The sequence below is a fragment of the Bactrocera dorsalis genome, chromosome 1, assembly GCF_023373825.1.
Source record: "Bactrocera dorsalis isolate Fly_Bdor chromosome 1, ASM2337382v1, whole genome shotgun sequence".
NCBI classification, from domain to species: Eukaryota; Metazoa; Arthropoda; class Insecta; order Diptera; family Tephritidae; genus Bactrocera; species Bactrocera dorsalis.
In genome coordinates, this window is record NC_064303.1 from 27,522,846 (window position 1) to 27,583,793 (window position 60,948).

General features: G+C 37.3%; 7 protein-coding genes across 13 annotated transcripts in view; 4 read left to right on the forward strand and 3 right to left on the reverse strand.

Moving 5' to 3' along the window:
- The window catches only part of So5a1 (Solute carrier organic anion transporter family member 5A1), a 71,639-nt gene extending 60,024 nt beyond the window's left edge, over window positions 1-11,615 (forward strand). For all 5 annotated transcript variants that reach the window (XM_049459165.1, XM_049459177.1, XM_049459170.1 and 2 more), the window contains 9 exons: window positions 1-90; window positions 2,590-3,054; window positions 3,114-3,214; window positions 3,278-3,464; window positions 3,530-4,075; window positions 4,156-4,570; window positions 5,444-5,595; window positions 5,663-5,789; window positions 5,856-11,615. The exon at window positions 1-90 is cut by the window's left edge and continues 650 nt beyond it. In XM_049459165.1, the coding sequence (XP_049315122.1) occupies window positions 1-90; window positions 2,590-3,054; window positions 3,114-3,214; window positions 3,278-3,464; window positions 3,530-4,075; window positions 4,156-4,570; window positions 5,444-5,595; window positions 5,663-5,789; window positions 5,856-6,960 (3,188 nt within the window). In that variant the 3' untranslated portion in view covers window positions 6,961-11,615. The remainder of the gene's footprint in view (window positions 91-2,589; window positions 3,055-3,113; window positions 3,215-3,277; window positions 3,465-3,529; window positions 4,076-4,155; window positions 4,571-5,443; window positions 5,596-5,662; window positions 5,790-5,855) is intronic.
- Window positions 11,616-22,020: 10,405 nt separating this feature from the next.
- On the forward strand, window positions 22,021-26,017 carry LOC105221777 (uncharacterized). Its single transcript, XM_011198888.4, has 5 exons — window positions 22,021-22,342; window positions 24,825-25,130; window positions 25,216-25,328; window positions 25,418-25,714; window positions 25,780-26,017. Exons 1-5 carry the CDS (start codon window positions 22,282-22,284, stop codon window positions 25,864-25,866), a joined length of 864 nt encoding a protein of 287 aa, XP_011197190.2. The 5' UTR covers window positions 22,021-22,281; the 3' UTR covers window positions 25,867-26,017.
- A 7,657-nt stretch (window positions 26,018-33,674) lies between these two features.
- LOC105221778 (cuticle protein 8) lies at window positions 33,675-35,461 on the forward strand. The gene is made up of 2 exons (XM_011198889.4): window positions 33,675-34,689; window positions 34,762-35,461. The coding sequence occupies exons 1-2, from the start codon at window positions 34,678-34,680 to the stop codon at window positions 35,110-35,112; spliced, it is 363 nt and encodes a 120-aa protein (XP_011197191.1). The 5' UTR covers window positions 33,675-34,677; the 3' UTR covers window positions 35,113-35,461.
- Window positions 35,462-36,972: 1,511 nt separating this feature from the next.
- On the reverse strand, window positions 36,973-38,764 carry LOC105221779 (mucin-6). 2 transcript variants are annotated; one of them, XM_011198890.4, is made up of 2 exons: window positions 38,618-38,764; window positions 36,973-38,373 (listed from the first exon to the last, which is right to left on the reverse strand). In XM_011198890.4, exons 1-2 carry the CDS (start codon window positions 38,627-38,629, stop codon window positions 37,087-37,089), a joined length of 1,299 nt encoding a protein of 432 aa, XP_011197192.2. In that variant the 5' UTR covers window positions 38,630-38,764; the 3' UTR covers window positions 36,973-37,086. The 2 variants fall into 2 exon arrangements, with proteins under 2 accessions (XP_011197192.2, XP_049315225.1); XM_049459268.1 differs by having other exon boundaries at window positions 38,550-38,686.
- Window positions 38,765-44,308: 5,544 nt separating this feature from the next.
- On the reverse strand, window positions 44,309-45,432 carry LOC105221796 (formin-E). Its single transcript, XM_011198909.3, has one exon. The coding sequence runs from the start codon at window positions 45,379-45,381 to the stop codon at window positions 44,335-44,337; it is 1,047 nt and encodes a 348-aa protein (XP_011197211.2). The 5' UTR covers window positions 45,382-45,432; the 3' UTR covers window positions 44,309-44,334.
- A 9,291-nt stretch (window positions 45,433-54,723) lies between these two features.
- LOC105221780 (cuticle protein) lies at window positions 54,724-56,105 on the forward strand. The gene is made up of 2 exons (XM_011198891.4): window positions 54,724-54,860; window positions 54,931-56,105. Exons 1-2 carry the CDS (start codon window positions 54,852-54,854, stop codon window positions 55,339-55,341), a joined length of 420 nt encoding a protein of 139 aa, XP_011197193.1. The 5' UTR covers window positions 54,724-54,851; the 3' UTR covers window positions 55,342-56,105.
- A 2,981-nt stretch (window positions 56,106-59,086) lies between these two features.
- LOC105221781 (cuticle protein 8) lies at window positions 59,087-60,009 on the reverse strand. Of its 2 annotated transcripts, XM_049459334.1 has the most exons (3): window positions 59,854-60,009; window positions 59,442-59,789; window positions 59,087-59,368 (listed from the first exon to the last, which is right to left on the reverse strand). In XM_049459334.1, the coding sequence occupies exons 1-2, from the start codon at window positions 59,863-59,865 to the stop codon at window positions 59,463-59,465; spliced, it is 339 nt and encodes a 112-aa protein (XP_049315291.1). In that variant the 5' UTR covers window positions 59,866-60,009; the 3' UTR covers window positions 59,087-59,368; window positions 59,442-59,462. The 2 variants fall into 2 exon arrangements, with proteins under 2 accessions (XP_049315291.1, XP_011197194.1); XM_011198892.3 differs by having other exon boundaries at window positions 59,087-59,789.
- Between the last annotated feature and the right edge of the window lie 939 nt (window positions 60,010-60,948).

A 60,948-nucleotide genomic window follows, 5' to 3' on the forward strand; every position in this document is an offset into this window, starting at 1 on the left:
CGTCCAGTTATGAGATTGGCAATGTGATAACGGTCATATTTGTGAGCTATTTGGGTAGCCGACGTCACATACCCGTTTGGATTGGTATAGGTTAGTATAAGTTTCTTATTAAGTATTGAATTACGCAACAATTGGTAGATCCAGAGAGTTCATTTACAACTTGCCAAAAAGTGTTTAAAAATACTGCCGAGTAGACTATATTTGGGTTCACTTTAGAGGCATATCTATACAAACCTGGAACAGAACAAATTGCTGTGGTTATTTCTTCTCTAAGTCTAAATATGATAGGTTGGTTAGATCAAGAACTTTTCGGGTAAAGCTTCGTGTATCAATTCGGTGATAACTTTTAATGAATAGGCACTGCAAATCCTGGGTGTCTCAAAGTAACCATACCGCTATACTAGCAATTGGGGTCCATAAGGACAATATATAGAATTGGTGTCATTAATTTGAGCATTCCTAATAAAGAGGGACTGCAAATCCTAGTTGACTTAATACAGTTGCGGCCGAATTTTTAGTAGTGATAGGTATTCTTTCACTTTAAAATTCGTTAGCTTCAGATGTTGACATGAAAACATGCAACGACTTGTTTCGCTTCGTTTTATCTTTTTATTACAATTGCGCGCCTTTTTATTTGCGAAGCGTTTTCGACCAATCAATATCTTGGTAGTGAAAAAAAAATTAAAATTATCTGAAAATTTATTTATTATTCATTTATTTTATTGAAGCTTTTAGTTTTAATGTTAAAATTTTAATGTTCTTCATTTAGAAATGTCGAAAAGTAGGAATTATATGCCCGAGAACCGCGTCCTGATAAAAAAAATTTATTTCGGAGGGCAAAACTTATGGTGGGTTTGGTTGGTATTAGTGGTTGCTCACCCACAATGGTACGTAACGTTATCAGGTACCAACCAACTAATAAAAAACGTGGAAGAAACGCAATGTCAGTGAGAGAACTCAAGTCTATTGTCGGATACTCAGGTTCCCTTTGCGGCAGCTACAGAGATAAAAGATGATCTCTAATGTAGCTGCAAGTACTGGAACTGTACGCCGACGTTTGCGCGAGCACGAGCTGTGTGCCCACGGTCCACGAAAAGTGCCGTTGTTCTCTAAAGCGCATGTTTAAAAAAGGCTTCGAGTCGCCAAAGAACCTTTAAATTGGTTTTTGGCAAAAAGGCGGAATTTTTATTGTCGGACAAATCGAAAAATGTTAAGTATGGCGGAAAGGGATCGCGTCAATATGTAAAACGTCCACCCAATGCGGAACTCCAGCCGAAATATAAAACAAAAAGGGTAAATAATGGACGTGCGAGTATCATGGTTTGGACATGCTTCTCTTGGCAAGGTGTAGGAACAATTTATTCGATTAAGGAAAACATGACTGGTATTTCGTTTGGCGAAATACTCCAGAAAACCAAGCTGTCGTAGGCCAGTGAAGAAATGCTGCTTGTTTGGACGTTCCAGTAGTGGAAAGATCCCAAGCACACAAGTAAAGTTTCTAAAAGGTGGTTTGAGAAAAGGCATGTCGAAGTATTGATATGACCGCCACAGTCCCCTGACATCAACTCCATCGAAAATTTGTAGACTGATGTCAAGGAGGCCGTAGCCCGATATAAGCCGACATTAACCACGCAACTATGGGAGGCTGTTAAGAACACAAGGGAGTCTATTTCCATCAAAAGTTGTCACAACTTGTTGGCTCAAAGCCACGCCGCTGTGCAGTAATACGGTTATATGCAATATCCAATTTAAAAAAAAAACCAAAAGAAATATTTTACTACCTTTTTTTCGGGTTTAATTTCTTACACTACTATGTTTTTGACCGCCAAAATTCCTCATAAATTGTTTTGATATATTATTTTAATAATTCATAATAATAATAATTAGTTAAATTGTTGATTTATTTTACTTATTCTTAGGGCCTTTATGGTATAAAATATTTTTTTTTATAAAGGCGATATCGTATGTTTTTTTAACAGTTCCTTTCTTACGGTTGCACACTACTAAGAATTTGACCGCAGCTGCATGTACACAGTACATAGTTCTTCATGAATTTCAATCGCGGTCATTTTGCGACTGCGAAATTTTTTGACAATGAGTCTTGCTTTCAAAGTACTTTATCATTTTAGGCGTCTTTCGACATATTTGCTCTGTAGTTTGAATTTTTGACATGAACTATCATTTTATGAAACCTAAACGACGTTCAAGCGAAAGTCTAAGTCCTCTACGGAATCTACTCGAGATCTCTAAGATTTCAAGAAATGTGCTGTTTGTTTGAGACTCAATTAACAAATTTTAATGATTTTAAGATTTTTGAAATTGCTTAGAACCACAAATAAGCTTCTGTAGTGTCTAATGATAAATTAGGAACATTTACATTTTTCTTGCTGCTTCACAGTGATCCTTACTGAAAATGTTGAGTATGCATAGCTTTCGACCAATCGAGCCTATAGGGCAGAAAGTTTTTAAGCTTTAATATTTGGTCTTTAGGTTTTCTTTTAAAACACCATTCTTAATCTCGAAAGAAACTATTATGCTTCCTAGACTTACAATAATATATTATATAAATTCGCAAATATTTCTTTTCAGGCGCCGCCATTATGGGCATTGGCTCACTGGTTTTCATGGTGCCACACTTTACCGGCGAACCGAATCCCGGCGTCACCATTATGAATGATTCAAGTGACAATATATGTCGTAGTGCACTGGTACGTGATCAAGATATGGACTTAGGCAGACTATCGAGTGGTCTCTCCAATCCACCATTGGCGCCGCATACCTTACGCGAAGATAATTGCCTCGAAGGCAAATTGTCAACATTCGGACCGGTTTTACTCTTTGTGATTGCACAGTTACTGCTCGGTTGCGGTGGTAGTCCACTCTTCACGCTCGGCACCACCTATGTTGATGATCATGTCAAGACGGAGAGCTCATCAATGTACATAGGTTGTATGTATAGTATGGCGGCATTTGGACCGGTGCTGGGATTTCTGCTCGGCGCCTACCTGTTGTCCTTTCACATGGATTCACTTTCGTCCACAATTATATCGATAAGTATGTGAGATGCCAGAATTTTAAGTGAACTTGCTAATGTAATTTGACTTCATTTCCAGATCCGGGTGATCGTCGCTGGGTTGGCATGTGGTGGGGTGGTTTCCTGCTTTGCGGTGTTTTGCTGCTTATCGTGGCTGTGCCGTTCTTCTCCTTTCCAAAGGTAACCGTACACTCTCAATAGTAATTAGTCCGAACTTACTTAATATTACTTTAAACACCGCAGGTACTCACAACCGAGAAGAAAAAGATACGGAAGAGTTCCGTTATACAACCAGCTGTGCCTAACAACTCCAATAGTCTTCCACGCGGCACCGATCCAGCCGGTAAAGTGAAAAAGGAAATAGTGGCGGTGAGTGCGAAAGAAGACGATGAACCGCGCGTGGATACCGGTTATGGCAAGGACATTAAAGGTGCGTACGAACTAGACTTCAATAATTCACGTGCGATTTATGTATGTATGTTCAACTCTTTGCAGATATACCACAATCGATGTTACGTCTCGTAACAAACCCCGTGTATATTGTCACTTGTTTGGGCGCCTGTATGGAACTGTGGATAGTGTCTGGCTTTGTGGTGTTCCTACCGAAATATTTGGAAACTCAATTCAGCGTGGGCAAAAGTCAAGCGAGCGTTTTTACTGGTTCGATAGCTGTACCGGGTGCTTGTATTGGTATTTTCATCGGCGGCTGCATATTGAAACGTTTTCAGCTGAAACCAAAAGGCGCCGTACAGTTTGTTATCATCTCGAACGCAATATGCCTTGCGCTCTATGCGATGCTATTTTTCCTCGGTTGCGATAACCTAAAAATGGCTGGCACCACAATACCATACTATCGCAGCGCTAAGCATGGCGTCATCGAACCATTCCAAGTCAATCTAACGGCTGCCTGTAATTTCGGCTGTGAATGCCTGACCACAGATGTGGAGCCGGTGTGTGGCAATAATGGTTTGACATACTTCAGTCCCTGTCATGCAGGCTGTACCGCATTCTCATCTACATCCAACTACACCAATTGTGCTTGTGCGTATTTTATCTAACTGTGTTTATTTGTAGTCTCATTAAATTTCAATGATTTTATGCTATTTTTCCATCATCTACAGGTGTTCACTCAAATATATCGAGCAGCATTTATATGGGTGCTGGCGGCAGTCAAGCTCAAGCGTTAAACGCCAACGAAGATTTCGCCGAAGTTACTGTGGTACCTGTTGCCACTGCCGGTCCATGTGCCACACCCTGTCGCACCATCTATCCCTTCCTCATATTGCTCTTCTTCATGACATTTATTGTGGCTTCGACGCAAATGCCATTGCTGATGATTGTCTTGCGTTCAGTGTCGGAGGAGGAGCGTTCGTTTGCCCTCGGCATGCAATTTGTTATATTCCGTTTGTTCGGCTATATACCGGCGCCCATACTTTTTGGTAACTTAATCGATTCGACGTGTTTGCTGTGGAAATCGACATGTGGCGAAAAGGGTGGCCGCTGTTTGATCTATGACATTGAGAAATTCAGATACAAGTAAGTATGAACGAAGCCTTCAAGATCTGTGCTGATGGGATGGTAGTTAACTCAATTTTGAATAAATCACCTTAAACTTCGATACCCATTTTCATATCAGTTGAATGGTTAGGCTCAGATTTTAAGTCGTAAGTTGTAATGACCTCAAAATTTTCGCTACTGCACGAAATACATGAAACGAACCGTCTATGTTTCTTTGCTGTCAAACTCAATTTGAGATCCTGTGATCGCAATCACAGTCCTGAATTTCAATTGACTGCTTTCTTTTTACTTTGGGACAGACATTTAGTTTAAGAAAGATAAAAACTAACTTGCGATACAAAGAGATTAGGGTTAGGTCGTATGGTTCATATTAATTGATGGATCTCACTTGGTTAGAAACCCTTTCTTTATGGATTACCAGATCTTCATATATAGACGAAGCGTTGTGAGCTTACCACTATTTTGTTAATACGATTGATATCAATCCAAACCTCTTAAAGTTCGCTCTGAGCCAGAAGATCTCGCAGTCGCACAATTTCTGGTTATTGACTATACCTTGCTGAAGGTTCGTTGCGCTAGAATCCAAGAGAACATCATCCGACTCGCCGGATGAAATTGGGGTAAGGATTACATTCCTAGCAGGCTCAGCGACTTGCAATTTTTGACGATTCCGCTGTGATCAGGGACCCATTCAAGTTTAATATATAGGAAGCTTGATGTTATTGTTAAAGAGCTTACGCACTCCTTGACTAGTTTTGTGATTTTTGTAACACTCAAATGTTATTGTATAAGTGGTTTATATGCACAGTACCATAACTGAGTTAGTCGGAATATTATATACAAAATCAATAGTGTTTTACTAAACCAAATTTTCCATTATATTTTATGTAGATATGTGGGACTCTGCGCCACTGTGAAAATCGTGGCGCTCGCTATATTTATTGCCGACTGGTGGCTGGTAAGAAGGAGAAAGCAATTAGAGAAATTGAAGCCTATTAACGCAAACGATCCGATCATCGGTTCCATTATAAGTTTGGATAAACGTAAGTATTTCGGGAAATATTACATGTAAATAAATAATTTTATATTTTTGTTTCGTTTCCCATACAGTCTTTGAGGAGAAACTGACGACTAACGAGACTAATCCACAATACGGCAGTAATGGTGAGATAATACTGACTTCGGATGCATTGCGACATTCGAGAAATGATTCACGCACCATACAGTTAGAATATGGGTTAGTATTACTTTTAATATACAGTTTTTTTCTACATAAAGTATATTTCGTCACTCTTCCTTGCAGCTATGACAAGTGTAATAATGCCATCAACTCGTCGGGTTTGTCGACGCCTCAAACGAAATCGAAGAAACATTTCCGTAGCGCATCGTGTGACGTCAAGATGATACGTAGCTTCTCGAAAGACCAAAATATAGCGCCTGGAACGACTTCAACGGACGGCGGCATGCACGAGCCAATTAAAATCAAGAGCTTAAAACGGTTTCAAACACATTCCCGCAACAATTCTAGTGATTTAAACAGCGATTTCCGACACAAACTCACACATTCACGCACAAATTCACGCGATGACGCCGGTGCGCTCAATATACGTTATATACAAAATCAGCTCAAACCGCAAGAGGATGAAGAGGACGACGATGAGTTGACAACCGGCTGTGGACATTTCGTGAAAAAGCATGCGCGTAATCATTCCTACGATCAGATTTATATGCCCAATAACATACGTTTCGATGCAGACTTCTTCCGCAATCATCACAATAACAAGAACAAGAATGTGAATGTGCTGAAGAACGTAATGAATAGAGAGGAGAATCGTGTGAAGAACTCGAATGAAACAGAGGCGGCGGCAGCAGCAGCGTTGGCAGCAACGGCGGTCAGTTCACGCGGACACTCACGCAATAATTCTAAGGACTTGAATACACGCACAGCGGCCACGACAACAAGCAATAATTCCAATGCAACAACACCAGCGTGTATTGGTGGCGCGGCTGTGGGTGGCGGAGCCGGCGCCGTTGTTGTGGGCGCCGCACACAATGTCGCCGAGGCGGCCTTAAATATACTACGCCATCGGCGCACCAATTCCAAAGACTTAAATTACACGCTCTGCACCGGTAGCGAACGCAATGACCTGGGCAGCAGCACGGCCTGCAGCAGCAATGCGTCCACGCCAGCACATGGCAGCGGTGGCGGCGCGGCAGCCGTTTTGCACTTGAAACATGCACATGCGCGCAAGGCCTCCCATCACAAAATACAAATCGACGATGAGCGCAACGAGTTGATCAGTTCGGCGCGCGACGATGAAGACGATTCGAATGCGGAGGAAGCTCAAAATGCCACATCCACTGCTACCGCCGCGGCAAACCGCAAGGATATAGAATCATTGCGTTAAGCTGGTGGAGAGCACTGAGAAAGCCTACAATATTAGCAGCAACGCAATACAGTGAGTAGAGCTTCGGACACATGGCACTAAAACGCATTTTTTACCCAAGCAAATTGCGCAAGTCATTGCTAATGAATGGATAAACGCGCAAACTAATATCAAACAGCACTTATCGTTTTAACTTTGCGAAGTTACGCGCAAAATGCATGCGCGTTCGCGTCTCGGTAAAGTCATTCCATAAAAGCTCCGGATTATTTCATACTTTTTGTTGTCCTAAAATGTAATGTCTACAAAAGCGTACTTAAATTATTTTCATTTTTGGTGCAACACTGGACGCCTACATAAGTATACATACTCGTGTATTCGATTTTCAATTATGCAATGTATTTAGGTATCGCCAAGCGATTTTTATAGAAATTCAATACAATTTTATTTACTTATAAAAAACTGTAGAAGCAAAATGTTGGTAAATCCTATTTTGAAAGGCAAAAATAATAATAATTTCGTACGCAACAACTTATTTGTATTTGTATATACTATATATGTAGAATAAAATAGTGCATAGAAAAAAAATGTTATGCTACACATATTTTAATGTAAACTTAAAGCAAAAAAATTAAGAAATAAAATTTATTATTTCTAACTACATAAATATTTATATGTATTTGTAATAATAAACAATTTCGTTAATTTGAGTTTGCCGGCTGCCTTTAGAGAATAGAAAAAAATTAAATTTCTTATCAAAACTCATGACTTATGCATGTGTTCGTAATAAATAATTAGTTAATATTTATTATGATGCGCGTTAAATAATATAATAAATAATTTAAATCGTAAACTCAATATTCATTTCTAACCTTAAAATGTAATTGAACTTCTAACAAAAAGCGGATTTTAGCTGCGGTTATTACGTTTTCTTCGGCTCTAACTGTGCATCATTACGTTTAGAACGTTTAATAAAAGTTAGGTTTCAATTCTTTATATATTTAAAATAAAAAATAAAAATTTAAAAAAGCGTATATCATAAAATATGCCACCACTTTAGACCGCATGGCAGTATTAGAGTTCTAATTGATTTTCAATATTCGAAAATGTGTTGAAGTGACTTGGTACATCCATACATATATGTATGTAAATACGTATACATAGTATGTACAGACCTAAGTTTATTTATAAGCGAAAATATATACAGATATATACTTACATGTATGTGTATATAGAAATAAAATGTTTCAATTTGCTGAATAAAATGAATTTAATTAATATTATGATGAAGAAAACTGATTGTAATTTTAAATATTTCTACATCTACACATGCATACATAAACATTTTTACACCTACATGCATATATACAAACATACATACAATATTTGAATTAAAAACCTTATAGCTAATTAAAATTTTAATGGATTATTTACATTCATATATTTTAAGTACATTAAGAAAAAAGGAATCAGAGAACGCAGTAACGACATCTAATTATCAAAAAGTAAATATATACATATATAATAAATATTAAAAATTAAGTAAAGTAAAATGAAATAAAATAAAATAAATTAAAAGAAATAAAACAAAATAAAATTAAAAATAACTAAATTAATACTAAAAAGTAACGAAATAAAGTAAAATAAAATAAAATTATAATATTATTTAATATATTGTTATATTATTTTTAATAACTAAATTCAAAATAATTAATAATAAAATGAAACAAAATGAAATAAATAAAAATACAATAAAATTATAGTAATATTTAATATAGAATGAGGTGCAAATATTCTAAATAAAATTAAAAAAAATATATATACAGATAAACTGAAAAAATTATGTAAAAATAATAAAAGAAAAATCAATAAAATATAATAAATAAAATAAAAACTTATAAAATATAAAAAATAAACTATTTATTGTTCATGAGTTTAATAAAAGTTAATTATAAATTATTGTAAATAAAAAAATAACAAGTAAAAACAGTTATACGAAACTATAAGACCCTTCAATCTAAACCTTGATTTTGATCAGTTGCTGTTGTTGCCGCTACAACAAAATTTTGATGGGTTATTTTATATTGTACTACAGGTGTATGCTCTAGTAATATGAGTTGCAAAATTTGTTTGGAAATATTATACATGCCTTGAACAATAACCAATTCTAAATTTCGCAAAAATCTCTTGACAAAAAAAAAGTTGTTCATAAAATTTGATTTTTATCGTTTTGTTTTGTATTACAACGATATGCTAAATTAGTTCGATCTTGAAAATTTCTTCAGATATTGTAGCGTTGCCTTAGATAATATTTTATGTCAATTTTTGTGAAGATATCTTGTCAAATAAAAAAGCTTTTTCAAGAACTTGATTTTAATCGTTCAGTTTGTATGCCAGCTATGTAATTATGAGTTCTAAAAAAATTGGTGTCTCCGACATTTTCTGCTGGGTGTTAACATTTCGTGGCAAAATTAATGTAGTATATTCAGGTTATAATAATAAATAAATTTAATGTTTCAATAAAATTCTAAAAAAATATAATGTGTTAAAATCATATAAAAATTAATAAATCTCGTACTGAAGTAATATAATATTAAATAATTACAGAAAATAGTTTCAATTGAATATGAAAATAATAAAAATATTAAAAACATAATAATTAATCATAATATTAACGCAATAAAAATTAAATATTGGAGGCACACAAATATTAATTTGTTAAAATATAATAAATAATCATAATATTAATATTAATAAATTAAATAATGTGCAATTAAATGAAATAAAATTTTGTTAAATAAATATTCCTTAAATTTAATGATAATAATTTTTTAATTATATATTCTTTAAATTTAATGCAAATGATTTTTATAATTAAATGTTCTCTAAATTTAATACAAATAATTTAAAATGCACACAACGTTTTGTTAAATAAAAAAATAATTTTAAGAACATAATTTATATGAAAATAATAGTTCAATTGGAATCTCAGCTCTTTTAGTAGTGCGCCAATTTAATAACTAGGCAAAGTCGCAAAAAATATATTTGAAACAAACTTATATTGAACTGAACCTAAAATTACTTGAGAAAATGTTTAGCAAAATTTTAAAGTTAAAAATTAAGAATGGGTGTAAATTATGCGAAATAGGTTATCATGATCACTGAGTGCCTATTCTAACTCTTTTTTAATTTTTTTGTTCAATTTTTTTTCTTTATTTCAAAATTTTCGATAATCTCTATTATTATTATTATTCTCTATTGTTTGCGTATTTTATTATTTTTTATGAGATTTCGTGAAATATTTATACTCTTATAGTTATTTTAATTTTGAACCTCCATCTTTATACTATTATAAAATTTTAAGCACTAAATCTTTACATTTGTTATACATTTACTTATATTGTGAAGAATTTTATATTTTAGTATAATTTATAGACTTAGCCTGCGCACTAAGCTCGATTATGTATGGGCTAAAACAAGTTTTTAGAATTTTTGACAAAATTCAAAATTCTAGGAATTAATTTATTATAACACCATCGAAAAAAGTAATCGTTAGTGCATTGCCGCTAGTAGTAAACAATCTTTATAATGTGTTCAAGCTATCAATTTAATGTTTGAAACAAATATGGTAAGTTTGTTGAATTGGGCGAGAAAAATATGACAATTGAGCATATTCTGACAATCGATCTTTGTGAGCGTGCTAATAATTACTAATAATTGCTCCCTGAACGGAAATTCCCATAATTGGTCATTTTGGGGGCAGTAAATCTAACAGAGAAAATGTTTTACTGTTCATTTTGAGCATAAAGGTTTTACAACTCCACACTTCAGAGAAAAATCTAATACTTCGTTATTCTGAGAGTAAATATTCCAAAAATTAGAAAATTTGTTAATTGAGCTTTTTATTGAGTTATGTTGTTAGGATTTGGCTGGAAACATAATTTACTTTTTAATTTAAACAAAAAAAAAAAACACATTCAAATACACGACACATGACACAAATACATTAACAGAAATCAATTAAAATTCAAGAAGTCTTAAATGGAATGCAAGCATACTTTGTCAATGAAAATTTGTGCTGTGAAATATGGATCTGCGGATAAATTATTGTAGCATATGAGTAATTAATTTAAACAAAAGAAAAAAAACTGAATTATATAATATATAAATAAAATCAATTACAATATTTTGTGATCGTAAAGCAACTGGATAAAAATAAAAGTAGCGGTTAAATATTAAGCAAATCAAATGTGTTATTAATGTTGTTTTATTGCATGGCACTGCATATACATACATACATACTTATATACATAAAAAATTTTAAAACGTAGCAACATTGAGCAGAAAAATATGAAAATACAATTGTAACAGTTTTAGTCGATTAGCAGATGGTACAAAGAATTGAAAAAAATAACAAAAGAAAAACAAGTCAATGGCTAAGTCCTGCAATATTTTATAAAAAACATAATAATAACAATAGTTTGTTGAGTGCAAGCGCTATACAAAATAACAGTTAAGAGCCACACATGCATAAACAATATTATATTAAATATATTGTGTGTAGTTATGGAAATGAGAAAAGTAAAGTAATTTTTAAGAAAGTAAATTGTAGACTCACTAGCGAATTATATAGCGTAGCATATCAATAACAATTAAATATATACATACATACATGCATACATATACACAATTTTATTTATAAACAAATATGGTAAGTTGTTAAATCGAAATTTTGACATGAAATTAATGATGCTTCGGTTAAAAATAAAAAAAAGACTAAACATCTTATATCCTCATTTACAATATTGTTTATGAACAAATATTAAAAAAAATGAAGAGTAACAATTTTGAGGTAAAATTAATTCTTTTTAAACAAATTTCAAGTTTTTTTTTAAATATTATTTGAAAAAAATTTGATTCAATACTGGTTTTTTGATTGAAAATTTTACAATTACACTTTTAACACAAATTCGAACTCAGAATTATGCAAAATTATTGTACAATTTTCAAGTTTTTTGAAGGAAAAATTTTAACTCAATATTAATTTTGATTTTATAATTAAGGGCACACTAAAAATGTATAAAGGGCGACCCATTTCGAGGCTCCCCACTTTTTTAAAGAAAACAGATTCTTCAAATTTATTGGAGAATGTTTATTATCATTCGAAAGAACGTTCTTTGGCATTTATTTTTTCAGGATTATCTCTTTTAAATGTTGGCTGCGGCTACGACTCAGATGGTTCATCTGTTGAGTCCAATTTCCGTTGACTCGTTCAAGCATTTCGACTGATAACTAGCGAATGATACGCGTGATGTTTTGCTCCAAGGCATGAATTGAAGCGGAATTGTCCTCATAGACTTTAGACTTTAGATATCTCCTACACTAAAAAGTCTAATGGCGCGATATGACACGATCTTGGTGACCAACCGACCGGCCTAAAACGTGAAATTATCCACTCAACGAAGTGTTCTCTCAATAAATTCATTGCTTGATGCGATGTTTGGAAAGTGGCTCGGTCTGGCTGAAACCAAATGTCACCGAGATCACGAACTTCAATTTTAAGCCTTAAATAGTCGATTACTCTGTCGCTATAACGATTACCATTGACGGTTACGTTTCCACCGTCATCATTTTTGAAGAAATATAGACAGATTCTTCCACTGGTCCACAAACCACACCAAACCCTTGCTTTTTCTGTATGAAATGTCAGCTTTTGAATCTTTTCAGATTGCTCTACGTCCCAAATGCAGCGAGAAATGAGCTTCATCGCTGAACAAAATTTGGCTCAAAAACGTCGTTCCATTCGTCAGTCCGAGTTGCTGCGAACGGCGCCGAGTCGACTCTCCACGGTCTTCGTGTACGCTCTCAGCTATGGATTCTATGTTTTTTTCACTGCTTGCTGGTCTATTCGGTCGAATATTATCCAACAATAAATGCTGGGTCTCAAGATAGGTGTTGCGAATAGTACGCTCAGTCGGCCGATTATGTTGACTGTAGGTGGAGCGAAGTGTGCGAAATTTTCGTACTAAAGTTGAACGTTTGGGAAACTTTGTTCAGGTGTAAGTTTTTTCATGAAGAAATGCTAAGCAATACTAAACAAAAATACTATGACAGTTCGACACGAAAAAATATTGAAAGAAGTACCTCAACTTAGATCACTCGTTTTACATGTACATTTTTTTCGGAGGGAAGTTAAGAAAAATACCTTCCGCATTATAATTTCGTCGTCAGAACTCTAACGCAACCTAAGACTGCCGCCGCATTACTTTGGGTTGGCGTTCTATATTTCTCATATTAACTGCCTCCAGTTCTGCTTATTTACCCGTAGTACGTTTTTTATGTAATTCTTCGGGTTCTTCAAATTTTCCTTGTTTTGAAGTGTGACAGTTATGATGCTGTTCCAATTAGGGGACCCACAAAAAACAGCACTTTCTTTTTTTTCAAATCCGAATGTCCAAGCGATTATTACACGCTTTAACATCTCGAAACAGAGTTCCGAATCATCAACTCGTCGCTGGTTTTGGTTAAAATTAGTACGCGGGACACCCATTGTGCACAGAGCTTTCTCGTATATGAGATGATCTACAAGTTCAGTTGATAATTTCAGAGTTCCTGTTATCTTGAACAACTTCACTTTGCGGTCATCTAAAACTATTTTGTGGACTTTTTTTATGTTTTCGCCGGTATCAACCGTCCATTGCGTTCACCGTCTTCTGTGCTTATTTCATCACGTCTAAATTTAGCATAACAATTCTTCATAGTTAATTTTCCTGAAGCAGTGTCTGGAACCTAGTCACGAAACCTTACTTGTGTCAGGCCGATTCTGCTCCGATCATCGACTGGTTTAACTTCCTGTCGTCTGCGTAGTTAACTAGTTAAGAGTCGTCGGAAATGTCGAGACTTTATATGCTATTGTAACAGACTTCTGGGCCAAGAATTGATCCCTGCTCAGCCGCTGATGTGAGTTTTAAGTGTCACGATCAGTGGTTTTATACAGCAATCATCAATATATTGAATGCAAATGCATTAGAGGCCAGCTCCACCATTTTTGCAATATCAAAGACCTCAGCTTGAAATACACTGCAGTGGTCCAGCATACCAACTACATCCCCCATACCAACTACATCCTCCATTTTCGAGCCAACCGTATAAATGTATAGAGTGTTGCGCGCAGCTAACATACCTTTATGCCAACCATCTTTTTTCTATCTTTACTTTGAACATTCTTTCCCTGTTGAAACGTGGGATCATGTTGCCGTTGCTTATCGAATCGCCATTACCCACCGAGCTATGTCGAAGGTTCTATGTTCCCCTGTAGCCAGTAGCCGTCCCGCTGATTTTGCAGCACGGTTTTCAGCGAAGCAGTCTATACCTGTAGGTGGCAGGTTTAGTACCAGTTCAAGAGCCGCCGTTGGAGTTGTTCTTAAAGGTCCCGTAATGCACAGGGCAGCGAGTCTCTGAATGCATTCCATTGACTTCCGGTAGCGGATTTTGACTTTGAACGGTATTGGATGTTTTCGGTTATTTCTTTGTTGAGCCATCGAGTAGAAGCTCAATTTTTTTTTAATTACAGAAACAATACTGCCTTGTTATTTTCGCAGTATATACTGAAATAGTTTTAATATCACCTAGTAAAGATCTCGTGTTCTTCAGCATTTGCTCGGTCATCCCATAAACTTGTAGGGTTCTGAAAGTCATCTGATCTTTGTTAGGTTTTATTAGAAAACTTCTCTTTTATCATATATTAAGAATGTTGCTATCATAATTTTCACATATTACTATAATTAAGTTAAATTTTTCGGGTATGATCGCAAGCAGCTTTTTTTCAATCGGTGCTATTAGCTGGTATCCAACCATTGAAGCATCGATTAATGCTTTTTTATTGTGTGACATTTAAATTATGCCATAATTTGACGTATATATACTATGTGTATATATAGTATATAATGGTGCATTTGGTTTAATGATGTGATTTCTCTATAGAAGTTCGGAAAAAATTTTTCGACGTCATATTTCTTCCAAATGTAATTAGATCAGAAAATTTTTTTCACTAAATCTCGTTGACAAAAGTATCATAAATTTCGAAATAATTCTAAATTCCTTTTCAGAATTATATGGGAAACACCCTTTATCACTTCAAAATAAATATTAAATAATAGTAAGCAGGCAATAGAGCCCAATACATGGTCCAATAAAATAATTTTGTAAACATATTATATCGATATGTATAAGAAATGTGTTGCTGTAGTTTAGTTTTATATGATAGCGCAGGAAATAGGAATAAATAAAGTATATACACAAGCATACACAATAGGTTTTTCGAAATTGATTTCGAAAACAAACGTAATGAATGAGTAGTGTAATCAAGACAGTTCGAAATAATATATATAGCACCATATACCTATATACATATATTATAGTTACTTATGTATATATTATATTATATACAATTAAAGTGTATAATATGCAGGTAAATTCAGTTACATTAGCATGGGTTAAAAAAATGTATTATTTTTTCCTTAGATACCGTGAAAACATTTATAAAATTATGAAAAAAATTGATAAATTTTATTTTATGCGAAGTTAGAAATCACAATACGCCAGCTGTTAATATTAATATTTAGTTTAAGGTTTATTATTATTTTTTTTTTTTTACCCTGAATAGAATGTATGAGGTGTGTTCAAAAAGTATCGCGAATTTTGTGTTTTTTCAAAAATTATTTATTTATTCATGAATATCTATTTTGTCCCCTTCAAAGTAATCCCCATGAGATATTATACACTTGTGCCGACGGTTTTTCCAATCTTTGAAGCACTTCAAAAAATCATTTTTTTTATCTTCTTCAGCTCCTCCTTCGATGCCGTCTTTATCTCGTCAAGAGAAGCGTAACGTCGTCCTTTCATGGGCCTCTTCAGTTTAGGGAACAAGAAAAAGTCACAGGGGACCAGATCTGGGGAATACGGTGGCTGCGGCATCATTAGTGTGTTGTTTCTGGCCAAAAAGTCGCGCACAAGCAACGATATGTGTGAGCAGGGGCGTTATCGTGGTGCAAAAGCCAATTTTTGTTCTTCCACAAATCCGGGCGTTTCTGGCGGATTGCTTCGCGCAAATTGCGCATAACCTGCAGGTAATATTCCTTATTGACCGTTCTTCTCTGTGGCAAGAACTCATGATGCACCACGTCCCTGCAATCGAAGAAAACTGTCAGCAAAACTTTCGCGATACTTTTTGAACACACCTCGTATTAAGTTTATTACGAAATGTGTAACACCTGAAAGCAACGTCGGATATCCTATAAAATATAAATATAAATAATCAACTTGACGAGCTGAATCTATTTAGTCAACTCCGTATGTGTGTCCGTCCGTCCGTATGTATATACGCAAACTAGTACCTCAGCTTTTGAGATATCGATATGAACTTTTGCTAACGAACTTTTCTTCCCAAGAAGCTGTTCATTTGTCGGAAACGCCGATATCGAGCCACTGTAGCATCTAACTCCCATGTAAACTGAACGATTTTCCATTTGATTGAAAAACTAGCTGTCCCCGCAGGCATTATCCTGCGTGAAATTATGTGTTTTGAAATGAAAAGAAAGTTGAATTTATCATTTCATTTTTTTTTTTCAATGTAACGCAGCTTGATAAACAAAATTCTTTGGTTTCTGTTCCGGTGTACAGAAAAGATGGCTTTCCAACTCGTGTGCACGCCATTTCCAAACTTATTGCACACACTATGCGACTATCCTTATGTCCTGTTGAGTGTCATCTCAAATGCAATTTTCGCTGGAAACTGAAATGGCAAATCGTTGGAACTCAAAGAAATTCGTCGAATCAAGCATTCAGCCCTTTGTATTCGATAGCTGCGTCACAATCAGTCGGGTTCCATTACATAGTTTCGGCGCTTGCAGATTGCAAAACATAATAACGACAGATCAAACTTTGAGACGCAAATGATGCGGTGGCATACCAAGCCTCTCCAAAGAATTTAGAAACTCCACTGGATAATTCACAGCGACGTCTTCAATGGAAAGACGATCGGTCGATTTGTATGAGCGCAAGTCTTCCGGAATTTGACTTTGAATCTTCCAGTTTAAGTCAAGAACATCTGTATTTTTTGGCAGTTAATATTGCGCGTGCATTTAAGGAATCATAGTTAAGATAATTTGGACAATGTCCGAAGATTGGTGATAAGTTCATCTTTCGTGAATTGATAAAGCGCAGATGGAATTGATATCAAACCACCGGAAGCATCAACCGGAATTGACCCATTTCCAATTTTTAGCGAATACGATGTAAAATGTCTTCGACAATGTCATTTTTGTTCGTATCTCATAATTGACGCGGATTTAAAGGCTGATATGGTGAAATGATTATCGCGAAAAGTGTGGGAACTTCAGTGGCATTCGAAGTAGCTATCGCATCGTCCAACATTTGTTTCCACTGATTATCGTGTTCCAGCAATTGTAATTGCACACACCATACCATTCACAGTACGCAATACGCCGCGTACATTAATCAGTAGCAACCGAAGGTAGAAGCAATCATCGTTTTTTGGGTGGGTTGTGTAAATTCATCCTAATGCATTAGTTGAGAACACACCTGAATGTCCATCTACTGTTCGGTCTTGCTTTCAGCGTAACTATTTCTTCGACGATGCATTCCATGAATGCAAGGTATTTTCAAATAGAGCAATGTTCTCGTAAGCGGATCACTGACGAAAGTTGAGAAAAAAACTCGTCAATGTTAGTTTTGTTGTTGGCGGTGTTACCACCGGCTGTAATGTATTCTCTGGGCTGAACTAAACTCTTTGGCCAATCTCCATATTAACTGCGAGACACACAACAATCGGAAACCGTTCATGAATTGCAAAAGTAAATATCCTACAAAGCGCTTTATTGCAGTTCACGTATGGACCGTATCGTTTAAGACCATTAAGCGCCATGTTGCTTCCCTTGGTGACGTACTTACAAACGTATTTTATAGATTACACCAAACTGCAATACTAAACATTGATATGAGTTTAGAATGTGAATTAGACAACAGTGGAGAATATAGTACGATCCATATGTTGTCAACTTCGATATTCACTACTCTAAGTTGTATGGTCGTCTGATGAGCTACGACGATGGAGTGGATATCCATCATTTCCAGTTTGCGATTCCGAAAGAAAAGCAAGCGGATAGTATTTCGTGCATTTTTTGTTAGACATATAAACCGAAAAGGGATTGTAGTGTCCGCAAGGTCCATGAACCATATTGGTTTCCACCACTTCATATAATACTGGATCTTTCACACGTAAAGTTTTCACTGAATAATTTTCAATTGTTCAATTCACAACCTGTCGTAAAGCATCGTAAATCGTAATAGTAATAATTTTTCTCTTGAATAGCCGGAATAAAAAAGAAAGCGATCGAGACTGAACTATTCAAATAATTTCCAAATCAAAATATTGAAAAACAAAACAGAAATTGAAAAAAAATGTTTTTGGAAAAAAGTTACTTTTTGGAATTATCCAATTTGCCGACTTTTCATGAAAAGTATAAGATGTTTTTATTTCTAAACCTTCCTTAATCCACAACGAACAACCTCTTAAAATTTCATCAATATTGGTTCAGCCGTTCTCTTAGCGTTACTAACGAACAAACATTCATTCGTTTGTATGAGAAAAAGAAAAGGACTGTTTTTAGGGGTTTTCCGGCAATTATTCGAATAATCCCTGAACCTAAACGAATATTTTAAAAAAAGAATTATCAAATTTCGTTCAGTCGTATTAAAGTTATGAGCGTACATACATTTTGGCGATTCATTTTTACATACATACATATTTATATAGACGAAGATGTAAGGTTGTTTTTATTGTTTTTTTTTTTTGAAGAAATTAAATATTGAAATGATTCCTACAAACATGAATTTTGAACAAATGCTTATGATTTGAAATATAATTTTTGTATTTATGAGTTGTATTAAATTTTGACATAAAGAGATAAAAAGTATCCTATGTCCGTCTCCTGGCTCTAAGCTACCTCCCTACCAATTTTCAGCCAAATCTGTTCTGCCGTTCTTGAGTTATAAGTGATGTAACTAACACGACTTTCTTTTATATATATAGATTTTCCGAGATATCTTCACAAAATTTGTATGTCTTACTTTTACGCCAATAGTTCAATTTCCGAAGAAAATATTCAGATCAGATCGCTATTGCATGTATCGGCCATACAAACTGAACGATCGGAATCAAGATCGTATGCAGAACTTTATCATTTGCCAAGATAAGTATCTTAAAGAAATTTGGCATGGATTATTGCCAAAGCCAATGGTGCAATCTCCAAAGAAATAGTTCAGTTCGAAACACTATAGCATATAGCTACAATACAAACTGACTGATCAGCACTAAGTTCTTGTAAGAAATATTTTGTATTTTTGAAGGATATATAGCATCGGTGCAACCGAAGTTACCATTTTTTGCCCGTCTTTTTTGTCATTTCTGACGATATTTTCACGGTATCTTAAGAAAAAAATTGAAGTTCTTTTGGCTCACCCTAATATATAAATAAAACTATGAATGAGTATAAATACATGAATATAAACTATAAAGGAGTTGGGAGGATAAATAACAATTAAATTGCCTTAAAATTACATAAATTTACACTCCCACACAAACATTCATATATACACTTAAACATAATTACATACACACGAACATACCAAAATATACATATACAACATGAAATGCCCAAAACCAAAATATAAAAGTAAGTATAAACATTTTATAAAGACTATAACAAAATGCAAATTCATACAGCACAACATAATGCTACACCCTGTATGAGTAACTAAGCTCCGCTATGTTTTGCAAAATCCAATAACGATCTGATAAATCTAAAATTGAGTCCAAGGCAAATTGCAATTTGATGACAAAAAGTAACTGAAAGTGAAGGGACAACTAAAAAGTCGTCTCTGCAAGTAGTTTTAATAAATGTGATTTTAAAAATAAAATAAATATTATGAAATAATATAATGAAATACACACACATACAAATGAAACTGATGAATTGTATATGTAAACTGATGTGCACTTTTGTATTGCCGTTTATTAAGCAAAACAAAACAAGAACCAAAAAAAAACAACAAACAAAAAAACTATTTAAATGTTTATGAAACTGTACTTTAAGTGCTCTCTCGTAGGCTGCAGTGTGAGAGAGAGAGAGTGGGGGAGGGAATTTTAGTGTGCACACACATATATATTTAGCCGATCCTAGCAAATCTGCAAATATAATGCAATAGATATTTAAGAAAAATACAATAAAAAGAGTGAAGAAAATTAAATGGAGTTACGATTTTTAATACGGTGAAGTGCAGACTTAGCGATGTCTGGTGAGTATACGCTAAAATACAGAAACCTTGAATAAAAGTTTGCTATAAGAGCTCGAGAATGAATCTTTAAGTACCAAAAGTACCGTTATATACATAAATGGCAAGTATTTCGTTGATTTCGGGATCTAAAACAATCGAAGAAGTCAACGTAAAACTTCAGAGTATTAACTATATTAACTATATCGATAAAAGTTTGTGTATTACATTATTTTGGCATTCCTATATTATGCTGTGGAAATGAACGATTGCATGCTATAACCACGCCCACTTCCCATATATAACAATTAGTTATTAAATCTGAATAGCTGAAATCATACTCTAACTTTTGAAGGGCTCAGACGCGAAATATGTGGATCACAGCGCATATGACTGATTTTTTACCGAACAGATCGGTTAATCTGTGATGTCTACGTAGGTTGCCTTTTATATTTCGGGATTTGGTAACATTGGTGTTACAATCTGGTTAAATTGCAAACATTTTCTTTGGATTATTTTCTAAAACTTTCAACGTGAATTAACTCATCAAAAGTGCGTAGATGGATTTTATTAAATTTTTGGCGACGAAGCTCCATCAAAGACCAGTATTTATAGATGGTATGACGAAATCAGTCGAGGTCGTAGATTCCGCAGATCCGGAAGCTATTGATTCTGTGCGCAAAATGGATATTGCCACATCGTCATGTGAACTATAGTGTGATTCAGACAACTACGGGCATTTGCGGGACCGGCATCCATTCAACATTGCATAAACAATTGATTGTAAATAACATTGTTGACACTGGATCCCACACTATTTGACAATCACATAAAAATACTCGTGGCGATTGGTCGAGAAAAATGTTCTATGACATGTTCTATGAAAGTACACCGTAGCTGTCTGCATGGGTGTTTCAAGATGAGCCGAATACAACAAAAGTAAATTTTGAGTGGTGCATGATCATTTGTTTGCGAGTTGCTTTTCAAGAACTCAGAAAACCAACCGAAGACGAATCACGCTTCATCACGACAATGAGAGCTCTGACACATCAACTGAAAGAACTGCATTTGTGGGCACTCAAAACATTGATTAAATTATTCATTCAGCGTATAGTCCTGACTTGGCACCGAATGACTTCTTTCTATTCCCGTTCGTATAAAATAAATTAAGACGTCAACGTTTTTCGCCACCTGGCCTTTAAGATCATGTCAACAATGAGAGAACGAATTAAATTTCGAAAGATTGTTTCAAAATAGTTCACTTATTGTCGAACTAAGTGGTTTATAAGGCTTACTCACTCTGCTTAGTTAGTAAAGGATATAGTAATACCTTCCGAGATTGATAAATCCTCTGATCTTATTCATACCGTAGATTTAAACAGGTTTTGACCATTTCGAGTTATTTTGATAACAATAGTATCTTCATCTGATCGACAAAAATTACCCCAGTCTTCAGTAATTTTTGTAAACGAAACAAGTAAATGAAATTAGTTATAAGAAGCTTTTGAAAAATATAACGAAATAAGATAGGCGGAAAAATGTAATACATTTGTGTGAATTTGTTACTCAACACAACCTCAAATTATCGCTTTGAAAGTTTGTAATGATAAAACTCCAGTGGTTGCGAAAGAGTAAAAGCTTTCGTTCTCGCGAGTAAATGAAGATACTCACTTTTAGGCCAATACGTTTTCACTTGCATTGCTGCTTATCAGTATGATTTTAACGCAAACGATAAGTGATTGTCGCTCTTAAGCAACGTATGTATGTACATAAGTCTATTGTCTACCGAATTCCCAACAAAGTACACAAGGCCAGCGATGTAGACAACAAATAGAAGCCAAAGGAGACAGTGCTAAAAGTTGATCTGATTAAATTCTCTGATATTCGTCTTCAATTAAAAGCAGCAAATTTATAAAAACGGTTTTAAATCGGATAGTTATAGATTTATATAGAAAATAAAAAACAGTGATTAATTTTAAATTTAAAAAAATTATGGCGGAGCCACAGCGTAGAAATGTCGGCGATCAGTTTTTGCGAGCGCAATTGGAAGTTGGTGAGTGGCTAATCGTTTATTGACTTTACAAATATCCAAACATACTAATACGAGTATGTGCCTAGTGAGTAATCTATTGTGTGTAAAAGAGCGATCATTCGATCAATAATTGGAGGTAATAAAGGGAATTATTTCGATTTGCAAAAAATGTCAACGTGAAGATGTGATGAAGATTCAAATTTTAATATTACATGGCTGAGCATCTACAGGGCTCATTTTAGGTTTTGAATTTTAGTGGAAATAAAATATTTTATTGCCTTTCGCGATCAATTCGCGGAAATCTTCGCGGGAGGTTCATTGGACCGTGAAGCGTTTTGAGCCAAGCCCTCCTCTCCTGCAGTTCTTGGTCGGGGGCTGCGTATTACTATTCGCAGCTGACCTACTTAGCTTAGGCCGTCCATTATCCGCCATATGTGACCCCGGTAGTAGCCTGAGCTCAGCCTTACTAGTTTTGTTCACCTAACCTTTGTATGTATCAATTAAAACTAACCGAGATAGGTGTCTGTCTGTCTGCCAGTCCGTCAGTGCAAGAAGATGAGTAAAAATTGAGATATCTTGTTGAAACTTGGTATGTGCGTTCATTGGCAAAAAAAGAATTATTCGTACCACTGCCACTGCGATCCTGTATGTTAAATCACAGTTCTATATGTTAATTTAGTGCTACTTTATTAGAGAATGAAATGTTTGACTATACCCGAACTTAGCTATTTCGTACATACATATGTATTTTCGAAATATTAGTTTTCTAAGTTGCTTTGACTGCCAGTAATTATTAGTAGTGTTAGAACGCGTTGGCGTTATCGCAGCTCCAAGACGGCCATCAACATCAACTGATCATCAACACGTCAATAAAATAAAATAAAGGAATTGTTACTTGAGAATCGGCGACTAACGGTCAGAGATTTTACTGTCATCGTTGAAGTATTGGAAGAATCATTGAAAACTATTTTGAAAGGATGTCATGAAACGTATTATTACTGGCGATGAGTCTTGGATCTATGCGTACGACCCGGAGCTGAACAAATCCCGTCAAAACCCGTAAAAAAAGCAAGGTTATGTTAACAGTTTTATTCAACTATCGAGGTGTGGTTCACTCAGAATTCCTTCCGACCGCCCAAACAAGGGATACTATTTGAATATTATTGTGAGTGGATTAGAAAAAACGTTGGCACAAGTGAGGCCAAAGGTTATTACTTGGAGGGGACCGACATAGGTTTTGAAGAATTAATTCAGAATTTTTAAAATTATGAACAAATTCTTACTACTTTTGTGCTCATACATAGTAGTACAATTCTGTCAGTTTTTTCGAACTTCTTAATATGTCACATCATGCCGTGATATAAAAAAAAAATCAGCAGAAGAAACAGCCTTTCCAACGGAGCATTCTAAAGGTTCCAAGTGGATTATCAAAAAAACGGCAAAGTGTATACTCGTAAACACGTGACATCTAGAAGTGCGAACGAAGCGATTGCTCGTCTTTTTGAAAAGAGCCCAACGCTCAGTCTAAGAGAAGTTACAAGAGAAGGTTATCTATATACCATACGGGACAGATGAGTAAATTTTTGTGCTGTTCAACCCTTTGAGACGTATTTGGAAAACCATATTTTGACTTTGGCTTGGTCATCGCTGGCGTCAGACTAAAAGCTATAGAGAATATTGGGTTTTAACAGTTGTCACGTTTCCTTCTGGGGCCACAAACTTCGTGGCAAAGTTAATATACCCTTTTCAAGGTGTAAAAACTTGAAAGTTCAAGAAATATCGTCAATAAAAGTTACTAAAAAAGTATAATAATGTACTGGGAAACACCAATAAGAGCAACAAACTAAGGAATATCGTCTAACTAAGTATTTACGTATTTGGCCTGTTTCCCCAAACCAACGTAGCACTTTGATAGCTGTGAACACTGATCCTTTCCCTGCTGTACTTGCTCTAATGTAAGATCTTTCGAAATCCCAGGATGAATGTTTTTTTGTAATAATAAGTAAAAAATATTAATGTAATTAAGTAAGCAATTTTCTTATATAACGAGCGGTTCATAGTTCAGCTAATAACGAATATTAAAATAATGGCGATTTTTTAGAAACAAAATATTTGTAATATTTCAGACTCCGGAACGGGACTTTACGCAAGAAACTATTGTCTTGTTGCGACCTAAATGGACTGTTACTTGTCTATAAAGTTAGAATATATTTCATAGGATTTTAGCTTGACCCAAAAGTATCAGTTTTATATTCGGCTCGATATTCAATAAGGTGGCGCTAATGCTCATATCCTGAAATATCAAAGTTTTATCAATTTCGTTCCATAAACAAATATTAAAAGTACTTATTTTAAACAGAGTTACACTCATGAAATAATACCTATTACCAACCGTACTTACTATGAGTAATAGTGAAATTTGTATTTGAATCCATTCCTAAATTATTCTCCAAACAATTGTTGATCAGACGGTTAATTCAACTTATTTCTTCCCCAATTCCAGTAACCGCTCAAAATGCACGTCTACAAGAGGAGAATGATTTACTTCGACAAAAGCTCTCACGTCTCAATGGCGATAGTCGCTCTGCAGCTGCCATTAATGTGGAGGCAAAAATTGAAGCTTTACGGCTCGAAGATGAACGTGATCAAATGTATGATAACTTGGAGAGATTGAAAAGAAAATACAACAAATTGCATACCGCGTATTTGGAGAAGGTGCAGCGTTGCAAAGCATTGGAGGATACTTTCAAGCGGCAAAAGACGTTGTCCGGTTTAGTGATGAAATCGGCACTAAGTCAACGCGCTCAAGGTAAGTGGGACATGTGGATAATATATTTTGCCACTCCCATAAATAAAATATGAAAAGATAATTGAAGCAATTTTAAAATACACAGCGTTGGCTGACAAGACGCAAACGGAAAATCTGGAAAAACAGGTGACCAAATTGCAGACAGCGCTGGACGAAGCCCATGACATAATTGATGAACTTGAATTTGAACTAGAAAGTGTATGAATTTCGCTTTTCTTTACACTTTATATAACAAAACTTTAGTTTAACGCAGTATTTTCTCTGTCTCTCTTTTGCTTTGTATGTAGATCGACTATATGGAGCAGGAAATGCAACATATGCGCAACGAGTTATCTGCTTTAAAAGCTAAACAAAGACACACTACGAGTGCGACTGCAAGTTCAATACCACCAACGGATCTTGAGGAACCCTTACCGGCTTATACGCAAGATGTCGCAGATGGTGTAAGTTCTCCAGCAAGGCCTAGATCTCGCAATGTACGTAGTATGCTACTTCGACGTACCGCGTCCTCTTCTTCTAACGACTCTTTGCCTAATGATGACGGAGACAGCGAAACACTTGAACGAGCTGCCATGACACATGACGTAAGTGTACAAATTATAAAATATTTGCAAGAATGATAATCTAAAAGAAATCTTATTTGTTGCAGTTGCTCGAGAATGCGGCGGCAGAAAGTAATCAATTGCGACGAGAGCTCCTCAAATCTCGTCTAAACAATAGGTTTCGACCGCACTGAGACACAATGCATCCGAATTTTCATTACATAAGTACTTGATAAATTGCAGGAAAAGAATTACTAGTTTTCCGTAATAATATTATATTTTATTTATCTACTTTTTATCCACACCATTAAGTATTAAATAATAATAGCTTTTGCCTGGCTAAAATCCATAAAGACTTTTGGGAACTGAGTTCGATTTAGTTGAATGGCACTGCGCCCATCTATACACCATCGATCGAAGAAATATCTGATTGAAATATCGGTATACCCACAATATTTATAATAAAATACAATCTGATCAAATTTACTTCGGACTGTGGCTCCAATATGAGCCGAACCACGTCACAGTCGGTTAAAAATTAGAGTAGTACTTATAATTCTCTATGATTACGTGATATGGTTCATCATGGATTCATTCCATGCAGTATATCTGACCGTTTTGAGTCATCTCCGTAAGGAACTCATAACAAACGACCGAATTTGTGGGCAGAATTCATGGACCTTTCATCACGATAATGTGATACATCACGTTTTTGTCGAGGCTTATAAGAAATGCATCCAAATTGTTAATAATTTGGCATGATAGTATTATGAGCTCAAATGACCTTTTAAAGATGATATTAAAATACGCGAAAATATTGTTTTTTTTTTTAAATGGTAATTTGGTAAAAATGTATTGAGCAAACTCCCCGAAAAAACTATGAATGTCCACTCCAAGACTTTTGCAAGACACTTAATAGACAACTAACACTTTATATGCGAAACGACGGAAAGAGGAAAGGGCCAGTAGAAAATAGTACTAGCAACAAGTGCGTGGTCTTCGACAGCCGAGACTGTTTCTGTGCGATTTCGATACAAAATGTTTCAAGAAACTAATTGCAGAAACAAATGATTGAAGCTTATGAGATTTTATACAGCTCACTGCAGACTGCGGTGTCATCTGCACTGAGTTTGTTCCGAAATCGAAAGAGGAGTCAAGCTATTAGGCAAATAAATCCGATTAAACGAAGTGTTGGAAAAACAGGAGAGGGTATAATATATATATGACAGGTTGCTGTGCATTCCTCAAATTTCAAGCCTTCTATCTTACCGGCAATTACTTTAAACCACACTGCAAACTCATTAGTAATCGTTTCAAAGCTACCCCTGGTCGTAGCGTCGAGTTTCAGCTGACTGCTATTTTGAAAATATTGTCATTGTTTATCCCAATAATTTTGAGGATGCTGCCAAATATAGAGTTCTTAGTCCAATAAAAACGTGGGTCTATTCCGATTGCGTATACAAAGACCAAGATTCGTCGAAACTTTTCAAATGCCTCGAAGGGTCTCTCATTTGATTAAAAGCTCTGTACGATATATTTGAAAGCCTGGGCATACATATTTACTTACATAATATAATTTATTATGCCCACATAGTTTTTGTCCCCCACGAAGCGCGAAATTTGATTTCTTTTTATTTACCAAAAATCTATTGATGCCCCACTTTCGAACAAGTTATTAGCCACAAGAACGAGATACTACACTTAAATATTGCAAGACCATAGCGTGTTAACAAAATAATTTGAATGATTAAATTTTCCAAAGCAGTTTAAATTAATACCGCATAGAGCACAGAAAAAGGCAATAAAATCGATGGAAAAACGAAGTGATAACACGAAACTGCTGCAGCACGCTACCGGCATTGCCGTCGTCGAGGGGCAAGAGTGGACAGCCGTCAGTATATTTTACACTTATTAACAAACATTTACCGTTACCGGCACGTGTTGGCTGGCATGCGTCCTCTAGTTACTACTTCAAGTCCTTTTTCTGCTTATTCGTGCCAAATAACGCGTAGACAGACGGCGCTGTGTGGGCTGCCGGTTAGTCGACTTAGATAGCAAAGTGTTGCTAAATATTTGCACATAGTGTTGGCTGTCTATACAAGTTACTGAACTCTCCCGCAGACAGCATGAATTCCAAATTTTGTCACTACTCGGACCTATTTACATACCGTTATACTCGTACATAGAGAATTAGATACATTACTTCGCTGTGTTAATTGCTTAATCAAGCTTCTGCGACGAAATCGACAGTTGATTTGAATTTCAAACGAAAATTTGTCTCAAACTAAATTACCAAATGTCATTTAGTTAATTACGAAATAAGTAGCACGTCATAAACTGTGCTAATGATATACATTTAGTAATTGCGTCCGAACATAAATTCTCAAAATTATGTAACCTCTATGAGCTCAAAAGTATAAATGCGTGTTTCCACTTATATGTAGAGTGCTCAACGCCCTTTATAAAGAATTTCTAGGCTAGTTTTTAAGCAATTGCCTTCCTTGCCGTTCTGGTGATATTCCAATTAACATTTTTTAACCCTTCCGCTATATCAGCGTTGTTTTCTCTTGATTGTTCACAGCTGGCATGCCGCCTCGGTTTCCTTTAAAGGGGCTGCTAGCTTTGCTAACTCTTCTGCTCTGCGATATCGATAATTTTCCTATGATCTGGAACCCATATTATGGACAAGTGGAGTTTACCTGGCAGTGAGCTTAATGACTTCCTGAAATTGTTGACTACGCTGGAATTAACCTGCGATGTCGACTAACCCAACATTGCCCCCTAACTATCCGTGGCTGCTTTCTTTGTTCTACCGTAGTTATACAATAGACCTCTGTGTACCTAGTACGTCGAATGATGCTTGCTGAGTTTGGTGGACGAATAGAAAGAGAGAGATGTCAAGATCATTGGAGTATACATAGATCGCTCCTATTCCGCAATGCATTTTGGTCTCTTCGATATAGATAGAGGTAGTGTCCTTCTCCCCTACCAAACCTCTTGTCCATTTACGTCTAACTGGATCTAACCTTTGGAGGATATAGTTTGATTTACTTAATATTAGTTGGTTTAGGATGCTGTTGTGTCCTTAATCTTTCCGATGCCAACCTCCTAAGGGCCTAAAATGTTTCAAGTCCTTAATATAAATATAAAAATTGGAAGAAAATATATTAGACTGGGTATTCCATTATAAGATCTTGATAACATCACCTTTCAGCATTATTTTGGAAAGCCTAAATTAAGTTTCGGACGAAGTTTGCAACATCCAGAATGAAGCGTCGGAAACTCTATATAGTACATATGTATTTAAATATGATCGCATTGATTTTATTGTTTTAATTGCAAATACTAGAGGGTACGCGGTCGTTATCTTGGATTGCAGGATATGTTGCACTATCAACGGGGATGTACTTTTGGAATATATGATGAACCGACCCAAAGCCTTCTTCTTCTTCTTCTTCTTTACTGGCGTAGACACGCTTACGCGATTATAGCCGAGTTATCGTTTCTTCTCTTCGCTACGTGGCGCCAATTGGATATTCCAAGCGAAGCCAGGTCCTTCTCCACTTGGTCCTTTCAGAGCTAGAGTCTTTTCGTCCATCCGGACAACATGACCTAGCCAGCGTAGCCGCTGTCTTTGAATTATGTCAATGTCGTCGTATATCTCGTACAGCTCATCGTTCGCAAAAGACCATAAATCTTTCGCAGAACTTTTCTCTCGAAAACTCGTAACGTCGACTCATCGGTTGTTGTCATCATCCAAGCCTCTGCATCTTATAGCAGGACGGGAATTATGAGCGACTTATAGAGTTTGGCTTTTGTTTGTCGATAGAGGACTTTACTTTTCAATTGCCAACTCAGTCCGAAGTAGCACCTGTTGGCAAGAGTAACCCTGCGTTGGATTTCCAGGCTGACATTGTTGGTGGTGTTAACACTGGTTCCTAAATAGACGAATTTATCTACAACTTCATAGTTATGATTGTCAACAGAGGCGTGAGAGCCAAGTCCTTGTTCAGTATGGAGAAAGCAGAACTAATGGCGCGGGTGTTGAGGCCAATGATATCAATATCATCGGCATACGCCAGCAGCTGTACGCTCTTATAAAAGATTGTACCAGCTCGATTAAGTTCTGCAGCTCGAATAATTTTCTTCAGCAGCAGATTGAAGAAGTCGCACGATAGGGAGTCACCTTGTCTGAAACCTCGTTGGTATCGAACGGCTCGGAGAGGTCCTTCCCGATCCCGACGGAGCTTTGAGTGTTGCTCAACGTCAGTTTACACAGCCGTATTAGTTTTGCGGGGATACCAAATTCAGAAAACGCGGCATTAAGGCAGCTTCTTTTCGTGCTGTCGAAAGCAGATTTGAAATCGACGAAGAGGTGGTGTGTGTCGATTCTCCTTTCACGGGTCTTTTCCAAGGTTTGGCGCATGGTGAATATCTTGTCGGTTGTTGATTTGTCAGGTCTAAAGCCACACTGATAAGGTCCAATCAGAACCTTATGCGATGTTGAGGAGGCTTATCCCACGGTAGTTTGGCGCAGATTGTGGGGTCTCCCTTTTTATGGATTAGGCATAGCACAATTAAATTCCAATCGTTGGGCATGCTTTCGTCCGACCATATTTTACAAAGAAGCTGATGCATGCTCCTTACCACCTCCTCGCTGCTGTACTTGAATAGCTCGGCTTGCAATCCATCGGCTCTCGTCGCTTTGTGGTTCTTCAGGCGGGTAATTGGAACTTCTTCATGGTCGGGCAATGGAACGTTTGCTCCTTCGTCATCGATTGGGCATCGGGTTCGCCTTCTCCTGGCGTTGTACGTTCACTGCCATTCAGCAGGCTGGAGAAGTGTTCCCTCCATAATTTAAGTATGCTCTGGGCATCGGTGACTAGATCACCTTTGGGGGTTCTACAAGAGTATGCTCCGGTCTTGAAACCTTCTGTAAGCCGCCGCATTTTTTCGTAGAATTTAGCATTACCCCTGTCGGCCAGCTTATCAAGCTCTTCGTACTCACGAATTTCGGCCTCTTTCTTTTTCTGTCTACAAATGAGTCTCGCTTCCCTCTTCGACTCTCGGTATCTATCCCATCTCGCACGTGTTGTGGTCGATCGTAACGTTGTGAGGTAGGCAGTCTGTTTTCTCTCCGCTGCGACACGTTTTACCAGCTGTTCTTTTGCATTTTCTGAAAACCAATGGTTTCGGTTGCAGCTGTACGTAAGGAGTTTGAAATGCCGTTCCACAGTTCCCTTATACCGAGTTGTTGACGAGTGATCTCAGAGAGCAGGATCGTCCGGCTGTCTATTGTGATTGCAGCTTCTCGACGTCGAACCTTCTTTGTGTTCGTTGACGTGCGTTTTTTGCTGCACAGAGGCGGGTGCGAATCTTGGCTACAACAAGATAGTGGTCCAAGTCGATGTTAGGACCTCGGAGCGTACGCACGTCTAGAAACTGGAGACGTGTCTTCCGTCTATCACAACATGATCGATCTGGTTGGTTTTTCGATCCGGAGACAGCCAGGTAGCTTGATGTATTTTCTTGTGCTGGAATGTAGTACTACAGATAACCATATTTCGGGCCCCGGCGAAGTCGATCAGCTTCAACCCATTTGGGGATGTTTCGACGTGGAGGCTGAATTTACCGACCGTAGAGCCAAAGATACCTTCTTTGCCCACCCTGGCGTTAAAGTCGCCAAGCACGATTTTGACATCGTGGCGGAGGCAGCTCTCATAAGTGCGCTCTAAGCGCTCAAAGAAGGCATCTTTGGTCACATCGTCCTTCTCTTCCGTCGGGGCGTGGGCGCAAATCAGCGATATGTTGAAGAACCTCGCTTGGATCCGGATTGTGGCTAGACGTTCATTCACTGGAGTGAATCATAGTACTCGGCGAGGGAGTCTCTCTGCCACCACGAATCCCCCACCAAACTTGCCCTCCTTTATATGGCCACTGTACTCCTAGTCCCGTCCATCTCGATTCTTGGACGGCGGTGATGTCAGCCTTTATTTTTACGAGGACATCAACCAGCTGGGCAGCGGCACCGTCCCAATTAAGGGACCGGACATTCCAGGAGCATGCTCTCAATTCGTAGTCCTTATTTCGTTTGCCATGGTCGGGGGTTCACTCATCCGAGGCTTGTTGTTCCTTTTCATTGGTACTGTTTTTTTACGTGGCGGGTTCCAAGCCCAGCGCACAACCCCGCGGATGGTTCGCCTTTTCACTTTAGCTCGCCTTCAAACGGATGTTCTGAGGCTACTCAGAGGATACTTGGTCAAAGACCGGAAGTCGTGAGCTACTTGAGTCATACTTGTTGGAAAAGGGGAACATAGTAATATTAAAAGGTGTGTTCCAAAGTAAACAGGACTTAAAAAAACAGAACAATCAATACAGATTTTTGCACGGTCCAAATCATGTCGAATGAGTGTTTTAGCTCGTAGGCCAGTATGCCGGTGCAAGCCAGCCTCTACGTCTGCATAACGCTTTCCTTTCATGGGCAAATGCATTTTTTCGAAAAGGAAGAAGTCGCACGGTGCCATATCAGGTGAATACAGGGAGTGGTTAAGGGTTAAAATGTGATTTTGGTCAAATAATGGTCCTTCGAATGTTGCATTCTGAGCAATTTTTGGCCGTCAGTCAATTTGTGCGGAACAAACCGTGCGGACACCTTTCGTCCCAAATGTTTTTGTGTCATCATAACGACTTTAAAAACGTTGAAACCACTCTAGGACTATGCTACGGGATAACCAATCATTGCCATAAACTTGTTTCATCAATTGAAATGTTTCGGTAAAATTTATACCAATTTTAAAACAAAATTCAATTTTGGCTCTTTGTGTGAAGCTCATTTTCGCACCGATAAACACAAACATACTGACACTTAAAACTAAATTACTTCACTTCCAATCGATAAAATGTCATGAAATTCTCACTGGACAATCGTTAAAGATAGCAGATTCCTACGCAGTCGGCGTATAGTTGGTCCTGTTTACTTTGGAACACACCTTGTGAGTTTTGTTTGGCATTTCTTTATGGAAAGATTTACGCAGGAACAGCGTTTACAAACCGTTCAACTTTATTATGAAAATTCACGTTCTCCGATTCGCTCAACTTATGGTAAACATAATTGGCCTACAGAGCATACTAATCTCAACACCATCACCCACCTTGGGTTCCAGTATTCATTATTAGAAAATGTTGGTCCGAATACACCACGTCCAGAATACAGTGAAGAAAATATAGCAGCCGTAGCTCAGAGTATACACGAAGACCGTGAAGAGTCGATTCGGCGCCGTTCGCTGCAACTCGGCTTGAGTTATGGAACGACTAAAGTCTATGTGGACAATCCCGCTTTGATTCAGGCCTTGGATCATAACATCACGCGTATCAGTTACCTTGTTAATGCTCGAACGAGTCATCGAAAATCGGACTTAACGGATGTACCATCTGAGACGTAGCCGCGGCCAACATTTGAAACAGATAATCTTAAAAAAACAAATGCAAAGGAATGTTCTTTCGAATGATAACAAACATTCTCCTTTAAATTTGAAGTTTCTGTGTTTTTTTTCTTTAAAAAAATAAGGCACCTCGAAATTGATCACCCTATACATAGTAGCAAGGCTTAGTTAAATTTAGAAATCTTACTAAAATTCCATGAATATTAAAAATGTATGATCAACTTTCAAAAAAGGAAACGAATGTATAATTCTTATTTGAATTTATTTAGATATTTTAAGCCGCACTAAAATCAGCATTTCAACTATCTGGACCCCCTTGACATTTAACTGCCAAACCAAATAATATATTAAATTGAATTAAGCATCTACAAATGCAATTAAAAGTAATTATAATTACGAATAAATGTATTAAGATATATATACTTACTTATATATATGTAAATTACAAGGTTAGCAGCAAATTACCTAACGCCCAGGAGCAATAACAAAATATAACCGGCTAGTCATAACGCTTAATGGATTTGATCCCTAATAATTTTTTAGCTGCGCACAATTACCGACTGGTGTAAGTAAGCCACTTTGTAAATGAACATGTATGCATATGAGAATCTGGTTATAGATAGGTGAACTCAATTGATTGAATATGCATGTCGGACGCGACTAATTGGCGCACAAGCGCGCGTTAATTTGGCGCATTTGCATTTGACGGCATCTCTGACAGCTGGCGCAGCTTAAAGCGCTATTGAAATTCCTTTAAAGCAAATTAGTAAATTTCAAATAAAAAGTTCAAAAATTCAACATTTCTTTAATGCTTGTGGGTCGCGCTGGAGCAGCGCGGCACAGACGCGGTATAAATCAATCTTGTTTGGCAATAAACACAGCGCAAGTGGACATGCCGCGCTTGATAAGTGATACTAGTCTGCCGATTGCAACATATACATACATATACATATGCGTATGAATATAAGTGTTTAGCAAATATTCTGCTACTTGGCGACGCATTTGCATAATGCGTTTACGCCAGCGCGCCGTACCGCGCACATGTGTCGAAGGGGCGCACGTGTGATGGAGGTGTTGGTAAGCGAACTTTGCCGCTTTGGCAGTATGCGCTACGTGTCGCACAGCATCAATTCGTTTTGTTGTTGTTATTGTATTATCGTTCCAATCAATATGCTTTAGTGGATCAGTGTCGCAACACATAAAGCTGCGCGCCTAAAGTAGACCACATAGGCGTACATATGCTAGTAATTAAAGTATTCGAACGCAAATCGAACTCACCGCAACCCAATGCGATATTTGAAGAAGTTTTACTAGTATACTTGTACGCTGTGAATCACAAAAAAATAGAAAACAATATGTGCCGAAGAAATCATTACGAAACTTGAGCTATGCAGTATGTTAGCACGACTTCTATGAACGCTCAGCTCATATACTCGTACTTAGTTAGGTATAAATAAGCGCGCAGGATGTCAATATTCAATTAATCCACGCTTGCAATTTACAGCGCTGACTTCACAGTTCAATTACATTAAGTAATCTACTTACGTAGCGAAAACCTAGAATATGTTCCTAAAGGTAAATATTTGCAGCTTCGAAATCAAAAAACAAAAATTCTCGAAACACTCACCTATTTCCTACGCGTTTTAGTTATTCATTCTCGCCATTGCCGTTCTGCACGTGCACGCTTTGGTCGAGCTTCGTGATCCACATGAAGAACATGGTCCCGTGGCTTATGAGTTCCAATATGCTGTGCATGATCCACACACTGGTGATATTAAGTCGCAAAAAGAGTCACGCAAGGACGATCGTGTTGAAGGCGTTTACGAACTGATCGATTCCGATGGCCATCATCGTGTCGTCCACTACAAAGCTGACGATCATAGCGGCTTCGAAGCTGTTGTTTCACGTGAACCAACCAATATCAAAATTCCAGTTCCCGAAGTGCATCACAAGTTAGTTGCTACCAAAATTTTGGCACCAGCTTTGCTGCATCATTAGAACGCCGAGAAATCCGCATTGAAACCACCATATAATATATATTCTAGAAATACTCGATACGACGGTCTTGTGTGAAAGTCGAAGCTTCGTGGCGTCAAGCATGGTTATTTGTGGAAATCGTTGCATTTACTCATATTTACACTTGCATTTTTGTGTTTTAGCCATAAATCCTATAATTAGCTAAGTTTTAACAAAGTTTTTAAGTCAAATTGTCAAAGTATCCCTTATGTGCCATTTTATTATAATGATATTTGTAAATATTTCTGCAATCTCCCGTTAAATATGCCATGCAAATGTACATACTATACATACATACACATATTAAAATATAAATGCGTCAATGTAAAGAAAATAACGCTTATTGTTCGTTAATTGAAAGAAAAATGGTGCAAGGGATTAAGATGTTGGTAAAGGAACAAGATTCCAGAATAGCGTATATCGCTGTTTTTGCGAAGCCACCTGATCCATCCATTTTCTAGCTTCATAAGGGAGGTAGAGTTGATGATCTTCTTCTACTTCCTGACTGCTTCTACAATAGACATTATCTAGTTTTCGCAGTCTGCTGGCAATTGCAGAGTGGTGCATGCTAGTTCATCGGCTTCACATTTACCAGGAATATCACAATGTCCTGGAACCCGTCCACCTAGCACAATTCTCATTCTTCTCTGAAAGGGAAGGCAATAACCTACCGAATTTAAGTTCAATTCTATGGAATTTCGAAAATCCGTGTTAGCTAATTGCTTGCAGAACATGACTGTAAACAGTAAATGTAAAATAACGTTAAGTGCTTGACTTGGCGTTATTCTAAAAGCTCCACTGATGCTTATTCAGCTGAAAAACACATTTTCTGAAGCTCTTCAAATTAAGCCTCAGATGCGGCGACAATCTTCACGGTCTACACAAATTTCTGTTCAATTAGCGGCTTTTTTACGTTTAAAACATGTTGTTGCACAGATGCAAAAGCGGACAATACGGTGGATGGGGAGCACTTCGTAGTCGTAATTCGACCTAACAAATCTTTATTATCGCGTTCAAATAACTTAATCCAATTTTCCATGCATTGCTATAATCCTCGGCTGCCTTCAATGAACGATTTTTATTGCCTTCAATGGACTAATGGCGCGTTCCCTGAAGCGGATTTTTTAGTTTCGAAAGCACAACTAAAGCCGAATACGGTGGCTGAGCGATGACCCTCGCTTCGTGCTTGGCCTATATGTCAGGCACAATCATGTTAGTTAGAATGTGGCGACGTATTATTGTGGTGAAAAATCCATGAATTTTCTAATTACAAATCCGGTAGCTTATGCCGAAATGATTCACTTAGAGACTCAAAGCGGCCAAGTAGTATTCTTTATGGAACTTTTTAACGTGTGGATCAGCCCAAGTCAAATTTGACTAGATGATTTATTTTACACTTCATTACTGCAAAACCCAGAGCCAATATGAGCCGACTTCAGTGAACAATGTCACTCCTACCACTTATAATATAATGAAATAATTACAAGTTTTGAGTTAATTCCAAATGTTGGTCGAGTCAGACGGTCTGGTTGAATTCGGAATGTATGCAGAGGTTTACATCACTTACCGAGACAAATTCTGTGTTCAGGGTTACTATAATCCAAATACATAACAAACAATATTTCGCAAACAAGTTTTGTTCAACATAGTACATATTCTGATCGATGGTTTATCTACGTTCTACTTATCTAAAGTCATATATAATAAAGTAGTACACCGGTTTACATCCTATCCTATCTTTTTGAGGTCGAGTAGAAAAGCTTTATCACCGGACCTGCTCTGCCATCTTTTGAACTCGAGAGGTTCGAACTAAAAATGAAACGGAGAGTCTAAGGAGGACAATGTTTTAAATCCTTTATTTATGTAACAATAATAAGTAATTAATTAAATATATTCTAATAATTTACTATTAAAAAACTATTTCTTAAAATTTTATATAGTTCTTGTATTCTAAATTTAATACGATGGTGCATAAAGCCCCGTTTGTGGAGAATAACTCGACGCTGGTGAGCCATATTCTGAGCCATAAGAAATTAAATTCATATATTCTGTGCTGGGATCATCATATGTGTTGTGACAACTCACTGAACTGTGTTGATCATAGCCTGCTTGATGAGATGGTGATGAAGGAGATGCCACAGCATAAAGTTGTGGTTCACTCAAATCGATTTTATGCACATAGTTTGCATACTGGGGTTCTGAAGTTGGCAGCAATGGTGACGCATAGCTCTGTGACCTGACATCTAATCTGAGTTCTTTATATTGAGACTCCGAAGAATTACTTTCATATTTGGACTCATCCGCAGGCAATGGGAAGCCAATGGACAGTGAAAATGGTTGATAAATTGGTGCGGTAGAAAGTGGAGTTTGAGGTAAGCTGCCATGTACGGCATATGAAGGGCCGTTGATGGATTGTGTATAGCTGTTGGCAGCTGCTGTATTTAGATTTTCCATTTGCAAAAGACGAGTCAACTCATCAACAGAATAACTCGATTCTAAGAGAGTATCCGGATAGATATTCGTGACCTGCGGATCTTCATATAAATTTGGTGCTGGTTGAGGGTAAGCGATTGCTAGTGGCTGCGGTTGAAGAGGCGGTCCCGATGTTGGAGGCATTGCTGGTTGAACTTTATACGCCAAATTTCTATGAAGGTATGGATTTACCAACTCATTATTAGAATGTATAGGATAAATAGCCGGGGGGATGCTGGGCTGCGTAGACGGTTGAACCGGTGTGTATGAGGTTTGTGAGTCTGGCACAAATCTAAGCTGATGCACGTGCTCCGAATTGAGCTGACCATTCGGTACGCGATGTGTTGTCTTTGTAACTTGTGTTATTTGTTTTTGTGCTGCTTGCGGTGCGCCATTTACCGTCACTTTGCGACAGAACTCCTTACAACCTCCTTTACATTCACAATAGCAATTATTGTAAGTTGTAGCGACTGTCGTTGTGACCGGCGGTGAAGGGGTGGTGTAATGTGCTGTACGCGGTTTTGTTGTTGTCGTCTTCTTAACTGGTGGACGTACCGTTGTATGTGGTCTCTGTGTGGTGGGTGCATAAGTGGGCGGTTTTGGCCTTGCAGTGGTGGTTGTAGTTGGTCTGCTGGTAGTAGCGACCTCTTCACATGGCACTTCCTCCCATACTTCCTCTTCACATTGCGGACAATAATGATGGTAGTTAGGTACAGACGCGGCTGGCGCGAGTATAGCGCAGGCCAGCACGAAGAAATAGAACGAATCAGACTGAAATTGAAAGAGAACGCATTACCTTGTGTGTCGAATATGATCGAAAATAAAAGTGAAAGCAAAAAACGGGATATAACAAGTGATTGACCGCGAATTAGACTACGCTAAGTGGGTCAGAACGGCGATAGCAACGTCGGCAAAGCCGTTATGTCTTATTAAATAATCGTCTCTACCATATTGTCCATTTGGCACTTATACCGAGCGGGTGGTGTTCGCAGCGACCTAGTCAGTGTTAATTTACCTTCAACAGCATTTTTTGCTTTTCTCTACCGGCGCACTCACTTAACGACAGATTCGTCGACGATTGTCAATTGAAACTTAAAAAACTTTTTTTATTGCATTAAGTTTTATAAGCCGGTCGTCTTTAGTGCGACAGCGCAATGCATGGGTGTCGAATTATTTCGTTTTCCGCTGAACGCCGCCTCAGCACGCGCTTGCAAAGCTGGTCAATATACGAGCGAAGGTTGGACGGGCAAAAAATGTTCGCCTAGGGCACGTTCAGCGGAAAAAGAAATGTGGAGAAATGGTAAATGTAGTACTAATTGTTTATGTGACCGCATGAAATGAAATATTTTTACAAAATAAACAAACTTTTTCCCGAAGTTACTTGTAAATTCCGACGTTGTAAGTTTCAGATATTTCCTATATTATTGCTTCATAACCTTCGTAGGCTTAAGATGTACTACTTATTTATATAAAGCTTTTAATTTAGATCGTGGTATTAGGGTGGTTCTCAGATTTTAGACTATGCACGATAATGATAAAATGTTTTATTAAATTCTCGAATTTCACAACTCGACTAATTTTTTTAGAGCTTTCGTCAATTAGAAATGGCAGCTCAAAAAAAATTTAAATTTATAAAATATATTTTCATTCTAAAAAAATTAAAAGGAGGTTTATTGCTATTTTCTGACACCGATTTCTGTGGTAATATTTTAATATTTCACAAGCCTGGGTCTCGATTTCTCGCTGGCCAAGTTCACAAAGAGGTTAAATATATTTGAAGCTGAATCTTCTTTAAGACTAAAAATATTTGTTGGTCTTCTATAACTGTTTGCAGTACAACGTGTTAATGTAAAATTTTTTTTCGAAATCTGAACAGCGGTCTAACCACTGCTATCGTAGTCACATAACCATGTTGACGTCGGTACAAATTTTATACAGCTCATCCTTTCATCTCTTCTCATCTCATCTCATCTCATCTCATCTCATCTCATCTCATCTTATCTCAGCTCATCTTATCTTAGCTCATCTCATCTTATCTCAACTCATCTCATCTCATGTTTCAAATTTGAAAAGGCCTATAAATATTTACCTAAACTTCGAATAGAACAGGCCTAATTTAAGCATGCAAAGAATTATTTTGCAAAAGTCAAGGGAATTGAAGAGAAAGACTACACTGGAAAACAAAAATTCACCTAACATTTTTCATGTCACAAATTATGTGTCTACCAGTGTTATTAATGTCAAGCATTGTTTCGTCCTTTCCTCGTTCAACAGTAGACTCACTGCACTATTGTCTTTATCCAGTCATATTTTGGATATAATTCTGGGTACTTTTGATTGCGGAAATTTGACTCTTCAGAGTTCTCCTCTAAATAAGTTTCGACATAAATGGTTGTATTGAATTTAGTCAACCGAAAACAATATAAAAATTTATATGTAGATGAGGGCGGCAAGTTTACAAAACAGTTTGGCAAATTTTCTGTTCTTAGCCAATGCTAAAATATTGTGAGGCACATTTAGTGTGACAGACTAAAAAAAGTGATTTTTGGGAATTAATAAATCAAAACTACTGTATCAAGAATTTTAAGAGTGTACTTATGAGTATAAATATTTTAGGAATACACAGTAAATTTTTTCAATAAAAGACTTTTATTTTTCGCGATCTTCGGTCCTCCATCTATAATCAGATCTACTAGAAGATGTCCGTGCAATTACATTTAGTTGAAAAAAATTAAAAATTGACAAAATGGCGGCATTTTTAAGACAAATATGAATTTTACCCTAAATTGTGGCCCTTTTTGGTCTGTCAAAATTCGATCATCGATTACCAGTTGGTAGTTCATGGTATGGAGATGTTTCGAGAAAAATGCATTAAAAAATAAACTGATTAAATTGGGTGGCAGGATTTTAGAAGGTTATTACGGAAAAAACTATTTATGTCAAATAAATTTAATTATTTAAATCATATAGATTTAAAATTGTAGACTCAAAAGGAATCCTATATATCTCTAACTATTAGTCGCCTACAATAAGTAGCATTCTAATATATTCAGCAAGTTCCTGTTTATTCCCAATACCGCGGATTTTCGAAATCCCATAGAATCCTATAATTCATACTGCCTGCCCCTCCAGAAAAAATTAGAACAGTAGTGCGGTAGACAGGATGCAGGTAAAATCATCTATAATATAGATTCTATATGAATGGGTTCAAACTAGATAATCGAAACCGTTGTGGTTTTAGCAAACCTGGATCCAAAATCGTTTAGTTTCTTACTTGGACAAAGAGTGTGCGCATAACAAAAAAAATATTTATTTATGTAGTTTTACAGGGTTTGTCCGGAAATAAATGGAACTGCGTCGATTTAAAAAAAATAATTGAACCAATCGTTACAATTTTTAAAAAATTTCAAAATGTGCTCCTTCTGCAGCGTTGCCAGGGGGATTCTCCGGAGTAGCCTTGAGAGCCGAGATGATACTGCTTGGATCCCCTCTGTCGGCTCAAAATGCTTGCCTTTCATCGGGCTTTTCAAGCAAGGAAACAAAAAAATCCGGGGGAGCCACATTTGGAGTGTAGGGCGGCTGTGGAAGCGTTGGGATGCAGACCTAGGTTAGGTAGCTGCTCACAAGAAAGGCGGTGTGAGCCGGGGCGTTGTCGTGGCCCGATTGACCCTTCTTTTAAGTCTCTTGAGGACTTCCACATAGAACTTGGTTTAGTCGACGGATAGAGTTCAAAACTTTGCGTACACGAATCACACTGTCGGTGTTTGTCGAAGTCGCAGGTCTTCCAGCACGGTTTTCATCAGCGTCCTATTCCCCGGTCCTTCAAAAATTGCTTGTTCCAGGGAAACACACCACTTCTTGCTAAAGCAACATCTGGGTAAGCCTGCTTGATCATATCAAACGTCTCCGTCAAAGATTTATCGAGTTTCACACAGAATTTAATCGCGTACCTCTGCTCTAACGAACGCAGCATTTTCGGCTTGGACCACTCCAGGTGCTCGTTCGTTAGCTAGAAACACCCTCTACCCGAATCCCACGCTCCGAAGTACAGTCGCGGCGGAAGAAAATCAGTCCTATTACTTTCCGGACAAACCTAGTATATACAGATAGCAAAACGACTTTGAAGTCACCAAAATCTCTTAGGGTTTAATCAAAAATAGGAAAATGTATTGATCTCAGAGTGGATCTAAATAAGACCATATTTCACAATAAGCCTGTAATATAATGCTTCAGAAAATATTGATATTATTGGTAACTGTGAAGCAGGCGAACTAACCGGAGCAGGCACCACCCTACAATTAGACTCCAGAAAAAAGGGAGTTTATATGCCTCTGGTTACTTGTAGATATTTAATCGACAACTATGTTATCTGAGTCTTGATGGAATCAATTTCTAACTTGCTAAAAAAGCATGGCATAAATAGAATTTGGGCCGCTAATGCCGACTTTTAAAATTCAAAGGGAACGACATAAGAAATCTAATTGGCAGACATGTCAGCAGAACTTATAATTACTATTTTAGAATATGTCAGGAGGTAGAAGAAGAAGAGACTATAAAACATCTTCTATGCGAATGCAAAGCTTGTTTAAGAAAATAATTGCAGCTATCGGACGAAAGTTTCCTGACGATATTTTGGTTGCACAGATAAAACCTATTGCATTGATGAACTTCGTTGGAAGCACGGATTTGCTCAGAGGGACCAATAGCTTGAGGGCATTTTAATCTCTATGGTTGGTTTTTCCAACGGAGTGAAGGTCTTTCTCTGCTTTCTCCGGGCGGGCACTGCGTGGAATACTCTCAGATCTGTAGTGTTTTCATCCATTCGGACGACGGGGTGTAGCGGCGACAGCGTAGCCGCTGTCTCTTAATTCGCTGAACTATATCAATGTCATCGTATATCTCGTACAGCTTATCGTTCCATTACCTGCCGTATCCAAAGTTGCCATAAATCTTCTGCAGAACCTTTCTCTCGAAAACTCGTAACGCCGACTCATCAGATGTTGTCATCGTCTATGCCTCTGGACCATATACATAGCAGGACGGGAATAATGAGTTACTTATAGCGTTTGGTTTTTGTTCGTCGAGAGAGAACTTTACTTCCCTATATTTGAAAATTATTCTACAACTCTGCCATCCCCTTCAGCAGCTATACAGCGATTCCAGCGCGTTTTCCATGCTTCGTAACATTTCTGGAACGCTTCGACTGGGATGTCCGCGAGTACCCTCGTCACGACCGCCTGGATGTCCGTAATCGACTCAAAATGGGTTCCTTTGACCACCGATTTTGTTTTAGGAAACAAAACAAGTCACAGGGTGACATGTCGAGCGAATAAGGCGGCTGTTGCAACAAGGCGATCCCTTTAGAGGCCAAGTACTGGGACACGCTGAGGGCGGTGTGGGACGGCGCGTTGTCGTAATGAGGATCCAGTTACGAGCGATGTCTGGGCACACCCTGTTGACTCGTGTTCGCAATCTTTCGAGTACACAGTTTTCCCCGGTGGAACGAATTCTTTGTGGACGATTTCACGGCTATCAAAAAAGGAAATAATCATCGTTTTCACCTTCGACTTGCTCATGCGAGTTTTTTTCGGGCGGGGGCGCGCGGTGACATCCGTTGTGAGTTTTGGCGTTTGGTTTGGTTTCTAAGAGCACTGTCACCATACACTCTTACAATTTTAGCGTACGTTTCCGGATCTGTTTCGCCCAATCTGGCGCAAAATTTTATCGCGACGCGTTGCTCTTGATTTCGTTTTTCCATTTTCGGGACGAGCACTACAAACACACGTCTACTCAACTTGACGCAGCAGGCGAACTAAACAAGATAGAGCAGTGGTACATATATCAATGGATAGAGGAGGGATGCTGGAAAAAGAGAAAGGGAATTTCAAGGTCACAGGTTTACCACAAGCGCGGCAATAAAATCAGTCTCATTACTTAATTGTCAAATCTCGTACCACCTATTGGCAAGAGTTATTCTGCGTTGGATTTCAAGGCTGACATTATTGGCAGTGTTGATACTGGTTCCAAGATCTACGACTTCGAAGTTATGACTGTCAGCAGTGATGTGGAAGAATAGTCGCGAGTGCGGCTTTGACCGTACATTCCTTTTGAAATATGAGTGAGAGTGTTTATGTATTCAAATTCAAAATCAAAGTACATACTTATACACACAGATACATATATCCATTGTGAATGTTTTTCTCAACAAGATATTTAAGTTGTGATTTCTAACCTCGCCAAAATCTGATCAAAATCGTCTGCAATATTTTAGACGTCTACAATTTCACTTTCACATCCTCAGATATCAAATTAAATTTTACATCCATATAACAATCACTTCTGTCTGACAGTTCCATATTATCTAATGGTGTTATTTTTCACTCTATATAGACTTTTATTAAAAACTTTGTGACGCGTATATGGACAAAAGCCTACCCTGAGATAGCTGCGGCTCCACTTGAACAGTGTTCAGATCATTTGTCGGCATTATATGTACTTTTAATACTTTTGTGTAAAGTTCAAATGAGGTGTTGACTGGGTTGCTACATTACTAATTACACGATTAAAACTATTTATTAAAAAAATATTTATTGACTTTTTTTATTCATTTTTATAGTTTTTTATAAAACAATTGTTTAAAAAAAAATTGTAAAAACACCTTAAATTAATTGAAGGATACCCATATATTTGGTATTCAGATATACATATACATATATTAATTTTTGGTCTATATTATGGTAGACCCAACGCTGAGCGATATAAATACTCGAAGTCGCGGATGTGGGGTGGAGCTTCATATACCGGCGCATCCGAGCTCATTTCAGTCATATAGGGTTCTTTCAGTTTTTGGTTTAGAGGCGCTGATGTCTCCTCAGTGGGCGGAGTATCGTATGTAAGAAACGTATCTGGTAATTGGAGTGGAGTTTCCACTGGTATATCCGTAGCCGGAACGACTTCTGTTAGCGACGATTCCGTGAGAATCTTTGGTGATAAGACAGTGCTGCTCGAATTATTATTATCATCGATAATAATGGTTTCTGTGTTTGGAATAAACGTATTTTCCTCCAAAGGTTTTATTATTTCTTCCTTATCGTTTGATTGTGAGGAGACACTTTGGATTTGCTTGCTCTTCTCGATGTTTTTTGACAAATCAACGAGTTCTACTTCATTTCTTTTCGAGTGTGCCTCCATATTGTCGTTAAATTTTTGGGTCCAGGGCACTGTTTCCTTTGCTACCGGTTTTTTATTATTCATTTCATTGTTCTTTTTGCTCGTTTCAACCTTTGTGACATCTTGTTGGTATTGATTTGGTGAACTTAAATACGTTTTTGGATTTTTGCGCTTTTTCTGCGAATTTAATATGATAAATTGAATCTTCTTCTCCCCACCTGAAATCCGTTTTTCTTGTTTCTCCGTAACTGTTTGCTTCTTTATTTCTTCTGGGGGTGTCGTAGTCGTATCACTCTGCTTTTCCTCTGTCTGCTGCATTGCTGCCGCTTCATAACGCTTAAGGCTTTCGTAATAACCGGGCTGATCGGGTGTGATGATTTCTATCGGCTCATCGGCATTCAAAATTTGGTATTGTGGAGTGCCCAGTTCGTAGGTGATGGCATCACCCTGATGTATTTCATTGCGTAGGTCTTGCCATGGAAAGGACGCAGTATCGTTGATGATATCATACTCAGCTTGGGTGAATTCTTTTTCGGCGCCTACATTTACGTTGGTGCAACTAATTAAAAATACGGTTACAAAAATAACTGCTAATACATCTGGGCCCATCTTGCAACTGATGCGTCTGTTAGCAAACCGTAAACACTGAAATATTTTCAAAGTGCTGTTTGGATGCAAAACGTGTCAAACGGCACGAAATCGCAAAGAAGAAAGACAAACGTGCGTCAAGTGATGAAAACTAAAGATTTAGATGAAGCGCAAATCAAAAGATAAATTATGAACGTGTAGGGAAGGGCAAAGTTCAGCTGTATCCAAACATTTTTGCGCACAAATTTTGTTATGGAGTAATGAAAACCATTATATGTAATATATGGGAGCTGGGATAGTTCATGAGTCGATATCGCACATTTATGGCACTAAACTTTAGTATGTACTATATATGTAATATTTCATACATATCAGCATATCTAAATTTTTATACTCTTGCAACCTTGTACAGGACAGGAGGTATAATAATTTTGGTTATCTAACGGGTATACGTGTCACCTAAAATTAAAGAGATAGATTACTCTATATCTACATTATACTTGCATACATAAATGATAAATGCCATAACTAAGCACCAAATTAAGATATAAAACTGTATTTTTATACAGAAGATTGCAGTAGCAAGATGCAGCTGTGGGCAAAAAATTAAAAAAAATGGGTTTTGCGGCTCTCTAATTAGTTTAATATACATATCTCCTAAACTACTAAAGCTACAAACACCAAATTTATTAACCGCAAATATTATAAAAACTTCTACCCACAGGGTGAAAATGGATGAAATCGAAGGATAACCCCACTCACTCTCCATAAAACGGTATGGTTAAAAACTACTAAAAGAGCAATAAATCATTAACTATTACGAGTATTCTTACGCCAGACACGTTAAATTTAACCTCCGAGATGGTATGAGAGGACTTTACGGAAGCCAGTGTAAAAATTGGACCATGGCCATAGCAGCGCCCAGTTTTTAGTGAAATCTTATATCTCGGTACCCAACCGTCCGATTTCAACTAAATTTAGCACGCCGCATTCTTCCATTTCTTCATTCCTATATAATGCAGTGAAAATGGGCGAAACCCGACTATAACCACGCCGTCTTTCTATGCAACATAATTTTAACTCCCATTTGATTCTTTCAGTTTCCAGTACACAAACCAGGAAGCAACTGATATAACAGGCTAAAACTTTGCACTAATAATTCCATTAAGGTATGCCACCTTATGACCTATAATTGTCTAAATCCAATCCCTTAGGTAACTAATGTGTGGACCCCAGTATCCATCCAAAAATATTGGTCAATGTGTGAGATATATAATTCAGACAGAAGCCTTTTCTGAAAATAGTATTTCTGTGTATCCGAAATGAGTTGAATCGGTCCAATACTTCCCTTAGCTCCTATATATCTAATATAAAGACATACAAACTTCCAGGTGAATTTATGCCAATATTTGAGTTAACTCAATGAAAATTCCAGAACATGTTTAACTCATAGTGTATCTTTATGCCTAAAATAGAAAACTTGACCTACCCTCCTTATAGCTATTACCAGGATTTTTGATCTTGAGCTGTATAGTGTATACGTATGTATATATAAAATTGCTTGGCTTCCGATTCTCTGGTAGACGTTTTATACCTTAAGGTATTTTCCTGGCTTTGATTTGTCAAGTTCCAAGAGTATAAAATGTTCGGTTGCAACTAAATTTAGCGCTTCCTTACTTGTTTTTTCTTATCTTTGCTAAGGTGTAGAATTAGAATACCTACTGGCGGATAAATACGCTATAAAGCCAGCCGGAAATTTCAATTTCTTATATTATCAGTTTTCTTTTATACTAAAATAACGGGTTTATCAATAAGAGCGCTACATTTTAAATAAAACAAAAATGGTTTGGGATATCAATGAAATTCTTTATTCCTGTGAAAGTAAACTCGATGCCATTATGTATGCAACTCGATTTCTTTTGCATGGTCACCATAAGAAACCTTACAGAAGTCCAGACGCTGAACCCAGTTTTACTGCTGCAATTTCGAATATCGAAAATATTCGTTCATCAATCGTCACTGGCTTGTTAGCATAGACCATAGACTTGACGTAGCTCTACGTGAAAGAGTCTAAATCGCACGAACGAGACGGCCAATTGACTAGACCATTTCGTGAGATAACACGTTCACCAAACTTGGTTTTCAATAAATCGATTGTGACATTCGCTGTGAACTTGTGTCATCCATTTCGGCCCAAAAATATTCTTGTTAAGATGTTTTACATATGCATTGACCGATAGATGAAATATAAGCCCAAACGGAAGTTGGAAAATATTTATACTTATTAGGTATACTCCTGCGATCAAATTGAAAGGTGAATTTTTAAGTTATACTTCGCATGTTTTTCGAATCGGTAAATACAATTTTTTTCTGTAAGTTGGTAGTACTGTTAGTGACATCTATGCTAAATTTTCATTAGTATTTGAGATACGTAGGCTGCTATATATACTTCTGGACTAGGCAACTAAGTGTTGCCAGGTGCAATCTGACATTTCCATTGGCAAGTTTGATATTTTTTAGCATAACATCACTGTTTTGTCATTTAATCGTGAATTGTTTTATTTACAGGGAATTAAAAAATTCATCTCGGCCAAAAAATGGAATTAACTCGTGAACATTTTCGTACGATCATTTTTCACAACTTTCGACGTGGATTATCACGACAAGAGTGCATCGCGGAATCAAAATCTTTGTATGGCTATGAAGCACCATCCTATAGCACTGCGAAAAACTGTTACAACGAATTCAATCGTGGCCGACGCTCGCTTAAAGACGAATTCCGTGAAGGTCGTCCAAAAACAGCCGTTGTGCCAGAAAACATCGATGCCGTACGTGAACTGATAATGCAAGACCGTCATGTAACATACCTTCAGATAGAGGCATGCCTATGCATTTCTCCCATCAGCATACATTCAATATTGCTGAACACCTGGCCGTAAAAAAAGGTTTGTTCTCGTTGGATCGCGCACAATTTGACAATCGCTCAAAAAAAGGCTTGTGTGGATTGCTGTAAAGAAATGCTGAAAAAATACGATCGCAGTGCTTCAAAAGACGTTTATAAGATCGTCACAGGTGACGAATCATGGATCTATGAGTATGAACCCGAAACAAAACAGCAATCGACCGTGTGGGTTTCCCAAAAAAAAAAACATTTTCGTTGATAAATATTCCTATTTACATTATTAGGCCAGAAATATATATAGCAACCCTAGTACTTGTCGTTTTGAGAGGCTCTAAAAGTGAATTCTTCGATTTTTACTATGTCTGAATGGAAGGTATTGATTTGAATTTACCAGTTTTTGTACAGGAGCATGTTGTCATCACAAAATTATTCTCCCCGAATTTCAATACTTCAACACACAGGTTGACTGATGTGCTCGGTTAAAAATCAGCCATATGCACTGGGTTTCACATAAATATTTGATGTATGGGTCCTTGGAGAGTTATATAACGATTTCGAAAATTTTATAAACTTTAAAGTGAAAGAACCAGAAAGAATTAAAAAGTTTATTATATGGGAAGAAGGCTTGGTATTAAATATATGTGGCAATGTTTGGATAAGCTCAAACACCAAATTTGGTTGAAGTAGTTCCTGAGCTATATAATTTTACGGTCATTGTCTAATTTTTGCACCTACTCCTAGTATTAGGCCCCTTCCGACCATCTTGTTTGGGTAGTTTAATTTTTTAGCCAAATTTATTCAGGCGGGTTTTAGTAGTTTTCAACATACATAACCGTTATATGGAGAGTGGGCGTAGTTTTTATCTGATTTTATCCATTTACACAGTGTATGAAGAAGCACTAAAGGGCGTCTTTCCACCAAGTTAGGTTGAATTAGTCTTAGGAGTTTGAAGGATATGTACAATAAAGCATTTATGAGGCGTGACACGCCCATTTTTAACAAAATTATTGTACTCTGCAACAAAATGTTGCGATAATATACTACATATACATATGTATATGTAAATCTCATCTATCCCAAAAGAAAGGTTATCCAATATGTAATGCCATCGGGGAAAACTATATAATTATAAACTAGACTAACTAAACTAGTTAGCAAGATAAGTTTTCGTACTGCTTTTCCGCGAATTTAGTGATGCAGATGGTTACTGATGATCGAAATTGGAACATTTACGGTAACGTCAAGTGAAAATGGTTGTAGTCGAATCGGGGTAAGGATCGACGGCCAGGAAGGGTTTTCTATGCGTTTTATGGCAATGGCAGGCCATCATCAACTATGAGCTGCATGTGATTACTACCTATTCTTCTCTAAGACTAATGATTGGTAGTGAAAAGATCGCCTGAAAGTAAGTTTGTGAAAAGCGTTTATATCAGTTTTTCGGAAATATCCAGCAAAGTTGGTAATTGGAGCAACCATAGGTTCGTTTCCCACAACGTTTACGAGGGCTGCTATATATATTTCTGGCCTAATAATGAAAATAGGAATATCTTGGAAGACCCACACGCTCGATTGCTGTTTTGTTTCGGACTCATACGCATAGATCCATGATTCGTCACCTGTGACGATTGTCTTTTGAAGCACCGCGATCGTATTTTTTCAGCATTTCTTTACACCAATCCACACGAGCCTTTTTTTGAGCGATTGTTAAATTGTGCGGGATCCAACGAGAACAAACCTTTTTTACGGCAGGTGTTCATGCAATATCGAATGTATGCTGGTGGGAGAAATACATAGGCATGCCTCTATCTGAAGGTATGTTACAGGATGGTCTTGCGTTATCAGTTCACGCACGGCATCGATGTTTTCTGGCACAACGGCTGTTTTTGGACGACCTTCACGGAAATCGTCTTTGAGCGAGCGTCGGCCACGATTGAATTCGTTATACCAGTTTTTCACAGTGCTATAGGATGGTGCTTCATAGCCATACAGAGATTTTAGTTCATCGATGCACTCTTGTCGTGATAATCCACGTCGAAAGTTGTGAAAAATGATCGCACGAAAATGTTCACGAGTTAATTCCATTTTTTGGCCGAGATGAATTTTTTCATTCCCTGTAAATAAAACAATTCACGATTAAATGACAAAACGTTCTGAGTGATGTTATGCTAAAAAATGTCAAACTTTCCAATTTAAATGTCAGATTGCACCTTGCAACACTTAGTGTTGCCTAGTCCAGAAATATGTATAGCAGCCTATGTACTCTAGTGGTTAAAGCACATCCTTAGAGAGGACTTACAGTGCACACCGGAGACGCTATTGCTGTTGTGAAAAGTTGGAACAGGTTATTTTCTAAGATAATAATGTAATATACGAAGAAATTGTTCTGATCGGTTTACTATAGCATATAGTTGACATACAAACTGAACGATCGGAATCAAGTTCTTGTAGGGAAAACTTTTGCATTTGATGTGGTATCTTCTCAAAATTTCACATAGATTTCTGCTTAAGGTAATAACATAATCTCAGAAAAAATTACGGATTACTATAGCATTACTATAGATTCCATACAAACTGATTACATAGTTATTAAAGGAAATGCACCTGTGAAGGGTAGCTTCGGTGCAGCCGAAGTTAACGTTTTTCTTGTTCTCCTTATAATTAAAGCGGCCAGAAGCTGAAACTCATAAGTAAAAAAGGCATATAATACAACCTGAAATCACTCTTAACGGTATCACAACAAAACACCTAACATGCATGGGCTCAAATAGACAAAATACTAGTACTAAATAATACCGCTAAATACTAACAAGCACTTCTTAGCACTAAATTATAAATTATATGCTTTATATTTCCTGTTGAAAAGGAAAAATAAACATTATTTTAATATTTATACCAGGTGAGTCCACCATTTACTGTAAATGGTAGTTGAGAAGCACAATTGCAATTATTTGAGCTGGAGTTACTATTGCCGTTAAATCGGATTTATTAAAATACCGTGTAACGAACCTAAAATTGATTACTCACAGAATTTTTGCCATTGTGTCTTATGCGAAATTCAAAAGTACTCATGTAAAAATTATACAACACATGTTATTTATCGTTGATTTGTATGTTACTGTCAAAATTAGAATTCAGTTAGCAAAAATCTGCAATTTATATTTTGTGTTGAAATCTTGCGTCGATGTTTATCCTTATCAGTATATCTCCCATTTCCGAACTTCATTAGCAAAAATCGTGCAAGTAAATATGCAAATAGCTGAATGTTTTCTAGCTAGAAATAAACAAGCCCATATACATACATACATACATACATACTTACATACAGATATACGCGCATGCAAATGCGTAAGAGTATTTGGAGACAAGTTTCGTCAGCTTCTACGCAGAATTGGCGACGCCAAACAAGCGTTTCAAGTTGAAATTGGAGCAAGTAGGATTTAAATTTCCAACGCATAGCCAGCACTGGTCAACCAATTTATTTTCACTTCTGCATGTTTAGTTATTATATGATTTTATTTAATGTACCGGCATAAATTTGTCTGTACAAATGGTTTCTCAAACATGTTGAGATGCAACGATATTACAGTAGACATTATATATGTACAAGTATTTCTTTTATTATTAATTCCTTGACCAGACTGAAGCAAATCTAGAAAAGGGCATAGCGAAAACAAGCAGAAGATCAATCTTAAATCCAAGCTTGAACCTGGCAAACCAGACTTACACACGCCAAACCCGACTATTACAAAACAGTAGGAATTACGTAACCACTTAGTATATTGCCCCTCGCATTTCCTTCGGACAATAACTACCTCCGAACACTATTTTAAAACCTTTTTATAGCGAGAACAGAGTGTAAAACCCAAAAAGAAACGTCGGGGACCGTACGTCTGACGGTTTGAATCAATCTAAAATTTTGCAATGTTTACCTTTTACATTCACACAAGTCCTCAAAAGATTCGGCCATTGTTTCATACCAACACGCACAATTTGTATTGGTATTGACGACTCTACTTGAACGAAGAATTCTTTGAGACTCTCCACGTTTCTGTAGCATATTTGACAGGTCATGTTCCCCAACTTTGACCACGAACTTTAGTCAAATGGATTCAAATCTGAACTTCCCGACGGCCATTAATATGCTGCTATAAAACCAGAAATATTGCTTTTAAGTCACAGTCACTGGAGCAGGGTTAACACGCCTTCTAAAATATCTTGCTGTTACACTTTTGTCCGGTTTAAACCCCTTTTTCACAGACAAATATGAAAAGATTTTAATCGGTCACTGCATACGGCACTTATATGCCATAGTAGTATCATTCGAATGAGCGTTCTTTCTCATTTATTTTTTGAAGATTATCTCTTTCAAATGTTGGCCGCGGCTACGTCTCAGTTGGTCCATCCGTTGAGTCCAATTTTCGACGACTCGTTCGAGCATTTCGACTGGTGACTGGCGAATGACCCGTGTGATGCTTTCGAAGCGTTGTTCTCATAGACTTTAGATTTTACATACTCCCACAGGAAAAAGTCTAACAGTGTGATATAAAACGTTCTCATCGACATTATTTTTCAAGAAATATCCACCGATGATTCCCCCGGCCCACAAACCACGTCAGAAAGTTGTTTTTTCTGAATGAAATGACAGCTTTTGAATCTCTACAAGTTGCTCTTCGTCTCAAACGCGGCAATTTTGCTAGTTTATATACCCATTGAGCCAGAAAAGGGTCTCATTACTGAACAAAATTTGGGCCGATAACACCGGATCTTCTTGGAACTTTTGAAGAGTCCATAGAGCGAAGCAATTTCGCTTGAGAAGGTCGAGCAGCTTCAATACTTGCACAACTTGTATTTTGTACGCTTTCAATTTAAGATCTTGACGTAAAATGCGCCAAGTCATGCCATACGTCAGTCCGAGTTACTGCGAACAGCGCCGAATCAACTCTCCACGGTCTTCGTGTATGCTCTCAGCTACGGTTGCTATATTTTCTTCACTGTGTGCTGGGCGCGGTCTATTCGGTCGAATATTATCTAATAATGAATACTGGTCACAAGATGGGGGATGGTGTTGCGAAGAGTAGGACGATTATTTTGACCATAAGTTGAGCGATGCATATTGTTTACAGAACGTGAATTTTTCTAATAAAGTTGAACGTTTTGTAAACGTTGTTCAAGCGTCAGTATTTTCCTGACAAAATGCAAAACAGTTCCTCTACTTGGATCACCCATTACAATAGTTCGATATAAAAAATTTTGTAGCGCGCTGAGATAATAATCCGTGTCAAATTTCATGAATATATGTTATTAAATCCAAAAAAAATATTTGACACAAGAACTTGAATTTGATCGTTTAGTTTCTGTGGTACATATGTAGCTATATGCCATAGTTGGCCGTTCCTGCGAAGGTTGTAACGATGACTTGGATAAAAATTTAATATATACAGATATAATCTATAATTTTCGTGACGATACCTTGCCACATAAAAAGTTGTCCATACAAGGATTTAATTGTAAGTTGTCCCTTATCGTCGATTATGACATGTTGATAAAGGCAAATGACTAGTTACTTGGTGAAAAAAGCACATTTGTAAAATTTCAGGACTATATCTCAAAAACTGAGGGACTAATTCACGTATTTACAATCGACTCTGCTCAACATGCTGATCATTTATAAACATATAAGTATGTACTGCGCTGAGTTCCCTTTTGGGTGTTACAAACATAGTGACAAACTTAATATACCCTGGTCCTCACATGGTAGCGCCACTTTTTTCTGCATTCCCTCTCCCATGCATGCATTGTAAGGTTTGTAACAGAATTTATGGCATGGCTAAGTATTTTGGTTAAAAGAACTCTTAAGTTTCAAAATATTGTGCTGACCAGTACAAAAAGACTATACGCAGCGCCAGCAGGTAAGAAAAAGCACAGCAAAATAGATCGTTGCAGCGACACGCGCCAACCGCAAGAAAAAATGCCAAAAAAATATCGGCACCTAGACGAGAGATAAATAAATGGGCATGCGTATCGATGAACAAAACAAGATTTCTGTTAAATCTACTAAGAGTATATTGAAAAGATACCCGAAAGTGTTATGAAAATACTTGCAGTTAAAAGAAAAAATATTTAAAATGCGTTGTAAAGAAATTAAAAAAAATTAAAAATCTTAAAATGATCAACAAGTGGGATTTATTTTTGTAAGACTGTAAATGCTAAATAAGATATGAGAGCGATATTTTTAACGGTAAGGCGCTGGGTGGTGGTTTTGAGACACACATAGGCATATAGTAGACATTTGCATACACCAGATATTGGTTAATATTGTAGTGATACTGTAGCAAATTGTTGTTGTGCGACCCAAACAAGCACTTGTGCCACCACTGTTGCACACAGCGCAACTGCTGCGGCAGAAATTTCCAAGCTAACGGACATCAGTGGTCACACAATATAAAAGTTGGCAACTAATTGATCAGAATCATAGTACAGCACAGGAGTTCGACGAGTACAAATCAATACACCACAGTACAGTAGGACGAAAAAGTCAGTGTACAGTCAGTTTAACTTGAGAGTAAAATCCTTCGAAAACACATACAAAATGTTCACTGTGCGTACCACGTGTAACCAAATATTATTGAAACACTTAATTTGGCTAATATATACATATCCTTTTACAGTTGTTCGGTCTATTCATCATCGGTTTGGGTGCCACTACCGCCATCGAATTGGGACATGCACCACTCTTGCTCAAGCCGGCGCTAGTCAAGACCGTCGAAGTCGAAGCACCAGCTCACTATGAGTTCTCCTATTCGGTGCGCGATGATCACACCGGTGACATTAAGAGCCAAACGGAATCCCGTAAAGGCGATGTGGTGCAAGGACAATATTCATTAGTCGATGCTGATGGCTATCTACGCACCGTTGATTATACATCCGATGCCCACAATGGCTTCAATGCTTTAGTGCGTCGTGATCCACTTGGTCAAAAGGTGGTTAAGGCTATTGCACCGGTAGCCAAAGTACTCGCACCCATTGCCATAGCACCGAAATTACCATTGCTCTCCTTGGGTCTGGGGGGTAAGTACTGAGCATAGTCAATGGCAATGAAGCGACTTCGTACGATTAGCAACACAGTTGGTTGAACGAGCAGTTGATTCAGCACATTGTCACACAACCAAATCATTGAGAAATCATTAAGCAATGCATCATCTTTTGTTAAACAAATCAATTCTACGGGTAGTTTACATTTAAATATATATATACCATACATGTATAAACGTCATATCTAGATTTTTTTAAGTTCACTACATTTTGAATATTCACGCGTCAACCACGAAACACTACATACAAATACACAAACAATTTTAAGTTGAATACTTTTTTATTTGAAAACACCACCGCAGCAATATTCAAGCAATCATTAGCGACTCCTGTAGGTACACTAAGCGTGCCACATCAGGCACGTGACCCTTCTGGTCAGCATTAACCTTTAGGCTCAACACGTTCTACTCTTACATTCACATATAACATGTTAGCACAGTTTTTGATTTTCGTTCGTTCGATATCACGTCTTAAGAATCGCCCGATTGCGCTCCTGTTTCTGCGATATATTGAGTTACTAGTGCCGCAGCATCATCGACAGTGTTTTTGTTTTTCGTTTTAGTTCATTTCATTATTCTAACATTTATGAAACACTGCTTTGTTTAAATTTCCATAACACTTCTATATTTCACTTAACAGTAAAGCTATTGTATGTTAACTTGTTATAAATATGTTTACACATAAAATTATTTGCAATTTGCTGTATAGAAAGCACTTTATGCATTTTGAAATAAAACTAGAATGCGATTATGAAAAATAATTCGTTTTATCTCTGCGAGGGTTTAGAGTGGCTACGTGGGCTCAAAAATTTTTGGCTTGACGAGAAATATTATTTCTTGTCTTGAAATGCCAACTGTAACTAGAATATTGTCAAAATTGTATGACTTTTTTTAAAACCTTCTCACGTTCTCGAAATACTTGATTTGGCGTGATAAGCAAATCTGATCCAGAAACAAGTGCACCAAACTAGATTAGCGGTTGCCACACAAGTTAACACAAAAAACTTCATGAACTGAATATCCATCTGCGAATTGCTACTTAATCACAACCTAATCAATGCATGTCTGAAGCCGGTGGCTATTGTTGCTAAAAGTGTGCTACTTACGACACCGTCGACCAAAAACAATCAGAATTTAATTGCGGTGAGTTGACCCAAACGGTGGTCAAACCTGGATTGACGGTCAAGAGTGTTTGGTGGCATTGGCTGAGAATCATCTACCATATGTAAACTGCCCACCTAGAGCCAAACTCTTAATTCGTAATTGATTTCCATCAGGACAACGCCAAGCTACACCGATCAATATTGACTCAATATGAGCTCTTAGAGCTTGGTGCTTGCTAGAGCTTAGAGGTTATTATGCATTCATCATGCAGCCCGAACCTGACACAAAGCGATTATTATTTGTTCCTGACTTGGTAAATGAATTTGCTGGTGAAAAAATCGTCTCAGGAGAAATTTGTGCAAATAGGGCTCCCAATTTATTAAAGTCTTTTTAACATTTATGTACAGTATATACATATGAACGCGCTACGGCAATTAGTTTGAATTTTACAGCCATTTTTTTCAAAAAAGATAGTAATGTCTACTTCTCGGAGAACTTAAGAGCTTGTGTGTTAGAAATCACCTACTGAGGGTTATAAGATCATCGAAAACTTGCCTTGTAATTAATAATACACGTCGAGATTTTACTTACTGTGTCTTTTTTACGCTAACCAAAACTGAAATAAAGAGAGTTCCAAGAAAACTGTTCAAACCGAAACATTGAACCCAGATTTTTTCGCTAAACTGGGTCTGGTAGTGGACGAAGGCAAGATAAATATCTCCTGTCAGCAAACAAACAGTCGTCGCACTTGGCTCTCTATAACTATTGACAGTTATACTTCGAAGTCGTAGGCAATTGAGGAGTAAAGTCCTCTCTCGACGAACAAAAATCAAACTCTACAAGTCACTCATCATCCCCGTCCTGCTATATGCAGAGGCATGGACGATGGCAACATCTAATGAGTCGATGTTACGAGTTTTCGATAGAAAAGTTCTGAGGAAGATTTATGGTCCTTTGGGCATTTGTGACGGCGAATACCGTTATACATTGACATAATTCAGCGAATTAAGAGATATCTGCTACATTGGCTAGGTCATGTCGTCCGAAGGAATGAAAATACTCCAGCTCCGAGAGTATTTGACGCAGTACGCACCGGTAAAAACAGACGTCCTCTTCCAATTGGTATATTCAATTGGGGCCAAATACGAAAGAGAAAGAACAACAGACGCGCTGATGTAAAATCAGCTATAACCGTGTAAGCAGTGTCTACGCCAATAAAGAAAAAGAAGAATAACGATATGTTCCGGATCTGTAGTTTGCAAGATGCGATTTTCGCAATACAGAGTTGATTTAAATCAATAGTTTTGTAATAATATGCTACACAACTTTTTGATCTCATGCCAGAATATGAATCGTTTAGACAAGTAGCTACATTAAAAAGTGATTAACTGGCTACTTCGTAGGCGGGACTTATTCTCACATTTTATTGGAGATACCTTAACAGTAAAGTTTTACTCAAGACCCCTCGAGACACTGGAAGAAGAATAGTGAATACAAGTAGAATACTTCCTACGTACGTACGTAAGTTACACATTACGAAGCCTGTTGAAGTTATAACTGCTGAAAGACATGGTTGCCACATATGGGAGGGACACATGAAGAACTTGACGTCAAAAGGCCATAAACGTAATATATTTTTGCACAATAAAAACTTCAATATGTATGTGCATACAACTACTTATCTATAGGGACTATTTTCTAGAAGTATCACGAACTCGTACATGAGATCGAGATATTAAAATTTATAATGAGGAATGTATGTAACCTCACAGTGTGTGAGCCTCTTAAATAGTGTGCGGGCAGAACATCTACCACAGTGGCAATAGGAATTGTAAAAGCTATTAATTCAAGGCCATCTTGCGTTCCTCTCAGGGCCACAAAGATCTCACAAGCAAACAAGGTTTCGTTGTTGTTCAGTACTTGCAAAGCATACGGGAGATCCCTGGATTCTATGCAAGGATATTGGAGTATCGTTCCCGAACTGATAAAATTGTAAGAACGCCCTCTCTAGCCCTCTATAGCCCCCTCTAGCAAGCTTATTAACTTTGCAATCTACAGCGATTCGAAAGTGGTTTGATGATACTGATAAAGAGGTAAAACACTTTTTGACTAATCTTAAACGCACTGTCAGAGAGCTCAAAGCCATTATTCCAGGTCAGTTATGGGATATAATTCTCACCTCTCTGAAGTTTGCTACACTTTAGAGCAGTGCATTTACCGTCACTTCAGAATGTCCCTGCTTAGAACCTCCCATGTACCCGGCTTCTCTGAGTCTAATATAAGCAATCGGCCCAATGCACCTGCCAGCTGTTTGCGTAGCTATGGCATTGATGGCCATCGTTGATGTTATCCTTAGTGCACCGCAGATTCCAAAGAGGACCTCTTTCCACGACAGTCGGGTCTAAGTAACCTGAACGGACCTGGATTTTTATCCAACTCGGCACCATTCCTCGAAATTACATTAAAAATGCTTTCTGCCGCTGCAACAACAACAGCAAAACCACTCTTTAAACACGTTCCAGCTGCTTAACGAGGCTACAACCGAATAAAGTCTTAGAGGAGTGTAAGGTAACCTCTCACATCGTCATCTACAAACAGGACGCAAGCATTCTTATTAATAACAACTCAATTTGCATAAATAATTTCATTTATTTTTGAATGTTTGTGAAATGGTATATGTTGCAATGAGTAGCTCAAGGCCTTTATGTGGAGTATGTATGTATTTTATTATAAGAGTATGTGTATAAAGGGTCGTCCACATTACATGTCTTCAACACACTGTTAGTTTTTGCCCAACATGTTATCTGGACAACTTTAAATTCTGCTATATATGGTTCAATATGTATGTATGTATGTACATGCGTGTGTGTAAGTGTAAGTGTGTAAGGATCAATGCATATGCTTTACAGAACTGTCGATATAAATAAAATGTATGGATATGTAAGAATGAATATACAAGTATATGTAGGTGTATATGTCACTACTGCTTTTCTGCTGGCAAACTTTTAATGACGATGTAAGGGCAGCTGGCGGATAACTGGCACTTCCCGATGCACTTGAGCGGTGAAACCCAACAATGGATCGGCATTATACTCCACAACACGACGCTGGCCATCGGGTTCAATAAGCGAGTAACGGCCGGTTACATAATCGCCATGACGATGCTCGAACTGATCCTTAACGTCGCCGGTGTGGGTGTCATGCACGGAATAGTGGAATTCATATTGCGGTGGGCTGTTTTCCTCCAAATCGATGGCAATGGGGATACCATGTCCAATGAGGCCTGCGCTGGTGCTGGCGAAGTAGCTGACGGCTAGCAAAGTGAGTGCGTACTGTAAAGGTGGACGAAGTATTGTTAGATATAAGTTTTTTTTTCTAAAGGAGTATGTTGCTTACAAAGGCCTTCATGTTGTTTGAGTCTTTTGTTTAATTAATCACTGTGGCTTGAGTACTACTGCTGCTGCTACTCCAATTGTCTCGCTGTGTTTAATGCTGTTTGCCCACATTGATGTAGCTTTTATACTCACTTGCACGAAGTCGGCCATATGAATATGATACGCATGCGCACGTTGAAGACATCTTCCGCCCAACACTGGTAGCATAACCATGGGTCGCCCTTTGTGTTGTATCACACATTGTTGTTGCTGTCCTATTGAGCTGTATTCAACGCGCTGTCGCGTAATTGTCACCGGATCCAACAGCCGGTCGGTTCTCCTGCAGTGCTTTTTGATTGAGTAATATGGCGAAAATTAAAATAAAAAATTTAATATCAAATATAAACAAATAAAAAGCCAAATAAATGTTAACTTTGTAGTAATATGTTTTCGGCATTCACTTACTTATAGTGGTGGGCATTGAAATATGACCAGTTAATGGGTAGGTAACACACTTTGTCATTCGTCACTTTCTTGGACAACATTGCTCATCATCTTGAAGTGAAAACGGCCATGATCGATCTGTGGGAAGCCGACGCAAATATTAGTCAAGACAGGATTGATGGTCAGAAACAATCATATACTATAAACTGCTCATCAAGTAATAGCCTAGATAGAAATTGTGTTTCACCAGGATAACTTCAGTTCACTCATATCGATACTGACTCGCCCGAAGCTTCGGTAGGTTGGTTGGATCATCTAATGCATTCACCTTATAGTTCGGACTTAGCAACTACTATCTTTTTCTGTTTTTGGTGAAAAAATTGTCTGAAATTGTGAAAATCGACTGTCCCAGTTTTTTACCAAAAGGGAATTGAACCCAATTTTCGAGTACTCTTTCCACTAAATCAAGAATATGTCATGTGATATTCAATATTGATTTCTAAAGCTTGAAGAGGGTCTGGTTTTTGCTAAAGACCAATGACTTCAACTAATTCCGCAAGAAGCATTCTAATGGTGTTAAATCACAACCTCTTTGAGCCCATTCAATGTCGCAATTTCTAGAATCAAATAATCAAATCTCCAAACTATTCCCGCAATAATCCGGTTGTTGCGG

Coding starts and splice junctions, on each gene's coding strand:
- LOC105221777 (XM_011198888.4), top strand. CDS start 22,282: ATGGCGGAGCCACAGCGTAGAAATGTCGGCGATCAGTTTTTGCGAGCG. Junction 22,343..24,824: donor GCGAGCGCAATTGGAAGTTG/GTGAGTGGCTAA, acceptor CCCCAATTCCAG/TAACCGCTCAAAATGCACGT. Junction 25,131..25,215: donor ACTAAGTCAACGCGCTCAAG/GTAAGTGGGACA, acceptor TAAAATACACAG/CGTTGGCTGACAAGACGCAA.
- LOC105221796 (XM_011198909.3), bottom strand. CDS start 45,381: ATGGGCCCAGATGTATTAGCAGTTATTTTTGTAACCGTATTTTTAATT.